At 43.2% G+C, this 67811-nt stretch overlaps 1 protein-coding gene across 4 annotated transcripts; it reads left to right on the top strand.

The window, feature by feature from the left end:
- The first annotated feature begins 19748 nt into the window (after positions 1 to 19748).
- EIF4E3 (eukaryotic translation initiation factor 4E family member 3) lies at positions 19749 to 60926 on the top strand. 4 transcript variants are annotated; one of them, XM_047094964.1, is made up of 7 exons: positions 19749 to 19845; positions 37799 to 37871; positions 47939 to 48033; positions 49667 to 49727; positions 52292 to 52358; positions 55760 to 55915; positions 60292 to 60926. In XM_047094964.1, the coding sequence occupies exons 3-7, from the start codon at positions 48008 to 48010 to the stop codon at positions 60336 to 60338; spliced, it is 357 nt and encodes a 118-aa protein (XP_046950920.1). In that variant the 5' UTR covers positions 19749 to 19845; positions 37799 to 37871; positions 47939 to 48007; the 3' UTR covers positions 60339 to 60926. The 4 variants fall into 4 exon arrangements, with proteins under 4 accessions (XP_046950920.1, XP_046950919.1, XP_046950922.1 ...); XM_047094963.1 differs by lacking the exon at positions 19749 to 19845 and adding an exon at positions 23008 to 23201; XM_047094966.1 differs by lacking the exons at positions 19749 to 19845; positions 37799 to 37871 and adding an exon at positions 41804 to 41880.
- Positions 60927 to 67811: the final 6885 nt, after the last annotated feature.

Raw genomic sequence — 67811 nt, 5'->3', positions numbered from 1 at the left:
GGTTTGCTTGACTTAACCCCTATCCTAACTCTTAGAAAACATGAGCCAGAGTCTACATCCAATGGATGTTTGATTATTAAAGGATAGCATTCATATTAATCTCTCATGGGAGAGAGTCATAACTGCAGGAATGAAAATAGACTGGGAGTTAGTTAGATGTACCGCGGTTCATATCCAAGTCCCACAGATTACTAGTGTGCATCCTTAGCCAAGTCCCTTGCCTTCTTTAAAACTCTGAGCTTCAAAGGCTTGTTGTGAGGAAGATACCGTTAAATGTGATCCATTTGCAAAGAGGGTAGCACCTGGTGTGCACACCGGTGGTGCGTAATAAGTGTTAATTACAGTAACTCTTGTTTGCTCTTACCAGACTATAAATGCCTTGGATAACCATGACTTGATTGACTTCTGTATTTTCTACCGCAGCTTATACTAGCAGGATGCCCTATATATAGTGGGTTCTCAATAAATGTGTGTGATGTCACACATATAAGATCAAAGGCGAAAGAAATATAACTGCTTCCTAGAAACAGGATTTCTGACTCTGACTAACCATTTTGCCTTGCTGGTGGAGAAAGAGATTACGACCTTATAAATATTTCTTGGGTTTCATCATGGCCCCTTACTTCTTCAAGATGTGACATAGCTCCAGGGTAACACCCAGATTGCACAGTATGCAGCACTGCACTAAGAATAGTGTGTGTATGTATATGTGAGGTATTTCATATGATGTTTGCTCAGTTGTTGCCATTTTGTTCCTGTCCTTGTAAACTGTTGTGGTTTAGCGATCTTAGCTGCCTCATTCCACACTGAGGGTTGAGAATCCGAGCTGAGATGCATATGATATAGACGCATCCACACCGGTATGTCTGGGAACCAAGTACAGATCCCCTGTTAGTTCCCCTTTCTCCTCCATTCTGCTTCATCTCTGGAGGCTCCCTATCTACTCTGGCAGAGGGAGAACCCAGTTCTTCCTTGATTTTCTGGAATTGAGTCCATTCCTCTAATTCTGTGGTTCCACAATTTAGGTGTTTAGGAAAATAAAAGCCCCCGGAAGCTACCGTGACATAAACCTCTCCTAAGCAAGGAAGCCTCCCTGCTTTGTGCTTGAATGTTGGGAAGGAATGGGGAAAACAGAGGAAGAAAAGTTGTCAGTTCGTATCTCACAATATTGTTCTTGCTGTGTGTATTTGTTGAATGAATGACTGAATATCATGTGTATATGCATGGTGTATTGTAACACTGTATTGAAAACACTTTTAATGGTTGCTGTTCTGCACATGCAAAAGAATGAAGTTGGACCCCTGCCTCACACCATATACAAAAATGAAACTCAAAATGGATCATACTCCTAGAAGTAAGAGCTAAAATTATAAAACTCTTAGAAGAAAACATAGGAATAAGTATTCATGACTTTAGATTATGCAGTAATTTCTTTGATATACCACCAAAAAAGATAATTAAAAAAAGAAAAAATAAATTGGATTTCTAAAACATTTTTAAAAGTTTGTGCTTCAAAGAACACCTTCAAGAAAGTGAAAAGACAACCCACAAAATGGGAGACAAATTTTCAGGTTATTTATATACATATCCTGTGTACAGGATATATAAAGAACTCTTATAACTCAACAGTAAAAAGACAAATAATCCAGTTATAAAAAAAATGGTCCAATGACTTGGATAGGCAGGGTGCCTGGGTGGCTAAGGTTAACATCTGACTCTGATTTTGGCTCAGGTCATGATCTCATGGTTCATGGGTTCGATTCCCATGCCAGGCTCTGCGCTGACAGTGTGGAGCCTGCTTGGGATCCTCTCTCTCCCTCTCTCTCTGCCCCCTCCCTGCTCCTTCACTCATTCTCTCTCTCTCTCTCTCTCTCTCTCTCTCTTTCTCAAAATAAATAAATGAAATTTTTAAGAAGGGAGTAGGATAGGCATTTCCTCAAAAAGGCATACAAATGGCCAATAAAGTCAAGGAAAAATGCTTAACATCATTAATCATTAGGAAAATGCCATAGTGAGATACCACTTCCCACCAACTAGGATGGTTGTTACCAAAAACATAGACCGTAACAAATGTTGGTGGTGATGCGGTGAAATTGGAACCCTCGTACAATGCAGGTGGGAATGTAAAATGGTATAGGTGCTTTGGAAAACAGTTTGGCCGTTTCTTAAAAAGTTAAATGTAGAATGACCACATCAACCAGCTAGACTCCTAGATATATACTGAAGAGAAATGAAAGAATGTCCACATAAAAATTTGTACACAACTGTTTATAGATGCTTTTTTCAGAATAGCCAAAAGGAGGAAGCAATTCAAATGCCCTTTGGTGGATGAATGGATAACCAAAATGTGGCATGTCCACATAATGGAATATTCACTCAGAGAAAGGCATGAGGTGCTGATTCCTGCTGCAGTGTGGATGAACCTTGAAAACATTAAGCCACGTGGAAGAACCCAAATACAAAAGACTACATATTATACAAGTCTGTGGGTATGAAGTGCCACATAGGCAAATCCATGTAGACAGAAAGTAGATTGACGGTCGTCAGGGCCTGAGGGTAGAAGAGATTGGAGAATGGCTGTTAATGGGGTCCTGGGTTTGTTTAGAGGATGCTGCAAATGTTCTGAAAATCAGCTCTGGCGCTAGTTGCACCACCCTGTGAATGTCCTAAGGAAATACAGAACTGTGAAACAATTCCTGTTACGGTCAGGGCTGCATTGATGAATACATAATTGAAGGAAAACCTATCAATATCATGTAAATATTAAACTGGGGGTTGTAACACCTGAGACACAGTTGAAAAAAACCATTACGCTGAAGGCAGTATTTTAATCACCTGAAGATGAACACTTCCAATATTTTTTTTAAATTTTTTTTAACGTTTATTTATTTTTGAGACAGAGAGAGACAGAGCATGAACAGGGGAGGGGCAGAGAGAGAGGGAGACACAGAATCTGAAACAGGCTCCAGGCTCTGAGCTGTCAGCACAGAGCCCGACGCGGGGCTTGAACTCACGGACCGTGAGATCATGACCTGAGCCGAAGTCCGACGCTTAACCGACCAAGCCACCCAGGCGCCCTGAACACTTCCAATATTGAAAAGAAATAAAAATCTACGCTAACATGTTATCACCATTTAAACTCTTGTTTGTTTGTTTGTTTGTTTATTTATTTATTTATTTATATTTCTGTCATAATTTTTTCCTAAGAGTTATAGCCATGGCTCCAAATGAGAAAAAAAAAGCTGCCTTTTATGTGACCCGTCTTTTCCCCATTATATTTAATAGCTATTTAAACTCCCTCTAGTGGTTAAGTTATGATGTGACCCTAAATTTTGCTTTTCAAAGATTGAATGCGGCCCCCAGGACAAGGGTGCTACTGTGAATGCAGAAGATTGTAGGGTCAACCCTGTTTCCTGAATGCTCTTCTCCTGTGTATGGACTAAGGGTATGAATAGCAAGTTTCAAAGCTGCTGCTTCTATAATCCTCTCCCTTATCTGTCTCCTATTTCTTCACAAGTCAGATTGTGCATTGATTATTGTCATTTTTTAGACTAGAGAATTACAGAGACTAGTTGCTAAGATAACAGATTTGTGGGGCACTTCCTTATACAATGCTCTGAGCTATGGAACTGGAACTGAGGCACACAGGACACATTCTACACATGTGCCTATTTCTTGACTTGCTGTCTCACCTATTACTTTCTTATAATGAAAGCATCGACTTTCTTATAATGAAAAATGAAAGTGACTATTATCAAATACCCACCCTCTGTGCATGTACACATCGTACTCGCGCCCAAATTCTTTCTCTCCCCCCTGACCACCAGGCTTTGCATTGGGTCTTGATTTAGATGAGGTGGAGATTCTTTTCATTGGCCAGAATTATTAGCCTTGTCTGGGGAGAGCAACTGCAAAAATAAGATCCAGGCTGACCTTAGAGACAAGACAGACAGGTTTTGATGGTGAAACAAGTCACACAGAAGGTGTGACTTTGGCACATTTCTCATTTGACGTTATGGTTAAGTGTCTCCATTTCTCATAACCACCATCCCTTTACTTTCTGACGTGCATAGAGCCCACTTAATGAGTACAGGTTCAAGTCTGCTTAACATTAGTGAGGTGTAGGATCCTGAAATTCCATGCGATGTAGGACAATTCACAGCTGAATCACATAACTATACGCTGTCAATTGTACTACCACTTTCTTGTTTTCCTCAGAGCTACTAATTGTCTCCACACACACCCCCGCCCCCGTCCCGCCCCCTTAAAGTGATATGTGCCACTCTGACCTCAGACTTTCTGACAGATCTTGCACTTCCACCCAACACAGCCAAACTCCTCATCTGGTTGATTGGTAGTGTTTTCATCCTTGGAGACCTTTCTCTCGGAACGTTTCTTACCTTCTGTCTGGGCTGGACGGCTCCCTGCACCGCTGTTGCCCTGGATCTTCCCATCAAAATCATGCTGGCCTCTTCACTCCCCTGCCATGTCAAATCTCTCATTTCCTGCGGCCCACCTCTTTCTCTTTCTTGTCTTGTGCTTTCATTTCGTTTTTAGGCGGTTGTATGAATGAACATCAGTAACTTCCTGAGAAAGGTGATTTGGAGGTAACCGTTTTAAGATTTTACACATCTAAAAGTGCCTTTCTTTTACCTTCAACCTTCCATAGTTTGGCTGGGAATAGAATTTTGCCAGGTTGGAAATAATGACTAATGACGTTGAGCATCTTTTCATGTGCTGATCTGCCATCGACATATCTTCTTTTTTGATAAGTCCTTTCAAATCTTTATCTGTATTTTTTGATCGAGTCACTTATGATTAATGACTTTTGAGAGTTCTTTATGTATTCCGGAAACACATTCTTTTTCAGGTATATGATTCCCAAATATTTTTCTTGGTCCGTGGCTTGTTTTTTTATTCTTTCAATAGTGTCTTTTGATAAGCAGAAGATTTTCATTTTCACCAAGTTCCGTGTATCAATTTGGATTACTTTACACATTGTGCTTTTAGTGCCCTTATCTGAGCAGTCATTGCTGGTAACAGAGTCACAAAGATTTTCTCCTGTGGTTTCTTCGAGAAGTTTTATTTTTTGAAGTATTACATTTAGTTTTATGTTCCATATGAAGCTAATTCTTGTAAATGGTATGAGATATGGCTTGAAGTTATTTTTTGCATGTGGATATCCACTTCTTCCAGCCCTCTTTGTTGGAAAACTTACTTTTCACACAGTTGCTTTTGTGTCTTTGTCAAAGAAATCAGTTGTTCATATACGTGTATGTCCATTTCTGGACCCTCCATTCTGTGTGGTTTATCCATATCTCTCGATGCCAGTGCCGCACTTTATTGATTATTGTGACTTTTTAACGAGCTTTAAAATCATGGAGTGTTGGGGCGCCTGGGTGGCTCAGTCGGTTAAGCGTCCGACTTCAGCTCAAGTCACGATCTCGCGGTCCGTGAGTTCGAGCCCCACGTCGGGCTCTGGGCTGATGGCTCAGAGCCTGGAGCCTGCTTCCCATTCTGTGTCTCCCTCTCTCTCTGCCCCGCCCCCGTTCATGGCCTGTCTCTCTCTGTCTCAAAAATAAATAAATGTTAAAAAAAAAAAAATCATGGAGTGTTATTTCTCCAGATTTGTTCTTCTTTTTCAAATTGTTCTGACTGTTCTAAGTCATTAGCATTCACATATGGATCTTAGAATCAAGTTGTCGAATTCTACAAAAAGGCCTGTTGGGATTTAATTGGGATTGTATGTACATCAGTTAGGGGATAATTGACACTTTAACAATACTACATCTTCCTGTACATGAAAAAGACATATCTCTTCATTTATTTGGGTCTTTAATTTCTCTCAGTAGTTTTCTGTCGTTAGCATACAGTTATTTACATCTTTTGTCAGATTTTTCCATAAGCATTTCATATTTATGATACTGTTACAAATGGCATTTTAAACAATTTCAGTTTCTAATTGTTCACTGCCAGTATGTAAACACATAATTTATTTTTGCATATTTATCTTGTGTCCTGAAATTTTGCTAAGTGCACTTCAGTAGTTTTTTGGGGCAAATTCCATGAGGTTTTTTACATTAATGGTTGTGTTATCTGTGAATAAAGACATTTTAACCTTTTCTTTTCCAATCTAGATGCTTGTTACTTCTTTTTCTTGCCTTGTTGTACTGGTTGGAACCTCCAGTACAATGTTAAATAGAAGTGATGAGAACAGATTTTATTGGTCTGTTTCCTCATATCAGAGGGAAGGCATTCAGATTTTTACCAGTAAGTTTGATATTAGCTATAGATTTTTAGAGATGCCTGTAGATGAGGTTCCCTTCTATCCCTACTTTGCTGAGATTTGTTTTTAATAGAAAATGATTGTTGTTTTTTGACAAATGTTTTTTTCTGCCGTTTTTGAGATGAACACATGGATTTACTAGGATAGTTTGTTAAATGATGAATTGTATTGATTGACTTTCGAATGTTAAACCGACCTGTATTCCTGAGACAAATCCCATTTGGTCCAGATGTACTATCCTTTTTATATTTTCTTATTCTTATATTCTTATATTCTACTTGGTAAAATTTTTCTATCTATTTTCATGAAAGTTATTGATACTTTTCTTCTGGTACTGGTTTTGTCTGTCTGTTTGTTTTCAGGGTGACGCTGACTTAATAGAATGAGTTGAGAAGTATCCCTCCTTTAAATTTTTTTTGAATTGTGCTTGGTATTATTTTTCCTTAAGTGTTTGGTAGAGAAACCATTTGCACATGTTTCCTTTGTGGGAAGGTTTTTAAGGACATACTCAATTTCTTGTGGTAATATATGGCTATTCGAGTTATCTGTTTCTTGAGTAAACTTCAGTAGTTAGTGTCTTTCAAGTTATTTGTCCAGCTCATCAGTGTTATCAGTTCATTGTCATAAAGTTGTTAATAACCTTCCCTCATTATCCTTAGAATTCCTTTGTCATCTATAGACTTTACGGATCGATTTAGACTTTATAGATAGATATAGATTTGTTATCACCTATCTCTTTCCTGATTTTGCCAATTTGTTTCTTCTCATTTTTTTTTCCTGAACAGTCTGACTAAAGGTTTATCTTTTTTTTTTTTTTAATCTCAAAGAACTATATTTTTGTTTCATTGATTTCTCTGCTTTCTATTTCATTGGGTTCTACTCTGATCTTTATTATTTCTTTTCTTGGGTCCATTTTGCTCTTCATTTCTAGTTTCTTAACATGATTCAGTCATCAAGTCCATTGATTTGAGACCATTATTCAAGCATTTGTATTATAAAATTTTCCCTAGGGTCATCTGGGTGGCTCAGTCATTTAAGCTTCCAACTTTACCTCAGGTCATGATCTCACAGGGTTTGTGAGTTCAAGCCCCACGTCGGGCTCTGTGCTGACAGCTCACAGCCTGGAGCCTGCTTCAGATTTTGTGTCTCCCTCTCTCTCTGCCCCTCCCCTCCTCTCTCTCTCTCTGTCTCAAAAATAAATAAACATTAAAAAAATTAATAAAATTTTCCCTAAATTTGTATTATAAATTCTCTTATAAATTTACTGCTTTAGTAGTATCCCATAAATATGATATGTGTGTTTTCATAGTCACTCATTTCTAAGTACTTCTAATTTCTTTTCTTCCTTTTTAAACAATGGGTTATGTAGAAGTGTTTTATTTAGTTTACAAATTTGAGGGGATTCCCAGAGGTAGTGCTGTTACTAATTTTTAGTTTAATTCCATTATATCAGAGAACATCAGAGAACATCCATTGTAACTTGAGTTCATTTAAATTTATTGAGAGTTGTTTTATGTCCCAGAGTATGGTTTGCCTTGCTAAACATTCCATGTGCCTGTGAGAAGACTGTACATTGTGTGGTTGTTGGATAGAATGTTCTGTGAATGACAATCAGGTCAGTTTGAATATTTCTATATCCAAATAAATGTAAAATATTTTATATTCTTACTGATTTTCTGTGTACCTATTCTATCAGTTATTGAGAGAGAGATGTTAAAATCTTGGCCTACAAGTGTGGATCCGTGTATTTCTCCTTGTGCTGGACCAGTTTTTTCTTCTTGCATTTTAGAGCTGTGTTGTCAGGAGCAAAAATGTTTAGAATTGTTATGTCTTCTTGGTGAATTGACTCGTTTATATTATTAATTGACCTTCTTCATTCCCCATAATTTTCCTTGCTCTTAAAAGTCACTTAGCGCAATATTAAATAGCCCCTCCAGCTTTCTTTTGATTAGAAATAGCACAGTATACCTTTTCTGCTCCTATTTTGTTATTTTTAAAATTATTTTATGGTAGGATATGTTCATAAAATCCAGCAAAGGACCAAGGTTGTTTTCAATTGTGCTTACAGTCTAAGCCTGGGATTTAGGGGTGTGCAACCTGGGTTTTTGCATGTCCTCAGGCATGTGGTTTTGAATGAATTCTTACAATTATTTTGTTTTCTTAATGGTTTTTCTCATATATTCTTTGTTCATAGTACCTGCTCAGTAAAAATTTGTTAAATTGAAAGTTTTTGTATACTACGCACCGAAAAAAAAATTCCAGTCCTTTTCGTTTTCACCTATCTCTGTCTTTATATTTGAAGTGTATTTCTTGTATGGAGCATTATTCTAGCTCTTGCCATCTTACCCAGTCTGACAATCCCTAACTTTTTTTTTTTACACATTTGTTTATTTTTGAGAGAGACAGAGACAGAATGCCAGTGGGTTAGGGGGAGAGAGAGGGAGACACAGAAGCAGAAGCAGGCTCCAGGCTGCAGCTCCAGCTGTCAGCACAGAGCCCGACGCGGGGCTCGAATTCACAAGCTGTGAGATCATGACCTGAGCCGAAGTCGGACGCTCAACCAACTGAGCCACCCAGGTGCCCCCAATCCTTAACTTTTAATTAGGGCACTTAGACTGTTTATATTTAAGGTGAATATTAATGTGGTACAATTTGAATCTATCATCTTGCTATTTGTTTGTAACTTGTCTTACTTGCTCGGTGCTCCCTTTTCCCTATTTTTATACCTACTTTTGGATTAATTAAAAATTTTTTAGAATTTATTTTTTATATATCTTTGTTGGATTATTAGCCATAATTTTTTGCTTTGTTATTTCAGTGCTTAGAATTTATAGTGTAATCTTCGATTTATCACACAGTCTACAGGTGATACTTGCCTCTTCACCTATAGTGTACAAACTTACAAATACTGTACTTTCATTTTCCCAAACTTTCTGCTCTTGTTGTCACATATTTTTCTTCTTGTGTGTTTTATTTTTTTTTTTAATTTTTTTTTTCAACATTTATTTATTTTTGGGACAGACAGAGACAGAGCATGAACGGGGGAGGGGCAGAGAGAGAGGGAGACACAGAATCGGAAACAGGCTCCAGGCTCTGAGCCATCAGCCCAGAGCCCGACGCGGGGCTCGAACTCACGGACCGCGAGATCGTGACCTGGCTGAAGTCGGACGCTTAACCGACTGCGCCACCCAGGCGCCCCTCTTCTTGTGTGTTTTAAACCTCATACTACCTTGTTATTATTTTTGTGTAAACATACCGCTGTATTTTTTTTTTTAAGATTTTATTTTTAAGTAATTTCTGTTCTACCCAACGTGGGGCTAGAACTCACTACCCTGAGATCAAAAGTTGCCTGCTCCACCAACTGAGCCAGCCAGGCACCGCCCCCATTGTCTTTTAAGGAGATTTTAAATGTGGCTCCAGGGTCTGAGCTGTCAGCACAGAGCCCAACTGGACTAGGGGCTCGAACCACGAACAGTGAGATCACGACCTGAGTTGCAGTCAGATGCTTAACCCCCTAAGCCACCCGGGCGCCCCCATTTCTCTTCTTCTTGAAGGATTTTATACTGTTTGTACTTTTGGATGTCTGAAAACATCTTTATTTCTTCTTTTTTTGTTTTTTTTAATTTTCACTATTTCCCCCCTGCTTTCAATTCATTGATTTCTGCTTTTATTTTTAACGTTTCCCCTTCCTTCTTGACTTGGATTTATTTTCTCTTCTCTTTCCAGTTTATTAATGTAGGAATTTGTGTTATTGATTCCACGCTTTTCTTTTCTCAGGTAAGCATTACACACTGTAAAATTCCCTCTCAGCAGTGTGTTAGCTACATCTGAAAATACATGTTGTATTTTCATTTTTATTCAGTTCTATTATATTCAAATTTTCTTTGAGACTTCTCTTTAGCCGATGGGTTATTTAAATGTGTACTGTTTAATTTTCATGTGTTTGGAAAATTTGCCCTTGTCTATTAGTGGTTTCTTTTAAATTTCTTAAGTTCCAGTGCACCTGGGTGGTGGCTCAGTCTGTTGGGCGTCTGACTTCAGCTCAGGTCATGATTTCAGTTCGTGAGTTTGAGCCCCACATCTGGCTCTGTGCTGACAGCTCAGAGCCTAGAGCCTGCTTTGGATTCTATGTCTCTCCCTCTCTCTCTCCCTTTCTCTGCCCCCTCCCACTTGTGCTCTGTCTCTCCCTCTCAAAGATAAATAAACATTAAAAAATTTTTTTCAGTATCTTAAGTTTTTATGATCAATATGTAATCTATATTGCTGAGTGTTCCAGGAGCATTAACAACAAAAAAAAAAAGCATGTTCTGCTAAAGTGCAATATATGTCAGTTACGTGCTGATGGCTAAATTTTGTTGTTTATTTCTTCTGGAACCACATGCAACCTTTCTTGCTGATTTTCTGTCTAGTATTTCTATCAGTTGCTGAGTGTGGGGTATTCAAGTCCTGAACTGTAATTGCCTATCTCCTTTACACTCTTTCAGGGCTTGCTTTGTTGTATTTTGAGGTTCTTTTGTTTGGTGCACATGTATTTGGGCTCATTATGTCTTCCTGAGTTGATTCGTTCATCATTATGTAATATCTTTCTTTATCTCTAGTAAACTTTGCTTTGAAGTCTGCTTTATCTGATATTAATATAGCCACACTTAATCCTTTTAGATTAATGTTTACATGACATATCTTTTTCCATCTTTTTCATTTCATCCTACCCACATTTTGTATTTGAAGTGAGTTTTTTGTAGATAGTATATCATTGGATCATGAGGTTGCTTTCTTCTTGTCATCATTTCTTCATTTCACCTTCTCTCCCTGGTGAAGGTTGATACCTATGCCTCTCTCTTGTCCTTGACAGCTTGGGTCGGGGGTGAGGTCATAATTGTTCTGCGATGTTTGGCTGCTGTGCAGCACTTATTGTCTAAAAGTTGTCTTTCTTGGTAGGCTGCTCCTTTTCTTGTCCTTTGGCTAGAGAGAAAGCAGACTTCTCTTGGGCTTTTTTTTTTTTTTTTTTTTTTTTGCCTCTGCTCATTGGCATTTCTCGGATGCCAGCTTGTCCGGCTGGTGCTTTTGTTGACAAAAGTTATTATAACAAAACTGGCTTTATTAAAAATAGAATTATAACATTTTTTAACTGAGATAAAATTGGCATATAAATCACGTAAGTTGCAGGCATACAACATTGTAATTTGACCTCTGTCTGAAGTACAAAGTGATCACCACCCAAAGTCTAGCTAACATCTGTCACTGTTCCAATGATCTCCTTCCCCCAGGTTGCCCCCCAACTCCTTCCACATTGGACCGGTACTTTTTATGTGACATCACCAGAGTTTTCTGCATGTATCCTTTTTTTTTTTTTTTTCATTCATTGTGAGAGAGATAGCACACATGTGCAGGTGAGCGGGAGAGGGAAGAGAAAGAGAGAGAATCCCAACCAGGCTTCGTGCTGTCAGCACAGAGCCCCACGCTGATCCCATGAACTGTGAGATCATGACCTGAGCCAAAATCAAGAGTCGGACACTCCAGCACCGGAGCCCCCCAGGCATCCCATGTCATGCGTTTCTGAATAAGTGCCCAATTAAGTAGTAGGAAATACCTGCTCAGCACGATGTCGCCTTTCTGTTGTGTCTTCCGTAGACATGTGTAGAAAACAAGGGCCCTGCTCTAATAGCGGTGGTGAGTCACCCCGACTCCCACAGAACCGTTCTGGCCTAGATCATTCTATGAACCATAGTCACTAATGCTACTGAAGAAAAACATGTCCCATGGCAGGTGAAGGGTGTGTTCTATGATCTGATTTCCATTCTCCCACCCCTTCACTATTCGGCAGTAGATTTACATCATGGGATTCATTTTCATTTTATGTCTTTTTATTTACGCACCAGTTCCTTTGCAAGTAATTTTAATGCTTCCTTTTATGACAGTGAGGCTTTGTGTCTGTGTGTTCCTATATAAAATAAAGGAAATGATTGTTTTTAATGCAGATTTGAAAGAAATATAATGGATTTCAGCTACAACAATTTCTCCCCATTTAGAGGAGATGAACACCTAGTTAGATGAAGAACGTCATTTCTCGTATAATTTGAATACATCCCGTTTCCATGACAACTTGTACTTACCAGCTTGCCTGGTAAAAGAAGTGTTTGAATTCTTTCTTTGATAAAAGATTTGACCAAACCCTGGGGTTCCAGTTTTTTTGAATTCCAATCATTTATTTCCAGTTTGGGGGTATTTCTCTTTCTAACATGGGATGCTTTTGAGGGAAAGAAACCTAAAACCCAGTTAGGGGGTAAACTCCATGTTCAGAATAAAAGGAGAGGATTCACAGGCCAAATGCTAATGAGCATAGGAAATGCTGTTTTTGTAGGTTGTCCTCATTTTCTGGTATCTTCCAGTTCAATCACATCAACGCAGATGATGCAACAACTCATTAAGATGCTTTTTGATTTGATAAAGAATGATTCGGTTATTCATTTCCATCTGGACACTCTCATCATTAGGCTGGTTTCCTCACTGCTGACTTAGGTCTTGCCTTTATGGGTGATCTGTGCCCTCTCACTGCTGAATTTCGATTCTTGCAAGGAGCATGGTTTTATTAATGATTTTCCCTCAGAATGAAAGATAGGGAATTATTTGCATCATTAACTATGCTGGTGCAAAACATGAGAAAGATGGCACTGTATTTTATGGACAAGATGATGTTTTATGTAATATGAAATATTTTAATCCATAAGGCAAGAAAACATGACCTTTGCACATTTTATGAATGATAATTAACTCTGCGTTAAGATACTTCAGAGTTTAGTTCTGAGGGATCTGGGAGGTTTTGACAGGGCAAAAAGTGATGCTTAGCTATCTCCGAGATCGTATTCAATGATAATAAATATTTGTGACACAAAACACATGTGCACAGTGGTTTGTGGACTCCCAGGTTTATCATAACACCTATTAGTGACATTTTATATCACATCCAGTATGAGCGATATGTACATTTTTTTTACTTCCCCCCAAAAACACCATCTTATCTTTAAGGCACTTTTATTTATTTTTATATTTATTTAAGTACTCTCTACACCCAATGTGGGGCTCGAACCCATGATCTCGAGATCAAGGGTCACATGCTGTTTGGACTGAGCAGCCAGGCGCCCCCAAACTAAGGAACTGTACATTTTTTTTAATGTTTATTTATTTTTGAGAGAGAGAGACAGAGTGTAAGTGGAGAGTGGGGCAGAAAGAGAGGGAGACACAGACTCCGAAGCAGGCTCCAGGCTCTGAGCTGTCAGCACAGAGCCTGATGTGGGGCTCGAACTCATGAGCTGTGAGATCATGACCTGAGCTGAAGTCAGATGCTTAAGTGACTGAGCTACCCAGGCGCCCCAAAAACTCAGGACCTTTTAAAGGTATACCATAACGTACAACTTAACATTATGGGTATAACGTTTAACAAATGCAAGTCAACAGGAAAGAAGACGAAGAAAAATGACAATATCTTTCACTATTGAGAGTATGTAATCCAAGCATTTGGTGAAAGGAAAGAGATTAAGTAACCACAGGTATTTCTTTGGCCTAAAATTCTATTTGCAAGCATTTTCATGATTCCTAATGTAGCACTTTGCTCAGTAGTTGTAGTTCTGAAAGTTTTATGTAATTACAATTTTTTTGAAGACAAATAATGTGGCTTTATTCCAAACTTGCTTTATTTTCCTTTTCTAATTGCCCATCAATTGATAGTAGCTTCTTCAATTTTAGAGGACTCTACTCCTAAGTAAATGACTTATAAAACATTTTAATATATACTGTAGTGAATGTTTTAATCATGGGGGGGTCCATTATTCCCATATTTATTGAATGTTCGCTACATGAGCAATCTTTAAAATATTCTGGGAGGCACACACAGATGAGCTTCCCACCCACAAGGAGCTTACTAGGCCAATACAGGAAATAAGGTATAGGTGATCATTTTGCAACATGACTCATCACCACCTAATATTTTGCTGAGTAAATTGTTAGTTTCCATATGATGATTGCTTTTTTTAATTTTTAAAAAATGTTTATTGATTTTTGAGAGACAGAGCATGAGCAGGGAAGGGGCAGAGAGAGGGAGACACAGACTCCGAAGCAGACTCCAGGCTCTGAGCTGGCAGCACAGAGCCCGACGTGGGGCTCCAACTCACAAACTGCGAGATCATGACCCGAGCTAAAGTCAGATGCTCAACTGACTGAGCCACCCAGGCGCCCATCCATATGGGGATTTCTTATGCCATAATATGACGTGATTATTGAAGCTTAAAAATAAAGCTTTGCAGAGTACAGTGCCCCTTCTCAAGAGGACAGGCTTGTAGGGTGTTCCCCTAAGTGATTTCTGAGCCATAACTGAAAGCTCAAAACCAAATCTTATCCCTAAAGCAGCTCTTTGCTGTGAAGAAGTAACCAGCTTGCTACTGACTTATCCTACCCTGCAAGCAGTCGTTAACTTGAGGTGGGGCTTCAAGGCTTTCAGGGTGGACGCAGGCTACTGACCGGAAAAGGTAGTGCTCTGTGGACGTCCTCCTGGCATGGCCAACCATCCCACACTGCCCAGGACTGAGGAGGGGTTTCCTGGGACTTCTGCTCAAAGCCAGACAGTCTCACACAAACTGGATGGTTGGTTCTACACACTCTTCCCTAAATCTCTAACTTTGAATAGAACACCTCTGTTCAAATCTTTTCAAATAGCATAGAGGATGTCATGTTACCTCTGCCAGAAATTGTGGTAAGGAAAAAAGAACCAGTCATTGTGTGGCATTTTATGGCTTATGCAAGGCCTCACCTCCAGCCAGCACTGTGAAGTCACTATATGCTCATTTTTCAGCTGAGAAACAAAGAGTCTAGGTTAACTGTTTTGTCTCAAATCACACAGCTGTTAAGTATGGGCCAAACACATTTGGGGAATTTCCTCTGATCACATTGCCTGCTGACCATCTCTCCCTCCCTTTAAAAAATTTCCAAAGACCACATTGAGTCCTGCTGGCTTTCCTTTTCAGGTCCATTTTCTGATCTGAGCATCCTCACATTTTTGGCTGATTGATAGGCGAGGGGAGCATAAATAACTACTCTTTGATAGGAAGCCGATGATTTGCCGAGTATATTTATTGCAGGGTTGCACGTAATGGGGACGAATCTTGGTAACAATCTGAATGCCAGAGCAGGAGAAGGCAGGTTATGTTAACCTTAAAAATAAAACCGCCAGTTACTTCACCAAGAAAAATGGGTTTATTCGGGAATAGCAGAGAACTGCAATCCAGTACAAGCAAGCTATGGCAAAACCATTGGCAAGGCCAGAGAAATGCAAGGAGAGGAATACTCTTTTATAGAGGAAAGGGGGGAGTTGGAAGGCTATTACAGACAAAACAAAACAAAAACCATTGGAGTCAACTGGCAGTTCAGAGTATAGAGACTTTTCATTTGCTGAGATGTAACTGCCTCTTACTGGCTGGGCTTTTGCAGGGGGAGGAGGCAAGACTTCCTGCTGCTGGGGTAGCAGTTAAAGTAGTATTGATCTCTTCCTGTTGGGTATGCAGTTAACCACTGTGGTAGCACTGAGAGCTTCCCCTTCTAGCCTCCTGACTCCGTTTTAAATGAAGTTTCCTTTATTAGTTTTCACAGTAATATGAATCGTTCATTGTTCTTCCAATCAGTGAAATACTGTATGTCCACAGCAAAGGTCCCTTAATCTGAATTCTTACAGTGGCCACAGAACCAATGCTTAGGAAGTCATTGGGACTTTTCTCTTAATGCAGGAAAAGCATGGTTACTTTCCAGTGTTCCTTTTACCAGTGTAAGCAGTTCGGGCACCTGCTCAGCCCTGGCTCCAGAGCTCTGATCTTGCCCCTTTCAGGAGTGTGCTTGGTGACTGATCTCCTGCTACAGAACTTACGCTGGCTCTTGAAGGACAGCTAGAGAATTTGGGTGGGCAGAGAAGAGAATTAAAGGCTCAGGAAAAAGTGGGGAGTTGTGAGTACACACAGTAGGTTTACTGAGAGGGGAGTAGACAGATCTTAGATTCGTAAAGTTGAATTTCCTATGTGCCAGACGCTGCACTAGGAACTGGGAAGGCCGTGGTGGGGGAGGGGCTCACAAGCTTGCCTTGGGGCGGGGGGTGGGGGGATGCTCATGTTTTGGCAAAGCTGAAGATTTGCAAGAACAAGTTGCAAGTTGAAGAAGAAAGCAAAAGGAAGACGGTGCATCCCAAAATATACATATATGTATTTCAAAATACATTTACTTGATATATATTTATATATTTCTCAGTATATGCAAATTTAGATGTCTATATATACATGGTCAAATATATTTAGAAATATACTCGCAAATGCATTTGGAAAAGTGGGTTGAGTGGGGAGGATTGGAAATGCTAGACTGGAGATTTCAGACCTCAGCCTGTGGGAGACAGGCAGCCATGCAGGTTGAGCAAAGAAGTAGCAGAAAAAAGGTGCTTTTGGGCAAGAGTAATATACCATCCTAAGAAAGGATAAACTAGCAGAGGAGAAAGACTAGAAATTAGGAAATGATTTCATGGACTGTGTCCCTTTCAATCAACAGCTGCTGTATACCCAGTTCTTTTCCTTTACAAATCTTGGTGGCATGCCATCCATGTGGTCAGTCCTAGGCTGGGTACCAGGGGCACAGAGGGTCCTGGTTCTCTTGGCCCGGATGTTCTGGGGTGGGAGATGGGCAGTAGATCCGTGCAGCTGTGACCTGTGCATGAGGGAAATAATCGGTGGAGAAGAGGATCTGCTTTGGAGCTGGATGGTGGGAAGGTCTTGTCCAGGAGGCGGCAGTGGGAGAAGAACCCAGTCGTGCAGAGCAGAGACTGGTGGTTCAGCGGAGGAAAAAGCATGTGCAGGTGCCTCAAGGCTACCGAGAAGCTTTAAGGAAGGGGAAGAGTGCAGCCATGCGGTTGGAAAGGCAGGAAACGTGCAGGAGATACTGAGCCTTGCTTGCAGCCAGAAAGAGATCTTGAGAGCAGCAGGGAGCTGGTGAAACACTTTAGGCATGATTGAGCTGGAGGCTATTGCTGAGGCTACCGTCCATCATTGGGTTAGAAGAGCAAGTGCTGGAAGCAGGGAGACTGGTCAGAAGGATGTTGTGATTGGCTGGAACTCAGGAGGTGAGACTAGGAGTGGGTGTTATTGGTGGGAATAAAGAAGGAAGACCAATGCAAGGGCTGCAGAAAGAACAAAACGGGGACTCCAGTTGATAGGTGGATATAGAAATGGAGGATGTGTCAACTGAACCTGGATGTCACATTTTCCAGGCTCAGTGGCTGGGAGGACTTCAGTCTCCTCGTTGCAAATGCTCAACAAATGCCATTTCATTTACCCCTTTCCCTTCCACTTGTAACTCTGAATCAGACCGTCAGGGTCTTTCAGATTCTAGATAAGTAACACTGGTTGAGCTTTTTTCTGTGTGCCCGTTGCAAGGTGCACAAACGTGTTTCTCATACATGCCTCAGAGCAGCCTATGGAGGGTGCTCTCATTATCTCCGTGTTCCAAATGAGGAATCTGGCGTTCAGCAAGGTTAATAACTTACCAAGGTCACACAGCTCACCCATGGCAGGATCTTGGTTAAAGTAGAATTCAGTTTCCCTAAAGCAATCACTCTTAAATTCCAACATCTTCAGTGTCCCAGAGGTGTTTCAAGTGTTTCCCACTCCTCTAGGCCCCTCCTAGGACTGACCAACTGCAACACTTGCCTTTACTGAAAGCTTGTGCAGGGCCTGGGCCTTACTGTCCCTCAAATCTAGAGAGACTGAGGTCTGCCATCTAGTGGCCACTGCCTTCCATTTTATTCTGAGCTTTTAAAAGAAAGGAAACCGGGAGTTCCCACATCCAAGACAGGCCTGCATATTTATAGCATCACACCCTGTAAACAGGAAACTTCTCAGTCTTAGAGAAGGAGCCTGGTAACATAAACATAGCACATTGGCAATGAGTTCCTCCGCCCCTTCAACAAACATTTAAATATATATGTAATGCATATATATGTAGATACATATATATTTAAGTGTTTGTGTTTATATATAGTCATTCATAGACACACACACACACACACACACACACACACACACACACACATATTCATTCCACTGGAAAGTAAGCTCACTGAGACAGGGATTTCTTTTGTCTGTATTGCTCACTAATGAATTTCAGGAGCCCAGAACAGTGCCAAGTGCATAGCAGACATACAATAAATATTTATTGAATGTAAAATAAATGAACACCTAGCATTTACTGCATCTTTACTGTATGCCAGGCATTTGTCCTGGGTGTTGTCTCATTTACTCCTAATGATGAGTTACGAGACAGGGAATGTCAAGATGCCCATTTCTCAGATGTGGAGACTGAGCCGTCGAGGGACAAGAAGCTTATCAGGTTTGGGGAGAGCTAGCTGTTGACTCAGGTTCTCTGACTTTGGAGACACTGTGTTTAACTACCGTGCACAATACCTCTTGTCTGCTGTGTGTCAAGGCCTTGTGTGCAGCATTGTCACCATTTAGACTGGTGGTAGAAGTCCTCCCAGGGGACCGCTAGCCATTCCTCTCCTGTGTTTTGACTTTACTGAGCGAAGTTTTCCATCCCACCGTGCTATGACAGAGGCATCAAGTGCAGAGAATTCAAGAAAAGCTGGCTGGCCAACAATGAGTCCCTGTCACTAGCTAGCTGTGTGGCTGTGTGACTTTGCACAGTGCCCCTGAACCTCAGTGTCCTCGTTAGTCAAAGGAGGACACTGAGTTAGGATCCCTTTTTCCCTTCCAGCTCCAATATTCTACTATTCCTGTGACTCCCAGGGAGCTGAATGTGAGTGAAGAGAGAGCACCACTTGTTCCTAGGCAACCAGCACCCGCCTCACCCATGTTGCCATGGCGATGATGAAAGTTGGGCTGATGGGATTACCAGCTCCTGCTAATTGCATATGAGAGCTCAAGGTCTCTGTCTCTTTCTTGCCTGCTGGCTTGCTCTTACTTTCTCATTCTTCTAGGAACTGTGAAAGATGTCTCTCCTCTCCTTCATCTTCAGCATCCCCAAGGCAGCCATAGTGCAATGGAAAGCAACTGGAAATGGAGCCTAGCTGTGCCTCTGAGGAGCTGTGTGACCTTGGGCAGGTTGCTCGGCTTCTCTGAGCCTCTGTTTCCCCATTTAGAAAATGAAGGTGTTGGACTAGGGACCCCTGTCTAAGGCTCTTCCCAGCTCTCAAATCCTTTGATGCCTAGGGAGCATGTCAAGGGAGCAGACCACATTGTTACTAGGCAACCAGCAGGCACCCTGCCCAAGTTGCCTTGGTGACTGGATACTGGAGGGGAGGGGAGTAGCTGCTGCAGCTAATTGCTTAATTATTTATGAGTGCCTCAAGTCCTTTTTGTTGTTTTCGTTGCTAGGGGCTGTGGGGTCACCTTTTCTTCCTCCCTCCTGCTACCCCAGTCGTCTGAGGTGTGTGTTACGCAGTGGGAGAGCACGTTGGCCTGGATCTCCAGCTACGCACGTTCTAGCCCTGCCTCTGTCATTTCCTAGAGCTGTGGCTTCGGGTAAGTCACCTCACCTCTCTGGGCCTCAGTTTCCTCATATGTAAAATGATGGGGTTGCTTAGATAATCTCCGTGTTTCCCTTCTGCCTTGAATTTCTAATCCCTGATGTCCTGTTGCAAAGTGGGGAAGAGGAGGGGAATTGTCCTAATTTTTTTTTATCTTCTAAGGATGATTCTGAAAAGCAGCAACAACAGTTAAGTGTCTTACACATTTCGAATAGGAAGCGAATGAAAATTATCCCCATTGTTCTCTGCTTGCCTCTCGCCTTAGCCATGTTGCCCGACCTGTTTTATTAATCTTAAGGTCCTTTAACTTTTTTTTTTTTTTTGTATATCACCTACTTCCAAATTAGATTTGAGGGGTTCAGGGTATAAGATGCATATGTGCAATTAGGTCATTAAAAACAAAAATAGGAGTAAGCTAATATGAAAATAGAGATGCTTCTTCATTGGTGACTATCAGTGTTATGATTAAACATCAGATGTAATTGTGAGCATCCTGGAAGCCAAAGCAAAAAGAGAGGGAGGTGTATAATTGTTACTCACTAAAGAAAAATTGCCAGACTGTTCTTAGTTCTGAATTCTGGAAGTAATTTATCATGTGGTGCTTACTCTCTTTTGGAAATTACCGATAAAACTTTTAAAATAACCCTTTGTTGTTGACAGTATGTTAACCTTCTGTTGCAGGACAGAAGGAAGAAACTAGACCAGACAGTTTGACAAGTTCTAATATAATTAGTAGGGGAAAAGTCCCTTTCTACCTTAGAACTTTATGAAGATAAGTATCACTTAATAAACACAACTTCAGAGGCAACCATTATTTATAAATCAGTTACATACAAATTCATGTAACTGCTTGGGACAGTAATTTAGCAATATGTGTCAGATTTTTAAATGCAGGCCAAAATTCTACTTCTCCAAACTTACTCTGAAACAAACTTACGCAGCTGAAGAAAGACATTGAATATAAAAATGCTTATGGTAGCATTATTTATAAAAGAAAGTGACTATAAACAACATCAATCTTGAGCTAGTGAATTAAATCATATTACTTCTTTACAGTGGTTTACTTTGTAGCCCTTGAAGTAGGTGTATGTGTTTTGATATGGAAAAAAAATCTTCAAATGTATCATGTTAAGTAGATAAGGAGGCACAGCAATGTTATGAAATGCTTCTATTTCTCTTCTAAAAGATATAGATAGGTACACAGTTTCTGTGTCTAGATACACGCTTTTATGTGCCTACTTGCATTTTTCCGGAAGGAAACTGTTAGCAGTGGTTTCCTCTGGGTGGGAAGATTGATGGCCTTCAGAGGGAGGGAGGCCTGACTATTTACTGCCTTATTTTTACTATGTGGACCTGTTCATTTTCCCATTAGAACGGCAGTAGAGGCTGACAGTTTAAAGCCTAGATTCCGGAGTCTGAATACTTGTGTTCAAATCCTGGCTCTATCCCTTGCTAGCTGTGTGACCTTGGGATTAATTTAACTTCTGCATTCCTCACCCATAAAATGAATAAATCCATAAAATAGTACTTTCCTCATTGGATTGTTATGAGGATTAAATGAATTAGTAAGTGTAAAATGCTTAGAACAGCCTAAACAATACCACATACACCTTTTCTTGAAAAAAAAAGGGGGGGGGAAGGAAAAATTAAACAAAAAACCCTGCCTCTAACCAAAAGGAACCCAAGGATCTCAGAGTTGGAAGGATTTTATAAATATGTCACTGCTTTCAGCATCGTATGTTGTATACAAATTGTGTTTGAAGTAGGGATTACAAAGCGTTGGTCTTGTTTAGCTTGTCATTTTATCTGAACTGAAATACCTTTTAGGGAAAGCACTTATCTTGGGATGCATAATAGGCATTTCCAATGCCTGTGAAGTCCCTGAACCCATCTGGTTTTACAGTTCTTTCATCCCACTGAATGCTCAAGCCGAGAGACGAACATATGCTGGGCCAGGGAGAAAATCTCTGAGAAGACGGAAATCTACATCCACGGCTGTTAAAGGCCAGAGAGGGACCTAACCAACATTCAAGCTTTGAGAGGGCATCCGTGCCCATACCAGTTGCCTCTTCTTTTGAAAGAGAGTGACAGAAACCTGTCAAGGAGCTGTGCTGGGAGCATTGCTCTTACTTTGGACCCAGGAATCTTATGGCCACAGTGACATCCTCTGTCTTCCGAGGTTCAGAAAGCAGAGGGTTCTGTGTTAGAGAGTTCCTGGTTTCCTTCTTTGAAGGTGCTTTGGGGCCAATCTGGAGAACTTAGACTGACTCTGAGAACCTTTGTTTGAAGTTGGCCAGCCTTTGGGCCAGACTTGGTGCCTGACTATAGACATATGGTGGCCCCAGAAAGGCTGAGCTGGGAGCTCTGTTCCCTTAAAATTAGCTGAGTTGGGAAACATGCACACCAGGAAGAATACAGAACCGACCTATCACCACCTCATGCCCAAGTCAGAGGTTCCTGCCTTGTGTCTGCCCGGCCTCTCTTCCTGCACTCTTGGGCATTCCACTTTCTTTATCCACTTGGCCAGCGGTTCCCCTTGCCATCTATCTGTCACATCCAACTGTGCTTCCATCTGCCCTTCCATCGCTCCATCCTCCTCCAACCATCTGCCAGCTTTCCCACCCATCCTTCAGACTGCTGGTATTTCTACGCACCCCTCTTCGCCTCCCTACATGTGCGTCTGAAACTCCATCCACTGGTCCGTCTGTCCGTCCATCCCTCCATCTTTCCGGAGCCCGCCCATCCATCTCTCCGGCCCCCTGTCTGGCTGCAGAGTGAGCCCTCTCCTTGACCGGTCCTCTGTTCCCCGACCCCCAGAGCCCGCTAATCCATAGCCGGCCGCAGCTCTGCGCTCCCGCAGGCCGGTCTGCCGTCGGTCCCCCCCGCCCCAACCCCCCGCCCCCGCCCCCGCCGCGGGATGCAGACCGGTGCCAAATGGGCCCCGCAGCCCGCAGCGGGCCGGCCGGCTTCGGTCTGGCGGCCCGGTCGTGCCGTGCCCCCGGCGGCAGGCGGCGCGGCTCCCAGGCCCCGGCGGGCGGCGGGCCCGGGGCGGGGCGGGGCGCGCGGGGCGGGGCCGGGCGGCCGCGGCGGGGCGGGCGGGGGCCGGGGTGACTCAGCCGCCGCTCGCCCCGCGGTCCGCGCGTCCGCCGGCCTCGCAGGCGGGGCGGAGAAAATGGCGATGCCCCCGGCCGCCGTGCCCCCCGCCCGGGCCCGGGAGCCGCCGGGGCCCCGCGCCGCCGCCGCCGCCGCCGCCGCCGCCGCGCCGCCGCTCGGCCTGCAGCAGCTGTCGGCGCTGCGGCCCGAGCCGGGAGAGGTCCCGCTGCACTCGCCCTGGACCTTCTGGCTCGACAGGTGAGGGGGCGCGGGGCCCGCCGCGTCCGGCCCCGGCCCCGCGGCCGCCGCCGTGCGCCCGCCCGGCCCGCGCCGCCGCTTTGTCTCGGCGCGGCCCCCCGGCCCCGCTCGGCGGCCGCCCGCGCCCCCAGGGCTCGCGCAGAGCCGGGTCGGGAGCCCGGGGCTGGGCCGGGGCGAGCGAGTGTTGGGCGGCCTCGGCTCCGCCCGGAAGGGCACAGGCGCAGCCCCAAAAGTTTCGGCAGCACTTTCCCCCCTTTCTTCCCCGCAAAGGAAGCGTGCCGGCGGGCGGCCGCCCTGGCCGGGCCCTGGGAGATGGCCCGGTCGGGGGTCGTCGGGTCCCCGCCGTAAAGTGGGGAGAGCGGCGCTGTCCTGGTTGCCCCCGCGGCGCTCCGGGGGAGCTCGGGACCCGACCTCCGCGGTGACAGCGCTCGGGAAAGCGGACCGGCCGGCCCCCTGGGAAGTGTGCCGGGGTGGTGCGGATCGCGGCCCAGCGGGGGCCTGCACCCCGCGCCCCACCGAAACTGCCGCCGACACCGCTTTGCGTTCTTGCTCAAACCCTGGGCAGGTCCTTCCTGACCACTTGCGGTGCAGCCACGCGCCTTCTAGGCGCTGGGAATTCAACGGTGAGCAATACCTCACCTAGTCAGTAAAGCGGGGGCAATTATGGCTCTCTCGGGGGACGGCTTAGGTGCCATCTCCTCAGAGATGCTTCCCTGACCATCGTATCCAAATTAGCACACCCCAAACCTTGCAGTCATTCTGTGTTCCCCTGCTCTCGCTTATTTTGCTCTGTAATGCTTAATGCTGCCACATAGTATTCTGTATGAATCACTTTATTTTCAGTCTGTCTCAGTCCCTGGGTACTTTCTCCTCTGTTAAAAGCCAGCGAGCAGGGACTTTGTCCTTGACTTTTGCTGTATCCCAGCACCTAGAACCGTACCTGGCATACAGCAGGAGCACGAGAAGTTTTTGACAAATGAATAAATTCACTAATGTGAAGCCCTTTTTGGTATCTGTCACCCAGTGGGTGCCCAACGATGACACCTCAAGGTTGTCCCAAGAGCTTATGGAAATTTTGATGACACTGTTCCTCTGGTTAAGCGTTAGGGAGGAAGGTATATGGCTGTTTTCTGTGAAATTTACTTAATAGACCCAAAGTCACGTCTTTAAAAGCCTTCCATAACATGCCTGCAAGATTTTTAAAAAGTGATAATCACCCTTTTAAGGGACATAAGTTCGTTCCTTTCTTCTTGTTGGAAATAGCACCCCTCTGTAAGAATTGAAACTCAGAGCCACTGCCTTTTCCGGGGACCCAAAGAAGTTGGGGGTGGGGTAGATTCAAGAGTCTCGTTATCTAAAACATTTTCACTTTCATTATGGGATGCTAAGAAAGCATTTTACCCTCATAACAGGAGTGATTTTGGCAAACTTTAGCAGAATGAAATTATGTGTCTGTTTTCAAAGGTGCGTTGTAACTAATGTTGTTACCTGGTATATGTTTTCAAGGTAAACCTGGATCTCTGGTCTATAATGGGGAAACTCTTGACTGGTGGAAACAGGCTTGAGGGAGTTTCTTTTTAAACAGGTCACAAATTAGCCTACTTAAAGGCACAGCATTTTAAGTATGGTCCAAGATTTTAATACTACATAACAGTAAATAACTTTCTAAGAATATCTGGGGTCTTTTAGGATAAGAATGTAGTAACTTCATTGAAGACACAAACTCGAGCTCTCCTAGTCTGTATTTCTGCATTTCTGATCTCTGAAAGCCAGCAGTCAAATGCAATAGTGTCCATAGTGTCCAAATTTGTAATAGAAATAATTACATTAACTTAGAAAGTATAATTACTTCCAGCATTCTTCATTTGAATTCATTTTGCCTGACCACTCACCCCATGGCTTTTATTGAGATGTATTCCCTTCTCTGGGAGTCCCTTCTGTTTCTGTAGGTTGGTCTCCTTCCCTGTGGGGTTGTGAACACATTATGTTCTAGAAGTTCATTTGTAACCATTCCTCCCTAGGGAAACAGGATTCTATAGAGAGTAGTGATGTTCTCAGGAGAGCCTTCCAAAGCAACCTCCACCCCAGCATAGCTGATGTCCGCCACTGAGGGCATCAGTATTGAGTTCCACAGCACGCAGAGGCCTCCTTCCACATAAGACTATCCTTTGACACCTACTACCTACTTGTCCCTTTCAGCCTACTGTGTGGCCGTGGACAAGTGATCTAGTCACTCTAAACACTCAGTTTCGTTGTTTGTAAAATGGGAATAATCATGGACTATATCTCATGGGGGCTGTTCTAGGGATTATTGGATGAGCATAAAATACTCACATGCGTGCCTGGCATAGAATAAGTGTTTAATAAATGCTGACAACACTGTTACCTGAAGCTCCAAAATTACCACCTCACCCCACCCCCCGCCCCCGACCACACGCACTAATAGTCCCTGGATGGAGCACCCTGTCTGAACTCATTTCCCCCCATGAATGAATGGGAGAGTCCCTTAGTAGAGTTAGTTGCATTTTCAATAGTAATTTCCAGTAAGTCCTTAGTTGTTGTTGTTGTTTTAAATTAGATGGTATGGGTAAGAATTCAAGCATATGGGGGTATAATTTTGGTTGGAGATATAGGATGGAGACTTTTCCTCCCCTTTTCTGGGTATTTAAAGCCGCATCCTGTCTTGATCTTAGAGGCTACTCTTGGTTGCATGTCTCTCTCTGAGTGCTTTGTTTTCATCTCGTGGGGACCCCCTTTCCTCTGAGTATTGTCCATGGGACTCAGTCCTCTGGCCTCTTGTCCCCATCCACACCACACCAGTGATGCCGTTCAGTCACAAGGCTTTTAGTTCCATCACTTTGCTGGTGATTCCCACAGTTTTACACGTGTGCGTCCGTCTCCTTCTCTCTGTCTCCGTCTGATACACATGTGAACTCGACACAAGTCAAACCACCTCTTCAGTTTCTCTCTCCAATTTGTCTTCCTCCATGTGTCCCATTTCAGATAAGAGCAGTTGACGGTGAGTCCATCCTTTCAGGTGCTCAGCCCCCGACTCTTGGAGACCTCTGTGACTCTCCCTTCCTTTTCTTCTCCTGTTCCTTCTCCCTCCCCTACATCCACTCTCAGCAGATGCTGTTGATTCTACCATCCAAATGTATCCAGAATCCAATGCATTCTCTCCACCCGCATCCTAAACCCTGAGCCACACCACCTCTCTCACCTGGGCCATTGCAGGAGCGTGCTGACTATTTTCCCTGCTTCTACCCTGGCCCCCTACAGTCCCTTCCCATCCCAGCAGCTGAAGTGGTCCCTGTAATACCTAAGTGAAGGCCTTTCCCTTCTCTGCTCTCCTTTTTACTCAGAGCAAAAGGCAAAGTTCTTACAGTAGCCTTTGAGACGCTCTAGCATTTCCTGTCCCCACCCAATATACCTTCCCCCTCCCTCCCCCACCCTCGTCTCCCTCTCACTCTTTCTCCTACCCTTCTAGGTCTTTCTCTATCATCCCAAGCATGGGCCTTTGCCACCAGCAGCCCCTCCTGCCTGGAATGCCCTTCCCTCACTCACCTGCTAGGACTGGGCTTTCCTCTCCTTTTGGTCTCTGCTCACGTGTCATCTTCTCAGCAGGGCCTTCCTTAACCACTGATGCAAAATGGCGCACACATCCTGACACACACTTCCCGTGCCCCTGACCCTCCTTTGTTTTTTCCATAGGAGCCTGCATTTGCAGGTCTCCTCTCCCTGGAATGTCAGCTTCCCAGAGTCCTTTCTGCATCATCCTGCCCTCAGTTCCTGGATCAGCACCTGGTACCAGCCATCCCACCCTGAATAGTTTGGGGTTGTGGGATTATACCCCTGGTGACTTCCCCTTCTCTGTCATGGTGGTTCATGCGATTCTGATGACCATCTGTAAATCTGCCTCCCTAGCCCTGACCTCTCTCCTGAGTTCTGGACACCCAGTCTACTACATGCTGCTTAGCAATACCACCATCTGACACATTTTTCAGAGTCGGAATTTCCGTTTGTTCCTTGACTCCTCTCTCAAGTACACTACTCCATCCAGTTCTGTGCTTCCAATGGCTGGTCCCCTATTGGAAGTCTAATCCGGCCCCTCCCCTCCATGTCCATGCCTCTGCAGGGCCTGGTGCTCTCTAGCCCCAGGTACATGCTAGCCTGCCTGCCCCCAAGCTCTTCCCTTCTCCCAGCACCCCCCTACCTGGGCTTCGAGGCTTAGCCTTCTACACTGTACCTTTCCTGTACACTGGTCTTGCCATTCCAAACCCCTACCTTTTCACCTGTGCCACAGCATTGGATTGTGACTCCATCTGTCACCACCTCAGGGTGCCTCTGTTGTGGGCTTGTGTGCTCCCAGCAGGTGGGATTCTGGATCGCCACCCTCCTTTGACTAGAGCAGCTCTGACTGGTTTTGTTGGTGGTGGTTTATTTTAGAAACTGGCCACTCTAATTTGAAGAAAGCATTCCGCAGGTTAAAAACAAAAACAAAACCTAAAACCTGTAGGTTGCAGGTTATAAACGTCTACACTGCTGTTTTTAACGTGAAACCCACCTTGTTTTTAGCGTCATCCCCTGTATCTCCCCAACTCCGAGACACCACTCTCTATGCGTCTCCCTGGACCCAGTGTGTTGTCTCTCTGGTAACCGTGGACTTGACAGCCTCTGATCTTTGTCTCATGATGTTCCTTCAGGTTGGGATGCCTCTCTCCCCTTTGTCTACCTAAAAGGCTGCCATGCATCCTTCAAGGCCTTGCAAAGATGCCAACTCTGTAATTGTCCTTAACTAGCCCTTGGCCTAGGCAGGATTCATCCCACCACCTCCTTTGTGCACCTGCAGCATTTTTTACAGGCCACTCTTTATATTAAGAATTATTGATTGCTTCTCTGTCCCTCCTTCTTGACCATGAGACTTGGACTGCCTCATGTCTGGCTCCCTAGGAGTGGATATGACAGTGCACATAGTAGGTGCTTAGGGAGTATTTGTGTGCTTGTGTCTTTAGTCACAGAGGTAGGCCAATCACGTGAGCCTCCCACCAACCCACGCCAACGGGGTTTCCCTCCACCCAACAAGTGTTTTTCACACTGTCATCCCTCTCCACTTACATCTGAACCACCTGGCTGTGCCTCTTAAAATACAGGCTCCCAACCCCGCCCAGGACCTGCTCTTTCAGACCCCTGAGATGGAATGCACATTTGTGACAAATGCCTTACCCATCACACGTGAAGAATTACTGCTCTGTTTATGGATGAGGCTAACTGAGCATATCATTTGCCCATCCCCGTCCTCACCGTTAACAGTACATGCACAGTGACAGCATGGTTCTGGGCCTCCTGGAAGGGACGTCTTTTGTACCACATGCTTCCTTAGCATCAGTAGAGAGTTCCAGGAGGTACCAGAGGGAGCCCCCTTTCACGGTGTGGTGCTTTCACATGCATTCCAATGGTGGGCTCCATAATAACAAATCTGATATGGGGACAAGGCCATGCTTGTTGGAGAGGATCTCAATACCATCCTTGTTCATAGAGTGGCCTTTTGGGACCAGGCGAAGGTAGAAGACTGCGTGGAAGGCCATAGCTGACAGGGACAGAGTGGCTGGCATCTCGACTTTTCCTTTCCTGTTTTCATTTTTGCCTTAATGAATCCACAGTCTCTCTTATTGTCCCAGGATTTTATTTTCTGGAAGGGGCAAAGGGTCTCCAGGGAGCTCAGGTGGGGAAAGGCTCTGAAGGAGGGGCTCACGACCTCAGTCTTTGGGTCATTGGTTCCTTCCCACAGGTAGGCTTGAAGACCCTAAACATTCTCACCCAGGAAAGTTATAAGCCCTTCCCTGGCACTAGCTGCTTAAAAAGTGTATTTTCCTTCTTTTATTATTACAGATGCCATTTTCTTATTTCCAAACCTGAGACAGCTCGCAGGACGTCAGTGGTCTGGACTGGTGACAGTCCAAAACCTGGCCCTAGTGCTCCTGTCACCTCTGACACTGTCACACTTCTCTCCCACCCAACCTCTGTGTGCTCAGGGATTCATTATATGCCAAGAGGGAAAGAGTTCCAGTTGCTAGTGTCCAGGAGCTTAGAGGCCAGGAATGAAAATAGATGGAAGCCTGGAAAAATAAAAATAAACATGCAAAAATAAAGCATTTAGACTATGAAGCGTGTTTCAATAGACGCATTATTAAATGTTCCTGATAGGCCCTGGACCATTTTTGTATGTGACTGTCAAACAGGAAGCTGGTGTGGCCGCAAGCCACAGGTGTGTTTAAAAGTGATTAAGTCGAGGGGCGCCTGGGTGGCTCAGTCGGTTAAGCGTCCAACTTTGGCTCGGGTCATGATCTCACGGTCCGTGAGTTCGAGCCCCACGTCGGGCTCTGTGCTGACAGCTTGAAGCCTGGAGCCTGTTTCGGATTCTGTGTCTCCCTCTCTCTCTGCCCCTCCCCTGTTCATGCTCTGTCTCTCTCTGTCTCAAAAATAAATTTAAAAAAACGTTGAAAAAAATTAAAAAAAATAAAAGTGATTAAGTCGAAATCAGCTTTAATGGAGTGAACGATTTAGGAGGGGTGCTCTTCATCACAGAACTGAGCCTGTCAAGACTTTCCCTCTGACTGCTGAGCCGGATGTCAGTAAATTCAACAAAACTGGCTTTATGAGACCTATCCCTGGATTTCAACTCTCCCTCTCTAAGGTTGTTCCCTTGGCTCAAATGAAGTGGTCACTCATACAAGGTGGAATATTGTCAGTATTCATTTCTTTCACCAACCATTTATCATGTGCTTGGACATTGGGTGTGTGCATATATTATGTGGATATATTGTACCGTTTGCAAAATTTCACATCTTTTTCCACTCTAGCTTGTCAGTATTAATTCCTGTGTACTCTGTTGGGCTAGGTGCTGCCCTGGGTGCCGTACGTAATTACCCACAAGGTTCTCACAATGTTGCAGTAGGATGTGTCAGCAACATTTTACAGATGAGAAAGTTGAGGCCCAGAGAAGCACCTTGACTAAGGTTACCCAGCCAGTACAAAATGGAAACAGGATTTGAACTCAGGACTGTGTGTGACCCCAAGCACTGGTGTCCCTAGCCCTGTTGAACACCACTTCCTTGTGAACATGAACAATGAACGGGACACAATTCTTCCACATCTCATATCCCGAAATAAGGAAGCTAGGTAGGACTTGAGAGGCAATCTGGTCCTCCCACTTAATTTCACAAACGAAGAAACCGAGCTCCTGTTTCATGGGGAAAAAAATGAAGCCAAGGACTCCCTGCTTCAGAATTTGCAAAGAAGAGAGCCTTGCCTCAAATCCAGATTTAAGAGCTTGTGTCGGATTGTCCTTCACATTTAACGACAGCCTCATCTTGATCGTCTCTTTGGGTGACGACAAAAAATGCGTCTGTGGGAAGAGGGATTTTATGTGTTTTTGATGATGCTATCTGTAGTTCATTAGCTTTTACTTCCCAAGTTGTTAGCATTTCTTACGGTGACTTAATTTAGATGACACAGGCCAGCACATCTCAAACTTCAATATATATACAAATCCCATAGGACTCAGCAGGTGTCTAATGGGCCTGGAGATGCTGTCATTCTAACAAGCTCCCAAGCAACACCGCCAGTTAACTGACCACACTTTGGCAAGGATGTAGGCAGGATTTGGGGAAACCTTTCCAGCATCTTTTCTTTCTAAGAAGCATCTCCAGGTGTCCAGGTCACTGGTAAGTGGTGCTGTGGCCTGCTAAGAGCTAGCCAGGTAACGGGCGAAGAGCTTTGCCTGGAGTATTCGCAAGGGCTTCTGTCTCCATGAATTATTCATGAGCCTTACCTGTAGCAACCGTATCTTTAAGGGTGGGGTTGAATGGAGAAGGTGCTTTTGTATTGCAGGGAAGTAAACTGAGGATTGCAAGTTGCAGGAGGGTTGAGACTGCTTGGTGCAGAGTTGTATTCATGCCACCAAGCAGAGGATGGGTCAGGTAGTACGTGATCGCTTCAGGCTTGTGGGAAAGAGCGAGGTTGCCAGCCATCCATGGTTCAAGTCCCAGCTCTGCCACTAGCCAACTCTGTGGCTTTGGCCAAGTCACCACCCTCAAACTTAGTTTGCTTTTCTGCAGAGTGGGTTTGCAACCACTGTTTACCTCATGAGGTTTAAATGAGGGTGAAATGAGATAATGCATGCACATAACACGTGATACATGGCCTTTTCAAGTGTTGGGGGCTCAGTAAGTATTTCTGGAATAAGAGAGGATAAAACGCCTTGGAGCATTTCAGACTTAAATTGAACTGGAAGGGTTCTGTCTTGTGAAATTCTCAGGGACCTGCTTTAATGAATCGATAAAGATGATTTGTAAGTAACACATTAGCTTTTTGCATGTAAATGGTGCTTAGGTGTCTGTAAACCATTTAGGTAGAACTGTTGGTCCAAACTTATGGGGCTTCCTGCCTTCTCCTAACTCCCCAAATGAAAAGAAATTTTACATAAAGAGTCTTAAGATGCATTTCCTGTTATTCTGTTATGCAGTTGAAGACACACAGGAGTAATATAAAGCTGGATTTGCGAGTTTGCGGTGTAAGTAACATTAATAGTTCCCCTGATGTCTTTACACAAATCACATACTTGGCAGACCTCGAAGGACCCCCTCTCACTTCTGCCCTAAACCATCACAGCTTCTCAATTAGCCAACTCGGAGTGGAAACAGCCCTCAGGGTAGCTCTGGCCTTAATCCCGGAGACACTGGCACCCGATGGGCTTTCTTTTCTGAAGAAGGAATACAGGAGTTTCTCAGCTGTGTGTGTAACTCTCACAGACTTGGGATTCTTGCTGGCTGCCCCACAGATTAGAAAACGTACTCAGTATCTCTCAGTTCTAATTGCATGCTCATCGGTTCCTGTTTTTCTGCCCCTGATGGTGATGATGATGATGGTGATGTTAGCCACAATTGCATACTAAATGCCACATGCTGGGTAAATGCTTTAAATAGAATTCGGTCATGTCATCTAAGTGGCAAAGCAATGGGTGATAGAAACCATCTTCTCAGAAACAGGAAGTGAGGGTCAGAGAGGGTCAGGCTTATCACCCAGCTGGAAGGTGGCTGAGCTGGGACTTGAACTCAAGTCCATTCATTCTAAAGATGATCCTCTTAGCCCCTCTGCTTTCCTGCCTGTGTTTCTTATTTGGTAACGTATCTTCTCCTCATGTTCAGCCCCAGAAAATGATGACCAGTACATGTGTTCTTACTGAATTGTGTCCCTTATATCACATTTTTGGATATCATTATTGCCAGGGATTCTGGTAGCATCCATCCCAGCCCTGCGTCTCCACACCTGCCTGCAGTGTGGCCAGATGGATGTTGGCAGGGGGATGACAGTCCGGAGCAGGTGGTGGGTCCAAGAAGGGAGTAGGTAGTCTAAAAAGAGATGAGAGAGGGATTTGCCGTTAAGAGGCCATGTGTGACCATCCATGACGGCAGTGACTGGTTTTTACTGGGAGCCATCCTTGTTTAAGAGGAAGATCATGGGCATGAGAGCTAGACAGATCAGGGAAAGAACCCAGATTTGCTACTTAACAAGACTGAGCCTCAGTTTCCTAATTAATAAAGTGGGGATGATGACACCAACCTGACCGCGTTACTAAAGGATTGGAGACAATAGAAGCCAGACCCTCTCATATGACACGTGCTCAATAAAAGGAGGCCATTATTACATTAATATCATTAAATCAGAGGGAACACTCTTGGTGAACACTTCAAACTCCTTAATGTGATCCATCCAGAGGGCATTTATTGTTCCGCTCCTGTGTTCTCAGCTGCAGCTGTATACCTCGAAAAGGGGGCATAGAATTCAGAGAATGTGAAAATAGGTTCTGAGTCCCTGGTTCTGTGATTTCCCACCCCTCTGGCTGTGTGTCCTTCTAGGAAGGGTCATCATCAACAAGTATATTCCTCTCATGGCTTTTTCTCCCACCTCATCCCTCCTTGGCAAAGAAAAGAGATCATAATTTCTTTGGCTTCAGGAATCTGGGGAGTTCAGAAAGCAGGGGTGCCAGTTCGAGAACGTAAACTTCATGAGGACGGGTCTTTGTGTAGAGTGATCACAACTGTGTCCCCATCAGCTAAAAGAGATGTGCAGTGAATCTTTGTTAACTAAATAAATTATAAATCCTCTGAGACTCTGTTACATGTTTCTGACAGGGGTTCTCAGCATGGACTCTGTTGACATTTTGGACTAGATAATCCATCGTTGGGGGTGAGGTGGATGTCCTGTGCCCTCTGGGAGGCTCCACAATTGCCCTGACTTCTACCTACTAGATGCCAGTAACATCCCCCTCAATTGTGACAGTTGGAAATGTCTCCAAATATTGCCACGTGTCCCCTGGGGGGGGGGCATGCAACATCACGCCCAGATGAGTACCTTCTTTGGTCTGCAGAGTGAGGGTTTGCTGAGGGTTCTGTTGAGAGGTTTGGGTTTGTAACGTGAATGAGATACAAAGGTTTGTTAAAGATACGAGAATATACTGTGTATGTGAGATAAGTAATAGTGTGTCTTTGATTTACCTCCGGGGCAAACATTTATCTTCCAGCCGGCACAAGTCTCTTTCAGAGTCACGGGGAGGAGGGGTGCAGGGCGGTCAGCTGCCAGGCCTGCAGCTCTGCCCTGAGCCACCCGCATTGCTACTTTAAGAAACAGTAACAGTAGACGATGCAGCTTCTGGTTCAACTTTGAACCGGCAAGTCAAGTACAGGCTGACCTGTTTACAAGGCAGATTATTTTAAAATCTCAGCTTGCTTATTACCCTTTTAAAATTGATTCTGTGGATATGACGCGGTTTTGCTTGTTAAAGATGTCCCAGGTCAGGCGTGAGGATTAGGCATAGTGGTGTTTTTCAGTGACCCGTCGCAATCAGATTTGGCTCACAAAAGAATACCTTTCCTACGCTGGCCAAGCCAACCACTTTCTACTGTCAGGAATTCCGACAACACTGTTTCGTTACTTTGAAACCTGGATATTCAGAAGACACTCCGGCAGCAAGAGGAAACCTTGAAGATCACAGAATCCAACCTTCTCCATTAAGAAATTAGGAAACCGAAGCTGATATTTTTCCTTAAAATGCCAGTACATCAGCATCACGAAATGTTAATCAGAAGACACCTATCACTGAGGGTGATCCTGTTGGTTTGTGTGAGAGCTTTCTTTGCTCTACTGGAAAGACTTCCCACAAAGCTGGGTGGCAGGGATTCAGTGCTATGATGGAGGTGGAATGGTTAGGACCGGCAGGAGTGCAGTGCAGGGGAATGGTGGGCGCACGGGCGGGAGTGCAGTGCAGGCGGAAGTGTGGGCGCATGGGTGGGAGTGCAGTGAGGGCAGAAGTGCTTTGCAGGGGGAAGGGTGGGCGTACGGGGCAGGGGGGCAGCACTGGGGGAGGGTGGGCGCAGGGGTGGGTGTGTAGTGCAGGTGGAATGGTTGGCGCACTGGCAGGAGTTCGTTGCAGGGAAATTGTTAGCACCCTGGCAGGAGTGCAATGCAGGGGAATGGTTGGTGCGTCTGCAGGAGTGTAGTGCAGGGCAAAAGGTTGGCACAGTGGCTGGAGGGCAGTGCAGGGGGAAGGGTTGGCACAGCAGCAGGAGTGCAGAGTAGGGGAATGGTTAGCACACTGGAAGGAGTGCAGCACACCATCAGGAGTGCAGTGCAGAGGGTAGGGTTGGCACACTGGCACGAGTGCCATGCAAGGGCAATGGTTAGCACACTAGCAGGAATGCAGTGCTGGAGAATTATTAGCACACTGGCAGGAGTGTACTGCAGGGGAATCGTTAGCAAACTTGCAGGAGTGCAGTGCAGGGGGGATGGTTAGCACACTGGTAGGAGTCAGTGCTGGGGGAATGTTTAGAACACTAGCAGGAGTGCAGTGCAGGGGAATCGTTTGCACACTGACAGGTATGCAGTGCAGGGGGAATGGTTGGGGCACATGCAGGAGTGTAGCGCATGGTGAATGGATAGCACGCCAACAGGAGTGCAGTGCAGGGGGAACGGTTAGCGCACTAGTAGGAGTGTCCTCACACACTAGCTCCTGATAATATTATCTGACCCAGACGGAGTTGCCTTGTTGTTGTACTCAAGAGCCCTTTCTGGACCCTGGAAACTAGATTTCTTTATAAGACTTAGACAGTGAAACTGAGGGACCCTGAATGATTTTGTATGGTTGTCTCCTATACTAGAATGCAACTAAAAGACCACAGTGTGGATACAGAGGCATTTAAAAAGAGGCATTATAGGGGCGCCTGGGTGGCGCAGTCGGTTAAGCGTCTGACTTCAGCCAGGTCATGATCTCGCGGTCCGTGAGTTCGAGCCCCGCATCAGGCTCTGGGCTGATGGCTCAGAGCCTGGAGCCTGTTTCCGATTCTGTGTCTCCCTCTCTCTCTGCCCCTCCCCCGTTCATGCTCTGTCTCTCTCTGTCTCAAAAATAAATAAAACGTTGAGAAAAAAAAATTAAAAAAAAATAAATAAAAAAGAGGCATATAAAGGAAATATTCCTCAGTGACTTTTTCCAGGTAAACAGTATTACCTTCACATTGTATTAAGCTGACCTAATGTCTGAGGTGAACTTTCCAGTTATACTCCTTCTGCACAGTTAAAAAATTGAAGTGTGATTTAAGAAATAGTAAAAATTTGAAACATACCGTTTTTAAAAAGAAGGAAAGACAAAGTACATTTCCTTCCTTTGAATCCTAACCTGTCTCCCACCCTGTTAGGGAAGGAGCCCTGTATATACTCTCCTATGTGCTTTGGGTAATCCAGGGATATATCCTGCTGGGCATATTTGGTGGAGAGGTCAGCTAAACTTTTCAAGTGAAAAGAAACAGACATTGGAATAAATGCCAGTAGGTTTTCATATAAAAGTAATAGATTTTCTCATGTGAAAATCTATTCAGAAAAGGTTCAAGGTCTGTCTCGGTTTTTTTGTTCAATCTTTTTATAATTTAAGCCAAAAGCAGCAGAACAACCTGCATTAAATAGTAAATTAGTATTTATCCAAGTCAAGGCAGTCTCTGTGGGCTGATGGATTGATTGATCTGGGGCCCAGTCACTGTCAGAGTTAGGTGTTGATTGAATACCTCACTGTTCACCACACTCTTCAACATAGTTATTTTAGCCTTCAGGTCTGGCAAGAAAATGCAATCATGTTGGTTATTGCTTTAAAAAAATGTCCGGCATATTTATAAACAACTAGAAAAGAGTCGTAAACACTTGGGTTAGACTTATTTATCAGATTTCACCTACTTAACATGGTCCTTTGTTTGCCCGTAAACTGGTCCATAATTGTTCTTCCTTAGTGACCTTCAAACAAGGGAATTGTATTCAGAAATTATTTTTTTCTATTCCAGTTAGATACCAGAGAGCATTTACTGGCCCATAGTTCCAGAATCATACTCTGTAGAACCCTGCCACTCATACCTCATGCCCACCCTACCCCTGGGCATGATCCTTTCTTTGCTGTCCTCTCTGCCTCTGTGCTCTGTGAGTTTTGTGTGTATCTCAAGCGTGCAATGGTTTAACAGCTCTCCAGAAAGCGCAATGCCTTCAGGTTCCATGGGAGCTGTGTCTCTGCAAGTGGCCAGTAAAGATCATTTTTTACAGATGCCTGATCCTAGTGGGTCAACCATGAGCCAGCATGTTCTGCTCTCAGCAAACCCCATTTCTCACCTCACAACCAGACATGGGGCTTTCAAGCTTTACTTGAGGGGTGAGTTTTCATCTTCGGCCTGACATACCTGAATCCCAACGGTCTTGAGCAAGAACTGGTAATTCAGTGTAGGGAGAAAGAAAAGGTGGCAGGAACTGAGAGTCTTAGCTTCTAAGGATTGATGAGACGAGTCATGTTGCCCCCAGTCCCAGGAAATGGTGCCGGATTTTTCTGGTGAATAAACCTGTAGTATGTTGCCATCTAGTGGAACATATGGCAAACTAAAGATTAATGTATTCTGACCGCAGAGTTCCCCAGAGCTAATTAAATCAGCCCGAGAAAGTAACTGAATTTTTCTAAAAGGAAGTGTTTTGGAAATGTATGCAAATTTCAGGTGAAACTACAGTTGACTTTTAGTGATGGTGTTTTCTTAAAGTTGCCAAAAGGTTGCTCTGTTTCTTAAAGAGTTTGTGAATATTTACCACCGGGGAACTGACAAGTTTTTCAAACCTGTATCCCGGCAATGATCCTGTAATTTACCTGTCACCTACCTGCACAGTAGGCATCGTTTCTTTTCCACAGTCCTAGCAAAAGGTTTGGTTGTGACAAGGCGATTTTAGTGCTTTTTAAAATGTGGTTTTTTTGAAGTTTCCAATATTTTTTCTAAATACATTTCCTTTAAAAGAAATTGTTTTTAATTAAATTTCCACAGAATAAACATGCTTACATTTAGGAGAAGCAAACACATGACTTCATAAAGTAGGAATTTCACGTCTTGAATTCTAAAGAACATCCCAGAAAATGCCTGATTCTGTGCTTTCAGACCTAATTTGTGCAAAGACCTGCAGACTTCTTTCAGGAACATTGACTACTTGTTTTCTCTTGTTTCTTTGCTCTTTTGCTTTTGTTCGCTCAGATCCCTCCCTGGTGCCACAGCAGCTGAGTGTGCCTCGAACCTGAAGAAAATCTACACGGTGCAGACAGTCCAGGTAAGACATCCAGGAAGTGGACGTCCCAGGTGAACGTGGTGTATGTTGGCCCTCTAACCCTCCAACCTGAAACGGCTGCCGTGCTGGCCGTCCCCACCCAGCGTTCTGACATCGGGTGTCAGCTCTCAGGTCCAAGTTGGTAGAGCCGCGCTCAGCTACGTGTAACCCAGAGGCTGGCCCAGCACACGTCCAAGTGGCCTGCTCTTCTCTTGGTGGCCTGCTGAAACTTAGTTCCTACCTAAATCCTTCACAGACCCTCAGGGGCAGCAGGCTGTGGTGCGTCCTTACATGGGTGTGTGCCCCCATTCAAATACCAGCCTGGCCACTCCCTCTCTGGGTTCTCTTACCCTTCTCTGAGAGGCAAAATCATATCCCTGCAGGGTCATCTAAGGTTATAGGCCACCTAGGAAGAGCAGGCAGGTGTGAAGCATGAAAGTAGAAGGTCTCAAGCCAGTTTCCTGCTTCCATCATCCTAAATTGGGCAAGTGTTAACCCTTTTAATTTCTGCAAACATTGGTATGATGATAGCACCTACCTCCGGAGTGGTTGGAAAGAGTGAGCAAGATAATGTTTATACCCTGCTTAGCAGAATACCTGATACATGGTAGGTTCTCAACACATATAAGCTTAGATCTGTTAGTTCTTTCTCTGGCCAACTCTTATGAAGAAAATTTCCAAAAACCCTGGTTTATTTAGTTGAGCATATTCCCATTTTCTTCAAAAGCAAAGTCTATCAAGTTTATCCCCCTTTTCGAGGTTAATATAGTGTTTTAGGCAGAATAAGGATTTTAAGGCTGCTTTATTCTTGGAATGACTAGTTGTCTTGAATTTTCTGGAAGGGCCAGCTTTGGAGTTTTCCTGTTGTGCCTCTAAAAATGTATTAGCAATTCCATGAGACGGGCATCTAGATTGTGTCCCTTAGGCAGTTTCTCATACTCAAAAGTAGCGCAAAGATCTTTTTTCAGACACTTTTCCCAGTATTTGGTTCAGAAAACTTGATGTGCCTGGTTCTGTGGTCCTGGGAATCTGATTTTAAGGTGTCATGCCTGGTCACTGAGCCGGGTGTAAAAACACAGCCCAGACCATAGGCCACGTCTGTTCCAATTGAGAAAATGACGTAAGCATGTGGAAGGCGAAAGAACAGAGCTGCTGTCAATAACCATGCGGTGCCAAGTACAAGCAGTGTCACAAGGCAGCACGTGGGCCCCCGTCCAGAGGGATAAGTGCTCTCATATTCCGGGAAAGGCTTCCCCTCGCTTCTTCCCTGCGGTGATGTTGTGGACTTTCGTCACCTCTTCCCTAGCAGTCGTTGTACAGATCTCAGAGCACTTGATTTTGAAGCCTGTCTCCACATGAAAGTCCATAGATCCCTTTGACTTTTTCCACCCCATGATGACGTTGGGTCATCAGAGCTCCACCTGGGATTCCAAGACAACATTGGTGAAGTCAGATCAAGGGGTCCATCTGTTTCCCTGACCCTGCATGACAACAGAACATTGGGTTGGGCTTTGGTATCCTGCAGCAAGTTAGGGCCTTCAGGGACCAATTTAAAGTACCCAGGCTGGCACATGCTGGGAAATACTGTCTTGAACACTCTGTTAGGAGATAATTTAAATTCAGTAAATGTAGATTTCGTAAGTATGCAGTTTGATAAGTTTTGACAAAGGTATGCAGACGTGTAACCATGACCCAGATCAAGATAAAAAAATTTGCATCTTTAGAAAGTTCCTCTGGGCCCTTGCATTCAGTCTTTTTCTTCTAGAACCAACCACTGTTCACATTTCTATCACCATAGATTTGTTCTGTCTTTTATTGAATGTCGTATAAATGGAATAACACAGTACCATACTGTATTGTGTCTGGTTCCTTTCCCTCAGTAAATACTGAAGGATTGAATGAATAAATGAATGAATGAATGAGAAGTTAATAAATGAACCACTTTCCTGAATCACAACTGACTGCTTGTATAAGGATCCTTTAAGCTGTAGGCCACGTTCTCAATGGAGGCAAAAAGTGATCCTTGGTGGGGTAAAAAAAAAAAAATCCCACTCTTTTTATACATAAATCAGAGATATATATACAGAACATAAACAAATATATGGCTTTGCTGTGGTATTGACCTCTCACAAGGGAGTAATTATCACAAGGGGCTCTTTTGAGGAGGCCTGGAGAGGTGTGATAATGAAACACTGTCCTTAGTGGTCAGGAAGTTCTTTCCTATCTCTGATGCCTCTGCCTCCCTGTTTCCTCATCTGTAAGACTGAGATAATTGCAGTGCCTACCTCCCTAAGGTTGAGCAAGGTTTTGATGAGCTTGTGTACGGTTCCTGGTGGTGCTTGGCACTTAGTAAAGCTCTTGGATGTTGGCAGCTTTTACTAAAGTGGTGTTGGATACTACCCCTTGGCCTCATCAGTTGACTGGCGAGGATGTGGGTGACGGTGTAGAGCGGTCACACTGCCTGGGTTTGTATCCCGTGTCTGCCGCTTACGGGGTCGGGCAGGTTGCTTAACTTCTCTGTACCTGCTTATTCATCTTCAAGATGGGGAGAATCTTGATACTGATTGTATCATGAGGCCCTGAGAATGAAATGGCACAAGGAGGTAAAAAGCACATAGTAAGTACCTAATAATAATAATAATAATAAACCTCACCTGCCATTATTCACTTACTTCTGTTGGAACATCTTTTTGTAGTTTCCTCAGTCACCTTTTCTGTCAGAAAACCACATAGCACTACTTGTAGATTATTTATTTCAAGGTATTATTCCCCAGATTATGCCCCTACTGACACCTCTACTCACGACAACATATTTAACCTGTCAGTAACTGAGGATTCCAGTCTGTGAATGTCCTAAACATTTGCGAATAGTCCTTAGTATTTAACAACTAGCTTTGGTGCCAATTTAAATTCTTTTGAGGACATGCCTTGGTTCCCCTGTGTTGTTATTCTGTGATTATGTGTTGATTTTTGGACCTTCCCTCTTTCAGCACTAAAAAACTCATTCCTAATTGTGTCCTTGATTTTTCCCCATCCCTGTTGGGATGAAATATGAGAACCATGTGTTATTAATGACTGCTTTACATATAAGGATATAATATGTCTTTTTGTACTTTGAAGCCCTTCAGCAAATCAGAGATGTTGATGGGAGTCGGGGAGGAATGGTTATTCCCATTTATTAGCTGGAGACCCTGATACTGAGAGGTTAGTGCTCCGAAACATCTAGTGGAAACAGCCAATCTTGCCACGTCTCAGGGACTAGAACTCCCGCCCCTTCTAGTTCAATTCTTTTTCTTTCACTCTGCCCTGACTGAGAAGGTGGGGAGGCGCGTGCCTCCAGACGGTCCACTGACCCCTGCTGAGGACACTCTCACTGTAGCCAACAATAATTCTCTTCGCTTGGAGTTAAATTTATTTCCTACTTTCCTGCCTTTCTTGGAAAATTCCATTTTTCATCTAGTTGTGTTTTCCAGATGCTTATTGATTCCTTTCACTCTTTTGTAAACATTTCCAAACTTCCCACATTTCTCCTGTGTTTTTACGTCCTGAATGGACACAGTACAGAATAGGACACAGCTTCTGAACACGCCTGATTTTACCTGTGAGACAATGGAGAGCTACCTGCCAAATGTGATTTGCAAGAGAGGGCTCCCTCGTCCCCACTGTCTTTTAGCTTTCCTACCACAAAACCAGCATTTCCACCCATGAAAACTCATTGCTCTACAACACTCTATCCTGTGTCGACCGTCCGGGTTATCCTCTTCAACATTTGGCCATACTGTGTTCCACCGGTGCCATGTTCACCCCGGTATTTCCTATAAGTTGGCTGAGTTTTTCCTTAAATTTACATAATACAGAAACTTCATATTTCTTTTGTAGGTGGATATCCAGCATCGTTTATCCTAAACAGAAAGTCTTCATCAGAAATACATACAATCTGTTAAAATCAAGAGTGTTCCTTCTGTACCTGTGTACTGCCAGTGGTAATCAAGACATCATCCCTCATCAGAAGGTGTGGGATGGCTGTGCTCTTACGGATCAGTAGGTTAGGACGACAGATTGCCTTCCACATCACTGGGGAGTGAGGGCTGTCGCTTTCAAAAGGAGAGGTTTGGGGCCTGTGTGGCTCAGTCGGTTAAGCTTCCAGCTCTTGATCTCAGCTCAGGTCATGTGAGCACCCTCCCCCCGCCCCCCCCCACACACCATGTCTGGCTCTACACTAACAGTGTGGGGCCTGCTTCTCTCTCTCTCCACCTCTCTCTGCTCCTCCCCTACTTGTGCTCTTGCTCTCTCTCTCTCTCTCTCATAAACTTAAAAAAACAAACAACTGGAGAGGTTTATAGGTCAGTACTGATAATGAAGAGTGATGTGAAGATTGATTCAAATTTTGAACACAAGGGCAGCCCGCAGTGGGTGGCATCCTGCAATGGAATGGCCTGGAATGAACCATTTGGGTGAAGGGAAGGGACCGAGGTAAGAAAGAGAGACACTCAGTGTCTCCGCATTGAAGACAGACAAAAGGTACTGCAGCCAGGACTGCTTCGTGGGTCTGTGGAGCACAGACTTAATTTCAGGTTAAGGCAGGTTTCTTTATCATCTAATTTATTCACCATGTGTATAATGAGATCAACATTTATAGTAACTGTCCATTTGTGCCAACATAGAACTGCAGTCAGGTTACCCATGATCCTCTCCCTGCTGGGGGCCCTCGTATGGGTGGGGCTGAAGGGGCAAATTAAATCTTGCAAAGAAGAGTAATTTAGTCACTTCAAATGTAAAACCTGGTCTCTGAAGGGGATCGGAATATGCCACCCCCTAAAATGCCACTTTAGCATAAGAATTATTTTGAGCTGGAGACAGTTGAGAAACAGCAGACACAAGAGGAGCCCTCTACCCTCCTGTCTGCCTAACATCAGGGCATACATTTCCCTTTTAAGGTGGCGTAAACTTCCATCTGTAAGGGTATCCCCCTTTCTTGTCACTTGAGTCTGCATAGCAAACCTTACTCAACAGCCATCTCTACCATATATGTCCTAGTCACCTCCCCAACTTGCCACCTGTCAGGAGCCCCGAACCCCTTCTCCTTTGGCCAGTCACTTTTCACAGTGTATCACCCTTCATTATAATAGTGTATAAGCTCCTGAGTCCAACCACTTTCTCTGGGCTTTCACTTTCATTCTGTGAAGCCCCTGTGCACTTAAAAGTATCAACATTGACAAAGACACATATACCTGAGGGCCTTATTCAGGAAGCCAGATGCACGCAGCTCTGATGTCTTTCCCCAGGCTTTTCTGGGGGCTCTCTCCTCTCAAAGTTTGAATTCCGCTTAGCTCCCCAATCCAGACTTTGCATTTTATTCAGTGACTGCCTGTGTGGTGAGAGATTGCCCTAACACCCTATCCTTTATTGTATCATCAAGCGATGACCAGACCTCCAAACTTTGGTTCTCTCTGTAAGTCAGGCCTTTTTGGAATTCAGAGCAAAACCCCTTTCTCTATCAAGTGCCCAGCTCTTGCCAATCAGAAGCACTTGGCTTTCAGCCTGTTGTGTCTGCTGTCAGTTAAAAATGTTCTCTAAGTTCTTCAGTTGTCTTCTTTGTTCTGGATTCTTTCTGCCTTCCTCACAAATACCGTTGATCCAGTTGGTGGGAAGCAAGCTCCAGACAACTAGAAATTCATTCCTAATAAAGGAAAATATTTGCATATTATTTTTAAAAAAATACTCTTCTGGGGTACCTGGGTGGCTCGTTGGTTAAGCATCCAGGTCCTGATTTCGGCTCAGGTCATGGTATCAGGGTCCTGACTTCATACCCTTTGCTAATAGCATGGAATCTCTCTCTCCCTCTCTTTCTGCCCCTGCTTCCTCTCAAAATAATTAAATGAACTTAAAAAAACTGCTCTCCTGCTTCATATGCTATGGCCCTTAAGAGAAATTCTGAATTTTGTTTTTTTGGGGGGAGGGGGTATAATTTGCTGGGCGTTTTTGTTTTGTCTTACACCCGGTTGCCTGTCACAGCATGGCATTGTTTTCTTCTCTAGTGTTTTCAAGTATATTGTCTTTTTCTATTCTTGAGAACATTCCAGTAGAAACTCGAGGAGGAAATATGTCAGTTTTTCTGATAGTGAATGATGATCTGTTTGGCAGACGACGGTCAGGTGGCTCCAATCAGAACTGGAGGATTAGGGATTCATCAGGTGGTCACTACTGTCTAGTGAGTCTAACCACCTCTTGCTTCCTTACTTTAGGCAGATCACAAACCTTTGACTTCACCTTGAATCATTAAATTATCCAATGAAATAGCTGTTATCTGCTCATTATGTGGAGAACGAGGTTGGGTTTCAGGGGCCCCATGAACTGTGAAGGTGATCCTGAGAACCATGGTCCTAAATCCAGGTAGACTTGCTTGGATTTTCACCTCCACTGATGAGCCTGCCTCCATTCAAGGAAGTGCCAGAATGATGCTTGAGAACGTACCCACCAAAGCGCAGACTGCAAGGGCAAGTCTGGCCCTCATATATGCAGTTCTGTTCCCCCAGGGACTCATCACAGTGCCCTGCCCCTCACTGGTGTCTGCAAATGTTGAGCAAATGAATGATACCTGACTCTTCTGCCTGTCCTTATCCTTGAGTGATCATTCAGGCTTTTGGAAGAAGCACTTAAGCACCGTACAGAAACATTGTGCTTACATCTGCTTCAACCTACTATTTGCAGGCCGCTTAGAATTAATGATGAGAGTTATAAGAATCCTAAAAGCCATTTGGCTTTTGAAATCTATTTGCAAGTTTCTATCTGTAGTAAAATTTAGGTGCTTGAACAAAAATAAAAATGTGTTACAGAGAATATCATCATGAGTTCTCAAGCTTCCAGTGAAATAGCTCTTTTACTTCTGTGGGTAGGGCGGTGTAAGGAGCTGGGCAGTGCTGGATTCCTTCCTCAAGCTATTTCACCATCATGCATACAGTCGTCTCCCCTTGTCCAACAGGAAGACATCCCGAGGCCTCCTGTGGATGTCTAAAACACTGCCTTGTGCTGAAGCTTACATATACAAAGATTTTTTTTTCCTGTGCAAACATACCTATGATAAAGATGAGTTTATAATTAGGCACAGTAAGAGATTAACAGCAGCGATGATAAAATAGAACAATTATAACTATACACTATAATAAAAGTTACACGAATGTGGTCTTTCTCTGTCTCTCAGAATATTGTCCTGTAGTCAGCCTTCTTGTGATGATGTGAGATGATGAAATGCCCACATGGTGAGGTGAATGACAAAGGCCTGTGACATAGCCACTAAGCTACAATTGAGACCTTCTGCTCTTATGTCAGAAGGAAGACCATCTACTTCTGGACCACAGTTTACCACGGATAACTTAACAAATATTCCACACATTGGATAAGGTTTGCAACAAGTAAACAGACCAGTTTAGTGCCGCAGATTTTAAACGGGGCTCTTTTCAATGGCATCACCAGATGTTTTGCTCCTGTTTTGTGTTCACACACAAACTTGTAAATATGTGCCTTGACAAGTACCTTAAGTCAGAATTCAGTCTATTGCTGTAACTTCTTGGGCTGTAGTCTCCTGTCAGATGTGCCAAGGCTAAAAAAAATCAGCTGTCTGGTTTAAAAGAGAAACTTTTACAGCTACAAACCTTAGCACGATCCTTCGAGTGTTTTCTTTCTGGATGAGGAAAATATTGTGTTGTTCTTTTCAAGGTGCTTCAGACACTCAGTGAAATGCCAGGATACGAGAACTTTGGAAGGAGGGGGGGGTGGGGACAAGGGCAGGTGCTTTGTTTTGGGTGCCCGTTAGGAGGCGTGAAGGTTAACAGCACCAAAGTCCTCTTAGTAAAGGAGAATTTTTATTCTAGCATAATTTGATCCATAAACTACACAGGTCACTGCCACATCATCGCACAAGTCCCAGACTAGAGCTAACCTGCATACTCAATGTGGTTAAGGGCATTTCCTGGCAGGGAGATATCTCTAGCAGGCATCCCTCATTCTGTGACTCCTTGACCTGGTCTGTGGCTTCCAGGATTGGAGAAGGATGTGCCTAAAACATATAGTAACGTTTTCAAAGGAAATAGCATAGTATTTAAGAGCACACATTTTGGGGGGCACTAGGTGTCTCAGGCAGTTAAGCCAGGTCATCATCTCGGGGTTCCTGAGTTTTGAGTCCCGCATCCGGCTCTGCGCTGACAGCTCGGGGCCTGCTTCAGATTCTGTGTGTGTGTCTCTCTCTGCCCCTTTCCCACTCGTGCTCTCGCTCGTTCTCTCTCTCTCTCAAAAATAAATATTAAAATATTCTTGAAAAAAAAAGACACGTTTTGCAATCTAACTGTGGGGTTTCAAATTCCACCTCTATCTGTTCACTTTCACACCCCAGACAGATATTGGAGCAGTGTTACCATCTCCACCAGTAGCAAACCATTATAGGGCGAATACCTCCATAAGGACAGATACCTGTTTGGGGGCCTGCTGTGGTTACCACTGACCTATTTTCAGCTCTTCCCTATGTAGCACCACTTTTGTATAAGGATCAAGATATTCTTGATAAATCTACTGCCAAGTAGTTTTCTCTTCTCTTTTTTGGTCAGGTGGTTTTCTGACTTAAATTTTGTCTTACATTTCATTGCAGGTGCTCTTGCCATTAATTTGGCTTTAACTTTTACACCGACAGGCTTGAACACCTCATAAGGAGTACCATCCAGCCTACATAAAAATTTCATTTACTGATATTACCCCATTGAAAAGGCCCCAGTTGTTCTGTTGTTCTGTTAATTGTGCTTTCCTCACATCTACTAGGAAACCCAGCCAATCCCCCTTTACTGACCTCACCACACAGAGTGATAACTCTTGTTTGCGTAGTAATTCTACACACAGAGTAGATGATGTAGTGGTACTATGGCCTGTTCCAAACGGTCTGAGAAGGGTTTTCTTATTTTAAGCCTAATCCTCGTCCCAATCCTAGTGGCCGTACTAAACAGCGACTCTGGAACAGATTAGTCTCCGTGCCTGCATTTCCTTATGTGGAAAACAAGAATGATAATTGGGCCCCTAAATGAGGTTTTCAGTAGGATAGATTCCACGCGTATGTAAAAGTTCATGGGCCAAAGCCTGGTGCTCTCGCTGCTACTCTTACTACTGTTACTATTATTCTGTTATTTTTATATAATCTGGTTTTGTCTACTAGACGCCCTGTGTCTTAGTTCCAGCTACTATAATAGAATACTACAGACTGTTTGGCTTAAACAGTAGTAGACACTGGTTTCTCTCAGTTCTGAAGGCTAGAAGTCCAAGCTCAGGGTTCCTACAGGGTTGAGTTCTGGTTTACAGCCAGCCATCGTCTTGTTCTATCCTCACACCATGGAAAGAGGGCTTGCTTTTCCTGTCAGGACACTGATCTCGTTGTGGGAGCTCCATCCTTCTGACCTAATTACCTCCCAAAGACCACCCTTCCTGATCCCATCCCATTGGAGGTTAGGGTTTCCATATATGAATTTGGGGAGGACAGGAACATGGAGTTCTGTTTTGGGCAACTTGTTGCTTTAGTACCCGAGCTGTTCCCTGTTCATTCTAGGAGGGAAAGGAAAGGAGACAGTACATAAGGTGATCCCTCTCTGCCTCCTCTTCTGTAGCTATCGCCTAATCCAGAGTGGAACAGTCTCCTTCGGGGCTTAGAAAGAAGGCGGGTCTGTGTTATAAGGAAATATGGTTCAGTACATGGATTCAGCACTCCAGTCTTTGTTAGATGCCATCGACCTGCCAGAAACGTCATTAGCAAGGTCCTTGCTCAGTTATATGTGGAGATACGTTGCATAGGAATGTTTAATAACCATAGCTTCCTGAAGCATAGAATTTGGTCTGACATCAGCAAGGAACGCTCTTTAATGCTATGTTACATTTTCTAGTAGGGAACTAGAAAGAATACTGAAAAGAAAATCTATTTTGAATGGTTAAGACTTAATGAGAATCTGATTTTTTTTTCTTTAATGCATTAATTTTATAATCTAGTGGCATTGTAAATCAATACTGGGTATATTAAACAAAGTGTTTTTCTTTTGAAGATATTCTGGAGTGTGTACAATAATATCCCTCCTGTGACTAGCCTGCCTTTGAGATGTAGTTATCATTTAATGAGAGGAGAGAGGCGACCACTTTGGTAAGTGTCTAACTTGTAATTTGAGGTTAAGGTGGGAGGGAAGTGGTCGTGAACCTCATAAAATATTTACCTCGTGCCAAATTGGAATGCCAAAGTAATTTTCTCCTGGTAATGATGGAAAGTAATTTTAGCTATTACTTAATTATGAAGGAAGCCGCTGCTCACAGTCTCCTTCACCTTGGGCTCCAGGATGATTCGTGTTCCCCACTGCACACCCCATTGTCGTCTCACCAAAAATAGGTCATCGTTAGCATGCAGAAGTTAGGGTGCAGCTCTTTGTGTGGAGTGCTGCTTCTTTTGGGTGTGTTCTTTCATTTGCTCATTAATGGCCTGGACAGTGGAGTGAAAAAGCCTAGAGGCTTTCGGGAGATGAGAGGAACAGATGGAGTATCCTTGTCTGTTGTATGGTTGCTCCCCAGAGACCTATCTCACGTGGACCACATAAAGAGCATCGTGATCCAGGCCATGGCCCGGGGTCTAGAGGAAGGTATCCTTCTTTAATAGCTTGGTGTCATGATGAGGTTGGCAGACAATAAGCCAGTTTGCTTAGGCTGGAGTCTCAATTAGTAATCCGTTCTTATATCACGTCCCTCCACTGTTCTGAGTTATTTACTCGTTAATAAAATGGAAATAGGCCCTGGCTCATTTGGTAGCCAATGACAGAAGCCTAACGTGGGCATAGATAGATAGATAGATAGATAGATAGATAGATAGATAGAATTTGTCTTTGTCCCTGTAACTGAGCTGTCCACTGGTTAGGGCCGATTTCTGGCATATCTGAGTGCTCAAATGTTATTAGGAATCTGATGCTCTCCATCAGATTTATTATGCTTTCCTCTGGGTTGATTTAATTTTTCGGGCAGGTTTTCCCATGTGTGGTGGCAAAATGGCTTTCCTGAGTTCCAGGCTTACGCCTTACGTGTTGAATCACTGTCAGCCTTCGCCAGACCCATTAACATGCCAAGGCTGGCTCTCCTTGGCTCACCGTGGGCCCTCTTTTACATCCCTGACCAGTGACTGGGACTAGGAAGAGGCAGTTATTCTCGTAAGCAGACCTGGGTCATAAGCCCTCTTGTGAGGCTAGGATGTGGAATCAACCCTGTTGGAATGGGTCTGATATAAAGTAGGGGACAAGTAGCTCCTTAAAGGGAAATTGGGGTACTTCTCCCAGAAGAGCAAGCAGATACTAAACAGGAAAACATAGGAGATGCCCACCATGGGGGCCAAGTGTCCTATTAGGCATACGGTACAAGGTTGATATGAAAATCAAAGGAGACAATATCATGAATGTGGCTCTGAAACATAAAGGTGTTTACATATGGAAAGCCCTGTATTAATTGGTGTGTCCCCAGATAGTGCAGGGAACATCTCATCTCCGCCTCCTTCAGGGTGAGAAACAGGTGTCCCATCACCACCCCTGCCCTTGTGGCCCCTGAATCCCACTTTCTTCCCTCCCTGTCTCCACTCTGTTCCTTTCTCTTTCATCTGCTTCCTTGTCTGGTGAAAGGATGGAGGGAGAGTTTATTGAAGAATGTTCTATTGTTTGTTGTTTTTAATGTCACCTGTTGTTGAACTAAATGCATGTAATTCCTTAATCCTTGAGTATAAATTTAAACCTTGGTCTCTGATCCAGGGAAGAGGAGAGTAATGCCAAGGGTGGCGTCTGGAAGATGAAAGTCCCCAAGGACAGCACGGTAGGTTAATTCTAACCCTTTTCTAGAACTGGCTATGGTTGCGATTGTTGTTGACTGCATATGGTGAGCATCTTGGGCTTTTTAGACTGTCCACCTGGTAGTCTCAGAACAGGACTGGGGGTGAGAAATTCTGTTCTGACCTTGGCGATTTTCTGCCTCACGGTGTCACCTTGAAAATGTAGTATCGTGTTTCTCTAGAGGGATGATGTGGTAGTGTGACTGTATCGTAAAGTCTGAAGAGCCACATACCCACAGACCTCCCAGAAAGGCTGACTGTGGCGGTCATTTCCTCACCAGCCATAACTAACGTGTGGAAATTGGTGTACATAGTGAGAAGCAGGATCCCGCCCACCAAGGGCTCACTCGTCCTTCCTCCCCTGATGTTGGTGCAGAGGCAGGAGATGCTTGGAAGGCCAAGCGTCCTACCATTCTTGGGGGTTTTGTGAGAGGCTGTCCCTAGCCTCCCTGAGGGGCTGATGAAAGCCTGGTTGGTGGGACGCTTGTTTCTAGCGGCCAAACCTCAGAAACCGAGATTTTCTAGGAATGGGCTCGCATTCATCATGCAGACTGAAAATGAACACGCAAACCTATTCTTAAGCTTTGGGAAACCAAAACACTTCTTTGAAAATGGATGAAAGGGCACAAGCTACCCAAGTCACCTTTTCATGGTTTCTTTTATGTGGATAAGCTCAAAGAACTGCAGTGTCTCCAGAGACCCATAGGTTTGAGTCATTTCCCTAGAAGCACAAACCTAAAGATATGACCGGATTTATTTGTGAATGATGCAAGCTGTCGCCAAGATGCGCAGCTCCAGGATTTGCCTGGTGTTTGGCTTTCCTAAAAAATGTCAGCGGAGCGAACAACCAGGCCAGGCCTGTGAAGCTCCTCTTGCCCCCCTTTCGAAGGAGGGAACGCAGAGAATGGAAGAGAATGAGAGAATGTAAGTTGTTTTTCATTTCGGCGACAACGCCTTTTCCTTCTCAGGTTCTTTATTTACCCACACCAGGCTTTGAGTTACGGTAGAAACAGTCGTGATGTCAATGTGTGCCAAACGGTAGCTGTTGTGCACCTTGGCCCTTCCTCTCCCTGGCCATGTGCAGTCACAGATAATAACATGTTCATATTTGTACAAGTGTCCTCATGCCAAGAACCTCACGCCCTTTGAATTGTGGAGGAGTGGGAGTGTGGTGGGCCAGCCTTGTCTGACGTGCCAGCCAGGGCAGGGAACTTCCCCTTGCCCCTGGCTTCCTTGCGACACCCTCAGCTTCATCACCAACAGTGTAAGACACTGCACGTGGGATAGGTGGGGAATGGAGAAGATGATTTCGAGAAGGGAGCATCTAGGAAAGGGAAAATAAAATCCTCCTTGACAGTGAAAGGTCACAGTGCTTAATTGCTATCCTCTTGGTTAAAAATTCAGCGAGGCTGCTTTCAGCTTCTTAGAACATAGTAATAAACATTATTATTAATAGTTAATATGTAGCGAGCACCTGGCATAGAGCAAGTCTGCAGCTATTTGCTGAATGGAACTTAACTGTTAGGTTCTGTTGCTGCAGTCACAGTGCTAAGCCCTTTGAATGCATTTGTTGACTAATTTCATGGTCACAACAGCCCTGGGAGGCCAGCCCGTTGTTATTCCCCGCTTCGCCTAAGGAAACTGAGACTCCCCGGGGTTCCTCACTTCCCCCGTTACAGACTATGCAACCTGTCAGGATTCAAACCCAGTTCTGAGAGAGCTCAGGGCCTGTGAACTCTGGCAAGGACGATAAATAGGGCCAAGAACTTTTCAAAGGGGAATAACTGGAAGCACTTCTAGGCCTCCAGTTACCTGTGAGTGCACGCTAGGTGCTGACTGGATGGCCTTAGGAGATCTTGGGTGGAAGGGGCTCCAGGTCTGTCACTTGTAGGAGGTGGATGGGCACACGTACTGATCCTTCCAGGGATATGCATAAACAGTTGGTCTCCAGTGGATGGAAGTCTGCAAGTCTCTAGTATTCCCTAAACCGGAAATTTCCTTAAGTGCTCATCACTTGGGTCACTTTTTAAGTACCTTATAAACTGCAAGAAAAACAGAGGGAAGGAAGGGTTTGGGAGAGAAGGATTTTACTAATAGCATTCAGCTGTAGTCAGGTGATCCATTTTGAATCAATGAAAGGTAAAGGAATTGAACATTATACGTTTGAAAACATTCTTCCCCCACCCCCCATTCTTTTGAACTTCATACTGGGTTTTACTAGAGATTGGCTTTGTGGCTTTGGACACAAAGGCTTTGGACACAACTTTGGACCTCTCGTATGTCTCTGTGTAAGGTTATCTGTAAAACAATACAGTATGTGCCAATAATGGGAGTGTTGACACCTGTGATCTGGGGATGTCTGTGGGCTCCAAATATGGGCATGAAAAGTGCATATGAAGCTGAAGAAAATGTGACTTGTTTAGCTCCTGGAGATACTTGTCTAAAAATATCTATGTTGTTATTGGTCTTTTTTTTTGTTTATTTTTTGTTTTTGTTTTTTGTTTTTTTTTGGTTTTGTTTGTTGTTTTTTATTCTTTTCCCATGCCAGTCCACAGTTTGGAAAGAATTGTTGTTAGCGACAATCGGGGAACAGTTCACAGACTGTGCCGCTGCAGGTAAAGAAGCCCGCACCATCGTTCCCCCGCTCATGTGTGCTTGGCTTGTGCTTGTCCCTCGGAGAGGTTTGTTTTTGTGCGTTTGGCTTTTGACATGTTTCGAAGTTGTTTACTGTGTAACTGTGAAGTTACTTAGGTTTTTTTCATGTGATCATGGCATTTCGTGATGCGTGTATGTGTGTATGTGTGCATATTGACGTGTGTGTGTTACATGTATACATATGTGTGTATGCATATATTTTTTCCCACATAGCTCGTCTTAATAGTATCCATGAACATCTGTCCAAAGTAAATAGCAGAAAGAAAAGAAAATTTGGTATCGTTTGGCTCTTAACACAATTTGGGGGAGGATTCTTATTCCAGTTCGTCCAGGGGGGGAAGTGCCTTTGAGGTCTAGTGGGGTTTACAGTTAGTCAGGCACAGCCCTTTCTGTCCTCCTTAGTTTTTTCTCCCTTCCTCCTGTCCCTCTTGTGGTCCCCTACCTGAACAGACTTAACAAAGGCCAGGCAAGGATGTGCCCACCATTATTACAATTGAAGCTGAAATATAAGGTCTAGAGGCATTTTCAAACATTGAGTGAATTTCTCCAAGCCTACATAAGCCCATTTTTATTTTGCTCTTTTTTTTTTTTTTTTTTTAAATCATGAAAACACTGAAAGAGGAGAATTGAATTGTTTGTTTCAAGTTTGGTTTTCTTCCTGGCTAGTTCCTTCAGAATGCTCCTGAGGTAATATTTAGAATAACAATTTACCTGCTCAGCTTTCAGGTAAAAAAACCTTTTTTTAGGTAAATTAGTACCGATTGATTAGTCCTCAGATGTCTTAGTTGGTACTGCCTTCAGGCCCGTCCCCCCTCCCCAGGCCACGCCAGTGTCATGGCTAGTTTCAAATTCATCTAGTAGCAGTCTCAATAATTCTTCTTTTGTTTTGCTTCCTTATTACACCAGTTTTCATTCCCTTAAGACAAAACCTGGGTTTGGATGAAATTGTCTTAAGAGTACAGGTTTCTTCTGTTTTAACAGGGAGTCATTAGCAGCTTCACAATATGAAGCCAAAAATGCGTCCTGGGTATAATTATAAACACATAAATCCCTGGGAGAGGAAGTTTCCTGTGCAAATTATTCCTGTTTCCAGAACCAGGGAAAATAGTCTAAGTAATAATAAACAGCCAGGATTGAGTAAAGAAGGCCTGTTGTTCCGCGGTTGACTTAGGAAGCGAGTCCACTATTAACTGTCCGTTAAGCATTAGCTCTTCTATTAAGCTGGCTCTGCCCCCTGAAGCAAGTCGGCCAGTCTCTCTGGGCCTCCCTTCCCCCACCTTTAAACAGTGGCTCCTCCTAGCTGTCATGGTGCCGGTACCCTAAAATAATTAGGGTGTTGCTGGTCGATTCTACTTATGAATATTACACGTCCGCTGATGGATCTGCCTTTGCGTAAGAGTTGCAGCCTTTTACCACGCCGCTTCTGAAAGTGCTATGCTAGTAGGATCCACCTAGTTACCGACAGCCAAGCCAAACCGAAATCCTGACGCCTCAGCAGAGTCAGCATCCATCAGTCACAGCACCCTCTGGCCAACAGTGTAGAAGTAGGCCCTACCCAAAGACCAGACAATGTTGATGTTTCCTACACAGCTGACCTCGTGTCTCCGTGGCCCTTCTTGGAAATGGTCAACTACGCGTAGGGTTTCTCTCTTTACTTGGTGATTTTCTGTTCACATAGAAGTTTTAATAGTGAGTTTTAGCAAGTATATGTTGGAGGTGTAAGTTTTTTTAAAAAATGAGAAACCTGAACTAAAACAACATTTTTGATGCAATAATAAGTTTCTCTCGGCCAAGGAATGGCCACCATCAGGTCCTATTTGTTTTTTTGGAAATTCTGGGTTAAATGTGACATATATGCAGCAAAATACACAAATTGTAATGTGTACAGCTTGATAAATATTCGTGAAGTAAACAGGTTCCTGTAACTGCATTCTCAGGGAGCAAGCAGAACATCACTTACCCCCCCAGAATCCTTCCTTGCCCTCCCTTCCCCCAAAGGTGGCCACCCGATCTGGCTTCTGATACCATAGGCTGATTTTGCCTGTCTTCAAACATTTATATAAATGGCATCATTTAGCGTCAAGTTATACACATTTAGCCAGGATCAATGCAGGGAGGGAGGAAAGGAAAGGAAGGAGGAAACAAAGGAATTATTTTACTAAAGACGAATTGCTTTAGTAAATTGAACATGCCCTCGCTTAAATTGTATTAAATACTAGAATGTTTTAACCCCCAGAAGACAGCTGGAAAAATTGACGGTATAAATATTTAGATATATGGATTTAGAGCAAATTAGGCCAGTTAGACAAAGCATATTATTCAAGGCAAAATTTCCTAATTTTGATAATGCTCATCTTTCGCATTTTACTTATAGATGTTGAGCATGCAAGTGGAGAGAGCTGACCGTGTTTCATTAATATGCCAGGAGCATGCAAACCAGGAGTCAAAACTCTTTACTCCTGTCATTTTCCTGTAAATTAACATACAGTAAGTGGCTGCAGGGGTGCATATTATGGTACAACAAAGCCTTACTTCCCCAGCCACCATTTTCAAATATCCACAAAGTGGACCCCAGTCCAGAATTTAGTTAAATAAAAGACCTACATTAATCAGTGTAGATGAGTGCTTTAATGTCCCTTTACGGAAGCCCCAGAATAGCAGAGCCAAACTCCGAAGATATTTACTCTTGCTTTATATACAACGCTAACAGATGGCCGTTGGTTCTGTAGCCCAGGGTTCAAAACCCGAAGGGGGATGGCCAGGGAAAAGCACTGGAGAGCAGAAAGAATGAAAAGGAAAGGAGCAGACAAGCAAACCACAAAAAAACAGAATGAGGCACTTGGAACACACAGTTTGGGGCCAGTTAGTATTGGGGCAAATAGCGCTCACCGCCCCACGATCTCTGAACGCTTGGCAGGCAGTCAGGAGAAATACTTGCTGTTTTTAACAAAGACAGTCAAGCATCGAGGAAAAGTTCATTTGAGTTCACTTGGCTTTCATAGGATAGAGCGTTATGCAACCCATTTTAGAAAAAGTCTCATCAAAACAGACTAAGAAATCAGTCAAAAAGCTTTGGTAACATGTTAAAAAGGATAAATTACTTATCTGGAAAATTCGTTTGGCTGGAACATGATGTTTATCTAAGTTCCTGGATAAATGTGATGTGACTGTTTCAGCTTTTGTCCACTAACTTGCTTTTTGTCCAACGTTTCCCCTTAGAAACAATATTTATTACGAGTTCTCTTGTGTCACCTTTTTATTATCGAGTCCATAATTTGCAGCTAACATGATAAGTGCTTAAAAAACAATGTAGACAGACTTGACATTATCACTCATTTCTTTTTTCCCTGCCTTCCCTCAGATGATGAAGTAATAGGAGTCAGTGTCAGTGTCCGGGACCGGGAAGATGTCGTCCAAGTCTGGAATGTAAATGCGTCTTTAGTGGGCGAAGCAACCGTTTTAGAAAAGATCTATGAACTTCTGCCCCACATATCTTTTAAAGCAGTATTTTATAAACGTAAGTGCTTCATTTTCAGTTATTACTTTCTAGCTTATTCTGTCATCCTTTTAAAGATAGAGACTGTGTTGCAAATGAGATGGAGGTAGAATCACTCAAAATTCTATAATCCAGAAAATAATTCAATAAAATACACGTGTTTTGTTTAAAAAAAAAAAGTTTAGTCTCAGAAATTAAAATGAGATTTTATTATCATCTAAACACATGAATCAGAAAAGGTGATACATATCGTATTTATTGCAGAAATTTAAGCCTGATCTTAAATTTGTCATTCTCAGGGAAAAAATTACCTTCTATTTGAAGCAACAATAACAAAAATGTTATTATATGAGCTGGCAGGTAGATATTCAATCATCCCTTCATAAACAGGAATTTATAATGTATAACATCTGTATTTGTGGAGGAACTTGTTCTGAGCGCGGGGATGATTGAATGTTCTACTGAAATGCTAATACTTCCTCATTACGGAAGACCGTGACACAGAACGAAAGAGAATTCACGCACAGTGGTGAAATGTTAACAGTATGAATAGGTGTGTGGACCCATTGTTTCCATCATGATTCATGTTCATTGCTTTTGTGTGCTCTTTTGAAAAAGTCATCTTTTTCATAATGAAAACACCCCTGTGCTTATTAAACCAATGTTTGGTAGATCAAACTGCAGGTTACACTTTTAACAGTGAGTTAGAGAAACGTACTGATAGCCCTACACATACATAGGATAAATTCCTACTTCCCAAACTACCCCAAGAGCCGATGACCCAATTTTTTAAACTCTGGTATTTCATGGACTCTGGGATGCCCTTGACTATGGTGTCATTTTACTATTCGTAAGAAGGAAAAATAAAAGGCTCCCAATTAAACGATGACATTGTATTGATTCCAGGGGTCTTGAGATGTGGGGTGGGGAGTGGGGAGTGCATCTCAGTTTTGCTGAGATATACTCCATTACTGTTTCCCAACCCCTTGCCAAAAAGGAGGGGAAAAATCAAATGCTCTTTGGAGATTGCCTTAGTATCATAGAGGTTATTAAAACAAAGACCTCCCTCGTAGGAATCCTACGTTCCCAGACCAAATGATTTAGATTTTAAGCAACAAGACTGACCTGTTTCTGTCGGTATTCAGGAGGTGCTCAGCTTCTGAATTTTAAATGAAAGTTTAAATAAAAGAGATAGAAAGATGGCCCTGCCGAAGTTGATTCTTGGCTGTGCAGTGTGGAAATTGCACATTTGCAGATGCAATTTTCCCTCCTTAGGGCACATTAATTGTATTTTCAATCCAGATATTAATTGAAAGGTCACCAGGGGTCTTTTCTGGTTTTTCTCCTTCACAAGCCTGTCTGGAAGAAGTGTGTTTCATGGCCATTTATAAATGGGGCTATAGCATTCTTTACCACCTTTGAAGCAACTCCACATTTGACTCAGAAGAGGAGAGAAGCAGTTTGGAATCATTAAGTCAGGCACTCTGAATTTTTGTCCCCCCTTCAACGGTGTGACCTTGAGCAAGTCACATCTTCCCATCTGTTCGCTTTCTCACCAAAATATCGAGGAGGTTCGTCTTAAATGATCTCCAAGGTTCCTTCTACTTCAAAATTCTCTCATTAAATTTGCAAGTAACATGGTTAGCAGCAGGTCCAAGATGATAGGAGTATATCATTAGAAAATTAAGCCACAGGGTGGTTAGGCTAGTTTTTAGGACAGTGGTAATAATCAGGTAAGACTGAATAAGGATGAGTCACAGCTTAGTTGTTATGATGGCTTGAGGGGCGGGGGGGGGGGGGAGGGGAAGCCAAATCTGGGGGAAAAGTTGCAACATGGCCAGTTGAATCAAGTTGAATAGATGCCCTAAAGATAGATGCCATTGTGAAGTTTGTGAGTAATGCAGAACTGGCTAGGGTCTCTGTAGAAATCCATATTTTAATGGCATAAATTAACATTTAAAGACTCAAACGATTATTCAAATAAAAATTTGAATTGGAAAAAACAAGCAATTCTCTTTATTTTATATAAAGCAGGCAGTCCTTTACTCAGTAGGGTTATTATATACCACGTGCTGCAGAATTGATTTGGAAAAATGAGGTTTGTGCAGAAATCTTATTCACAGCATGATGGAGAACAGTCGTAGGGTGAGCTAAGTTAGAAATGGCCAACTCTCTGCTTTTATTCTGTCTTGTTAATAGGATCCTGGTGTAAGTATTCACAAGTGTACGAAAGCCAGGTGACATGGCAGGTTTTCCATGTGGAAAGAGCCCAAGCATATTCGGTCAAGACCTCCGGCAGGGGAGATGAGAACTGGGCCGTTGTTAAGTCATACATGATTTGGATACAGAATAATTATTTGACTGAGAAACTCACAGTGTACAGAGACCCTTCCCCCGCCCAATCCCCCCCCCCCAGTTCTACCCTCCCCCACACCAATTCTGTCACCTTCTTCAGGGCAGCTGAATGACATCTTTTTGATGTGAGAATTATTTAGAGCAGAGGTTGGCAAACCATGAACCTTATGCCAAATCTGCCCCCTCCTTGCCTTCTTTTTTGTAAGGGCTGCAGCTAAGAATGGTTTTCACATTTTTACATGGTTGGAAAAAATTAAAAGAAGAACGACATTCTGTAACACAAGAAAACTGTATGAAATTCAAATTGCAGTGTCCGTATATAGACGAAGTGTACTGGCACCTAGCAGGGCCTCTTTGTGCCCACGTGGTCTGTGGCTCCTCCAGTGCTGGCAGTGGCACGGTTAATTGTTGGGACAGACACCGGATGGCCCGCAGAGCATAAAATGTTTATTCTCTGCCCCCTTCCAGAACAAGTCCTCTGACTCCTGATTTCAAGAATTCTCTATTCTCTTGCCACCAAGGCTAACCTAAGGCTGAAAGAACTTGTGTCTCTCAGAACTCGACCAGTTCTGAATGTTCCATTCTGCTATCTCCGTGGCCCATCACACTTGCATTATTCTGGTATCTCAGCTATGCCCACCCCAGAATGGTCCCTCACACTCAGAGCAATAAAAATCTCTGGACAGTCCGTATCTCTTGATTTATCCCTTGGAGCCCAGCAACCCTGAGAGGTCTGTTGGCTTCACCACTTGACCCAGCATCACTGCATATTTTAGTGCAGATCAGACCCCGTTTGCTTCAGTACCGGCCTGAAAAACTGTTTTAAAAAGAAAACAAAATCATAAAAAGTGAAATATTTGTAAAGATTTACATGTGAGAAGTGTTCAGTTAGATCATTTCTGTAGGCTGTCCTTAGGAATTTGGCCAACTCACAGTATCCCAAGAGCTCTAAGTGTGCTTCCCCCACAGGGTTTTATCCAAAGAACAGGTTGGGATGAACCTCCAGGATGATCCTGAAGGGAAAACGATCCCTTTGCCTACCCCTTCACCCCTTTAGACACTGGTCTGAAGAATTTAGTCTATACTAAAAACAGAGAATTGGGAGGGGCTTAACAGGTGAAGCCGGCCAGCCCATCCATTCACTGCCCATGGGAGGTGGGGGGAGGGGTGGGGACCGGAAGACAAAGCACAGAGAATTCTGATTTGCCTTTGGCTTTATTAGACCCAAGCCCCGGTGGCTTGTCCCCTTGAGAGAAGAGGACCTACCCTTGCTTTATGATGATGGTTAGCCGGATTCAGGAAGTGGATTTCCACCCTTGGCTTTTTTTGTCTTGGACAAGATGTTATGCATTTCATGAATGTCTCATTTCCGACTTCCACTTTACAAAATTGTTAAGTCTTTGAAAAATACTTTTGATAGCACCATTTTTTTATTCTAGAGTTCCTAATTGTAATTAGTAATTTCATAAGCCAGGCTATAGGACTGGGAGGGAGATTTTTTTTTAATTAAAAAAGAAAATATGATTGGAAAAAATAAAAGACCCATCAGTTTTTTGAAACTTCATTTCCCACAGGGGTGCTCAGAGGTGGGGAGATGTAATACGATTGCTACCCGCTTGTGTTGTTCTTTTGTTTTGCTTTATTTTTGTTCTATTTTATTTCTAAAGATAGGTCCATGAATGGCCCTGGCGTGGGTAACATGGGGTCTCCCACCCCATGCATTCTGTGGGGCACATTTTCCCCTGTAGCATGGGAAGACTTGCATATTTCTCTTCATCAGCTCGTGGGGATTACTCATCCTCTCGGCACAGCAAGAAGAAACAGGCAGCATGCCCATTGCTTGTTTATTCCTTGTTTTAATTTTCATTATTACGTTTCTCAGGAAATGCACGCCTTAGCTAACAGTTACTGGCACAAAAAGGTATTTGCATTCTTGCCAACATTTGGGGAAACTGAATGAGATGCCTTAGAGAAGGGTTGCCCCATCCTTTGCTTAAAGTTTTCTTTCCTTTTTTTCTTTTTTGTTTTTTTCTGTCCTTTAGCCCATGAAGAGCATCATGCTTTTGAAGGTGGACGTGGAAAACACTAATTGCACTCTAAAGAATTCTTTGTCCTTTGCTGATTGGTTTTGGAAACGGTCTTAACAGGAGGGAGAGTGAAGAGAAGACTTGCCGAAGCCCGATGCTGGTCCATTTAGAGTGGGTTTCTGCCCTTGCAGACTGGGCACTTAGGGCTCAAAGTGGCAGGTGGGGTTGGGGGAGACTGTGTGGGTTTCTACCGTCACATTATTTGCTTTTTTTTATTTTTCTTTTTTGGCTTTTTAAATTCTCTGTTCTTTTCACTCTGGGCTTTTTTTTTTTTTTTTTTTTTTGGGGTCCTTTTAAATTTCCTTATTCAGTCTAATTATTGTTTTCTACACTCCCCTTTTATTGAGGCACAAGAAATCGGTTTCCCTTTAAGTAGCTCTGCTGTACCTAGTTAATGAGAATATGCATAATCGTGACAATACTGCTTTTGAAAACCACACTGTACTTGGAGGAATACTAGCTTGGTGAAACCTGTCTTGATTATTTGTTGTGACACATTCCTACACACTGTGCACTGGGCATTGTTTTTTTTTTCTGTCCCAGGAAAAAGAAAAACCATACTTAATCTGATTTTGCACTGACAGCACACACATCTTTTATTTTTCTTTACTTTTTAAACTTTTTTTTTTTTTTTTTTTTTTTTTTTTAGCAATAAAAGGAAAATAATAGTTGGGTTGCCTAACATGAAAACTTATAATCACAGTTGAGTATCAGGATATAAATCAAACTCTAGGTCTTCAGACCCTCTGTGGAAGTATTTCTAAGCACAATTTCAATTCGGCCTTTTCGAAGGATAGGCACAGAGTGGTAGCAAGGAATTTCTCCTGGTAGGAAACCTTGTATTTCTGACTTAAAGAGGAGGTGATGTTTTAATTGTTTGAGGTAAAGCTGCTTCTGAATTTTGGGTATGTGTACCCACCCACTTAGGGCTTTCCAGATGTATCTGAACACACTTTGTTAAATTATCCCTTTTTCCTGCTCACATTGTATATCGTTTCCAATAATTAATAGTCCTCCAGCCTGGGCAGCTCGCCCCTGCCTTTTTCATTTAGGAGCAGCTGGGTCGATCTCATTTCCAGGATGAACGTGAACGCTGACAAAGTGGAACTCTGAGTGCATTCTGTTGATACTAATTTTTGGAATTGTTGATATATATTGTACTATGTTACCAAAGAAATAATGGTTTTAGTAGAAGGAAATGGCCATGCTCTGGAGCACTGAGCCTCTTTCCAAATGCACCCATTTCCCTCTCTTGACTCCACCAAGCCTCCTACTGCTCTTACCTGAAAAAGGCAGGGGCGTTGGAAGACACTTCCTCTTGCTGGCTTTTTCTGGAGTCAGGGGAGCTGACACGTGCTTACACATTTCACACAAGGGCCCAGGGCTCAGAACTCGTACCCAGGATTTTTAATCCCTCTTGCAGTATTGACCAGCAGAGAGAGGTGAGGCTACTTCAAGCCTCCAACCTGTGTTTGTAAATAAAATTCTCCATTCAAAAATGTAAACGAAACTTTCCGTGATATCTGTTTACAAAAGTTGTGCCCTTTTCTTGCATTACTAACCACATCAAGCATAATCACAGTGACCATAGTTTTTAAAAAAAACCCTTTGTTTCTAAACTGACTTTCTTCAGTGGTTTCAGAATGAGTCATAAGAATATCAGATCCATTTTTCTAGAGCCTGGAACTCACTTCTCTAAGCATTGTACTGACATCCAACTTGGTTTTAAATTATTCATTCAAGGATTAAAAAAAAAATTATTCTGAACACGAATTTAAATTCTTTTTTATAATATAAGTATTTTTCTGATAGATTAGAAAAAAGGATGATTGACCTATCTTCATTATAATTGTCATATATATTTCCATAAGTAAATGGATTTTGAAGCATTTTTATTTTTTGAACTTTATTTAAAGCGTTGTGGTGACATGTTCAACTTCTGCATGTATGTAGCCTTTGAAGAAAAAAATAAAATAAGTAGGAATGTTAGGCTCATATTAATGTTTTCTAGTTTCTGTTGTTTATGATCATGACACATGGCTTAACACATAAAGTACATTTTTGTCCCAGAGAACTTCTGCACCTGTTTCTGACCCTGTGGAAAATACCAACTGTGAGAAGGATTTAATTTGCCAAATGTTAAGAACCTATTATCTAAATTACTTTAAGAGTGGATTTTGTCAGATTTTGCTTTAGAAATTGTTTTAATTGAATATGTAGTTCCTATTAGACTTTGTATGAACTAAGCTGATTTAATCAGCCTAAAAACCTCTCATTACCTTCTTGGATTAAAGAAGCTAATACTCTTTTGAGATACAAGGAAATATCTTGTGGGGCATGTGACTTCTGTTTAGGGCAGTGTACCCATGCTGGGGGAAGTGGGAACTTGCAGTTGGATCCTGATGTTTCCGTCTGGTCCTTGCAGGTGCAGCCTGCTCTCTGCAGAGAGCCAGATGGAAGTCACAGCCCTGACTTTCTCGCTTTTGTCATTCCTTAGGTCTGGATGCAGAGCCAGGGTCTCTGATCGAAACCAGTATGCAGTTTTCTTCTCCCATTATCCCATACTAGGTTTGTTAGGTTGCAGGTGCTTGCTTATACTGGGGAAGTTATACCCGTTTAATAAGGACGGATAATATCAACTTAAAGGAACTTGTCTATATCTTCACTTTTCTTCTGTAAGCACTTCCTGAAGTGTTGATTCACCCCATTTAAAGATTCCTTGCTGGACGTCTCCACATTTCTGAAATGAGGGGATGGTTTACCGCAAACACGTACGTTTAACATAATGTGGCTATTAAATTCGTGGTAAAATTGACAGAGCGAAAGACACAAAAGCAAACACACCTCTAGTGAACTTTAAATAGTCTAACTTGACTCCTTCTCAACTTTCTTCTCGACTTTAGCTCATGTCTGCACCATCTACACAGTTACAAGACTTTATAGCTGAACGAAACTTTGGGTATCACTGAGTAGTGGACACAGTGTACAGGCTACTAGCAGAGACTTGACCAAACCTGTCCCTTGTGAAAGGACATGGGGTCACAAGCGACAGAGCTGGACATTAAAGTCTGTAGGCTACATACGCAGTCCAAGCTTCCTTGACCTGAAAAAACTCAAAAGTCCTGTCAACCTAACTCCAAAACGGCTCACCCCGATCAAGCACGCCATACCTCATCTAATCTGGCCACTGAGATGCCTGGACACGGTCAGATGTCCGCGTTATAAACAGTTCTCATTTTCTCTCTCTGGCTCTCAGTGACTAAAGTCATGCTGCAGGCTGGTGTTTGCAAATAGCCTTATAGTGACAGGAGGTGGGTACTTGTCATGAGAAGCCCAGCTCATAGAGGGTCCCATCTTTTGTACTTAAACAAAAGTGACAACATTTGGAGCGATCACATGGTGGCGCTGCCTTCCAGCCAACAGTTCTGGCTCAGCCGTGTAATTTATCCAGCTAGGTTTGTGTAATTATTTTAAGATTTGAGTGCATTTTGTTCGTCTGGGTTTATAAAAATTGGACTAGATATTACCGATAGAACTTTAGCTCTCCTATACCTCATAAAAATGTGTACAAGATCCAACTCTCTGGACCTGCTTTAAAAAGCTCAAATCTTAGGCTCTCCATGAGCCTCTAAGTAGTCACGAAGAGAAAGAACGAAATAAACATATAGGAAATACCAGAAATATTTCATCAAATATTGTGCCGCAAGGGAGAAGTAAAATCAGGGTTTGTTTTTTGTTTTTATTTTTTTAGGGCTTTCTAAATATGGAACTCCCCTTTAAAAATGTATGTCTGCTGTTCACCTTTCCTGTAATGTATGTTTCTGTAAGATTTCACTCATTACAAATGAAAGTAGAGGACTGCCTGTAGGTAGTTTATTTTTGAAAAGAATACGTGCAGACCAATTAAAAATTACTTTAGAGTTTGGCGCCTCGGGATTGTAAGAACCTGGATCATTGCCTTTACAGCTGAGAGGGGTCGGAAGGTGGAGAGGAAAAAGACGGGAACAGAGGTGCAGTGAAGAGCCCTTTGAGCCTATGTTCCTGCGTAGCGTCGAGAGTGTGTGTGTTCTCACACTTGTACTCTCACAAAGAAGAGAGCTCACATCGGTTCTTTACACAACCGATGATGCTGTTCTGTTTCTGCTTTCTATTTTTACATGTGCATCCAAATCTGTGAGCGCTTCTTACTTAGGTTAGCTCATTCAAGCCAAAAGTCACCATCTTGTGTTGTAGAGATACTCTCATCTTGCTGACATGACTCCATTTTTGAAAGAAAATTCACAGTTTTTGAATTTTAGAGTGGAAGGGACCTTCGAGATCATCTACCAGCCCTTCTCGCCCCTTGGTGTGCAGAAGAACCTCAGGGCGCTTACTCGATACACACATTTCTCGGCCCCAACCCTAGAGGTTCTGATTCAGTAGGTGTGAGAGGCCTAGATATCTGCCTTTTCAGCAAAAGCCCCAGTAATTCTAATGTGGGTGGCCCCCAGACCTCACTCTGAGAACCCCTGTTCATATCCAACCCCCCAGTGACAAATGAGGAAAGCCTCCCGCTCCCCCACGCTCTCGGGTGACCTGACTGGAATGCATAATACCAACAACCCTAGGAAGGTTGGAGAAAGCCATTATCAGGAAGACTTGAGAAGATGTTGCTCGTAAATAAAAACTTTATGGCTAGGACCACAGCAGTAATAAGCAGCCCATCTCGGGAAGTCCATGATATAAAACCTTTAATACAGAGTGGTGGCTTTTCTCTTTTCTAAATACCACTTCAGCGTGTTAAGAGAAAAGAAATTAATGTTCAGAAAAAGTAGTTACTCCATATGTGCAGTAACTACTTTTCTATAATATCTTATGGCATCTGGGGTTCAGCATCATTGAACAAGATTAAATGAACGTTATAGAGCTATAAAATTGCATGTAAAATAACGCAAAACTGTTCAAATGACTATCAGAGTAGCCTGGGAATGAATTTCCACTAAAATTGTCAGTCTTAGACGTAGCTTAGTAGCTGTTACTGAAGTGGAGGGGTTCTTTCATACAAAGACGTGTCCAAAAAATCAAGTAAGTATTCCCTAAGCCATGTGAATGACAAGCAAAAGTCATTGTGAAGTCAATATTTTTTTGTTCATCGTTGCTAAAATTGAGACTCCCATTGTATATGTGTGTGTTGAACGTACCAACCAGAATATCCAATAAAAGAGCCTTTTGGATATTCTATGCTTTTTGTGTCCTTCAGAAATCATGAGGTTGGAGACATCAGTGTTAAATGTTTGTTTGAGTTGCTCCCTTAAAAAAAGCCATCAACTCATTTAATGAAGTGCACGAGTCCTTTGTGAAAATTTCAACTTCTCATGTTGCCGTGAGAGAATTTTTCTTAAGCTTTCATCTTGGAACAAGTGTTTGAGCTTTCTAAAACTGTCAACTTTGTATTAGAGAAGCAAGCATGAAGTAAATAGTGTTTCTTAGTTTCCTGTAGAAAATCAATGGTACCTTCCGTCTTTTCACATATGAAAGTTTAAATGTTTAGCATTGCTACCTTATATGGTGAATGGGGACTTAGACCTTTTAATAAAACATGGAGGGTTTCTGTTTTCAAATAGAGCTATTAATTTTGTGAGCCTGCATTAAGTTCCCCCCAAATTTCTCAGACCGTAATCAGGTAACATGGCTCACAACTGCTGTATGGTTGGGTTTTTTGTTTTGTTTTGTTTTGTTTTGTTTTTTACGTTTTGACTACTCAGTTAGCATCTCATACCAAGTCCCCATCCCTTTGCACGTATGCTCTCGAGATTTTAGTTTCACTTACATCAGGACACCAAGGATTTCGGAGCTTAAACCGGTGAGCACAGTTTAACTTGGGACATCTAACACAAGGTATCCCCCAATTTAAAATCGTATCAGTTGCATTCACAATTATTCATCCTTACACACTGTCTTACCTGTGTGTAAGCTGAAGCAGGTTTATTTGCCTTCTGTTTTGGATCTGCCGGTGCCCCCCTCTTCCCCATTGTATACCATCTGCGCCCTGTGCAGTTGGGGCCTTTCCACATATGGCTACAAGCTGGTGTAATGCCCTTCCTTTTGATCTGGCTTCATCTAGTGATTTGCTCAGTATTTTTAAGGTCAGGCTGAAAACTTTTCTGTTCTAGTTATTTTTGATTTTATATTGTGTGTTGTGTTTGATGTTCAGATACATGTGAAAGTTGCTTCTAGGAGTCAGTAATTTTTATTCCAGCCTTTTGCAGCAATAAGGTAAGACTAGACTGTACTTTTTCTTCCTTGAAAATGTAGTGATTTATGTGTTAGGGCAAATGCCTAGGCTTTTCGTGTAAAAGCTCTTGCTGTTTTCTAATTTGGGACTATGCTGCTATGAATTTGTGCTCCTTTTTGCAAGTTGTAACTTTGTGGGGTTTGAGTGGCCATTCGTTTGTAGAACTTTCGACTGAGATTTTTTTTTTTTTTTTTTCTCATCTGTTGCCAGTAACTGTCACTCCGTATTTGGATTCTATAGGATAAGCAATGTCCTTCTCCTCCCCCCGGTTTAAAATTTCTTGCCATTTTATTATTCGCATTGCTTCATCTTCACTGGGTTCCAAGTATGTGTCTGGTGATGGTCATAACGCTGTTTATTCCAGGACGTGTTGGAACTTCCCGTCCAGCTAGCACAATGTGTGTGAAGCGCCTAGCATGGTATATGACACATAGTAGGTGGTCTTCGGTACTCTGACAGGAAGCGGCTGTTTTTTCTACACTCCCCTATCAAACACATTTGGTGATAGGGTTCATCTTCGGCTCTTCGAATCCACATCTCACTTATTTTCATTCTTTTTCTTTACTTTTTTGCTACGACTGCTCTCACGTTGGAATAAGTCGTCTCCTCTTGTTTGTCTCTTGTCCTCCAATTCGCCCATAAGATTCAACCGTTCCCTGTGTAGCCAAGTAAAGTGAACTTGCTCTTCCTTCCCGGCTGTCTGAAACACCCCTTTAAAGACAAAAAGTTACCAGCAAACTCTTATTTCTCCCGTTTATCTGCAGATTTTTCCTTTCTCTTACTGCAGAAGCCAGCAATTCGAGATTATGTTATGTGGTGCCCGGTTAACTTGAACACAGCAGATTTTAGTGAAATCTGAAGGAGTGAGGATTTCCTAAGATCTCCTTCTCATATTTGAGTCTAATTACTGCTGCCACGTATTCTATCTGTACTTTATCATTTAGTGGTTATAATGCACTTTTAGGGCAACTTGTTCTTGGTTATAGGTTCTGCCTTCCAATTGAAGGTACAGGTTTTTAGAGGCCAACCTCAGTGATTCTTTTGGTTGTGGTACCCACTGTTCCAGAACTTTTAACTGCTTCCCCTAATGAATGGATATTTAAAAATCTCTGGAATCCTACAGGAAGATAGGTCTTTTGTTCTAGGAAGAAAAGAAAACAGTAGCATTTACGGGGCTCAGCAAGTTAAAAGGTGTATCATT

This window comes from Lynx rufus, unplaced genomic scaffold, assembly GCF_022079265.1.
Source record: "Lynx rufus isolate CCGP_SWC_20201006 ecotype Redwood Valley unplaced genomic scaffold, mLynRuf1.p SCAF_4, whole genome shotgun sequence".
NCBI lineage: Eukaryota > Metazoa > Chordata > Mammalia > Carnivora > Felidae > Lynx > Lynx rufus.
The sequence above is the reverse complement of the archived record's forward strand: the minus strand, read 5'-3'. Positions and strand labels throughout refer to the sequence as shown.

Excerpts from the sequence above, each read along its gene's own strand:
- EIF4E3 (XM_047094963.1), top strand. The coding sequence starts at position 23,023 with ATGGCGATGCCCCCGGCCGCCGTGCCCCCCGCCCGGGCCCGGGAGCCG. Across the intron at positions 37,872-47,938 it reads ACACGGTGCAGACAGTCCAG|ATATTCTGGAGTGTGTACAA; the intron begins GTAAGACATCCA and ends TTTCTTTTGAAG. Across the intron at positions 55,916-60,291 it reads TAAAGCAGTATTTTATAAAC|CCCATGAAGAGCATCATGCT; the intron begins GTAAGTGCTTCA and ends TCTGTCCTTTAG.